Here is a 72,089-nt window from a genome sequence, read left to right as displayed (position 1 = left end):
TATGAACTTGTGTGGGAAAGTCACTTTTGATGGATCCAACTTCAATGAATGGATCAAAAACATCAGGATGATTACCCGCTACGAGGACAAAGAATATGTCCTTGACAAGGAGCTTAAGGAGATTGATGAGACCACTACAACTCCCCAGGAGATCGCTGACTTCCGGGCACATGAAAGGGATGCTACAAAAGTGGCATGCATCATGTTGGCCACCATGACAGCGGAACTCCAAAAGTCCTATGAGGACTTCTACCCTTTTGAAATGCACCAAGATCTGATGGAAAGATACTGTGACAACCCGAAATTTTATTCCGTCACTGTAACCCTTTCCGTTAATAAAATTTATTTTATTATTAAAATTGTCTGTTAACTTTTAAGTTAAATAATTCATCTAGGGTTATTGTCATAATTTCCTACGTGTAGGAAATCAATAAAATCACATATAATACCCTCGATAATCCTTTGGAAAAATTTCTAATTTACGACTAAGTCGGGTTACGGTCATTTAATCGGGTAAAATCTTAAACTCCGTTTAATGTCGGGATTGGGTGTGTCCCCACCTAACCGTGGACTCAACCCTATATAAGGGTTGAGTGGACTCCATTTGAACCTTTTCACCCACCTTGGAACTTTCTCTCTCTACTCTCTCTCTAAAAATCAGGTTTTGATCAAGAATCACATCATTCAAGCTCCAAAATCGTAAGTAATCCTTCCTAGCTTGTTGTTTAACTTAACATGCATGCAAATCTATGGGTTAAACTCTCAAAAACCCCAAAAACTTGTGTTTACGGTTTGGGAACACCTCCCAAAACCGTAAACTCCCATAACGGGGTTTTGAAGCCCCAAAACCCTTTCAAACCTCTTCTAATGTTTAGCTATGGCTTAGAAACTTGCATGCATGAACTTAGAACACCAAAATCATGTCTTTATGGGACTAGACATGAGTTTACGGTCCATGAACATTCATGAACCGTAAACACCCTAAAAAGGGGTTTTGATGCCCCAAAACCTTTCCAATGCTTGGCTAATGACCTAGAAACTTGCTTGAATGATCTTACAACCCTAAAACATGGATTGAGAAGTGTAAACATGAGTTTACGGTTTGGGAAGGTCTCCCAAAACCGTAAAAACCTCCAAAGGGTGTTTAAGTGCCCTTAACACCTTGTATGGCTTACATTTGGGTCTAGAACCTTGAATGCACGACCTACAACCACCAAAACACATGAAAAATGGACACACATGAGTTTACGGCCGTAAACCCATGTGTTTACGACCGTAAACTCCCCAAGGAGTGGTTTAGAAACCGTAAACTCCATAAAGGGTCCATTCCAAGCCCCAAACACTTCCTAAGCCCTTGAATCAACCCTAGAACCCTTCCTTGTGAAGCATGAGACCTTGAAACACCCAAATGCACCATTCCCATGAGTTTATGACCGTAAAATCATGGGGGATATGGCCTTTGGACCGTAAACACCCCTAAGGGCTTACACTTGAAGAGTAAAGTCCATATCAAGGCCCAACACTCCTTAGATGCAACCCGGATCATTCCTAACACTTGAAATAAAGTGTTTTCGCGCCTCGGGTGTATTATCTTACTTAATTAGTAGTTAAATGTCTAATTAGATACAATTATGTATCTCCTCATGTTACATAGGATCCTCGCGCGTGTTCAAGCCCTAAATTGACACTTAGCATCCTATCCGACACATTTCTCGTCTGGTGAGTTCATACCCCTACACTTTTCCGAGTTTTTCATGTTTCTCCGGGGGGGGGGGGAATACAAGCAAATCATAAAGGTTTTTGTAACTTAAAAACTGATGTAATTATACGATTTTCTGTCAAACTTTAGATACTATATCCCTTTTGTAACATGCGGAGCATAAGGGACGTTTTCTAAATATAATTACATAGTTTTCAGAACAGCGTGAAAACTTCTCAAACCATTCAAATTATTATGGGAATAATTTGGGATCTTTATTACTTGTTTTACGGATTCAGATTTCATGCAAAGTCAATATACATAAACTATGTCTGATTTAGTTTATCCATGTTAAACCTAGAGTATCATGCTAAATAATTACTTTGTATGTAATTATTTATACTCTACTTTGTTCCAAACGATTTCGAAATTTGATGACGACCAGTTATCCCATGATTTAGTTAATACTAACTTGTGAGACTTATCTTCGATATACCCTTTGGGTTACCAGTAAATCCTCTCCGGAAGTATAACTAGAGTCTCCTGGAGGGAGAACGTGAAATTTGTGGATAGATCTATTCGGGACTGACAATCCTACACCTAAACTGCTAGCTACAGTTAGGCGGGCACGCCTGGGGTGGCAAATTTTGAAAATCGATCGACGCCTGAGAAACGTCAAGGAGGTCACGGGTCAAATCAGTATGGTTATACAACTCACAATACGTACTAAATTAACTAACTCTGATTTCTTTCTTTCATCTATAGTTTTATGTATTAAAACTACCTACTTTCGTGCTGGAGGGGAATTCCAGGATCCTAACTTATGGTTTTCTTAACTTATTGATGATTAGTCAAGGTTTTTCTCATTCTATGGAAACCAACTTACATGTTAGAAAATATGGGATTTTCTGGGAAAACATGCTTATGTAATTCATAACTCGGTAACAATGGTTTTCGATATAACAACAATCTTTATTAAAGGAAATGAATTATTTATCACAAGATTAAATAACCGGTTTTCCTTACAAAACATGCTTATGAACTCACCAGCTTTATGCTGATATTTTAAAACTGCTTGTATTCTCAGGTTCTCGTTAGACAGGTATCCCGTTACTTTTGGAGAAGACGGAGTGTATAGAAGTCTCGTCTTTACTTTTGATATACTGATGTATATAAACTATGTATTTCTCCACTCTCAAACGAATGTAACTTTTCTTATGTAATGTAATGGTTGTGCTTACTATGATTACTATGTTCAATGGTTGTGATACTACGTATGACGTCCTCCGCCCTGGAACGATTCCACCGCCGGTTTCGGGGTGTGACAGATTGGTATCAGAGCTATTGTTTATAATGAACTAAGTATACCGAACCTTACATGGTATACAACTATAAACACTAAGGGGCCTAAGTGCTCTAAACTAAAAGTATACTTTCAAAATATAAATATTTTTACAAAAGTATACAAGTATACCCGTATCCCAGGAACCGTGCCTTAAGCAGAACAAAACAAAAGTATTTTGGATGTTGAACACTGCGGTTAACCCTGGGCAGTTATGTAATCATGTCTAGGGTCAATATAGCCTGATCAACTATATTTATTCTAGACATGACCAACATGTGCTTGGGAGTGACTTTGGTGTTACAACAGGCCTAAAACTTACCAAATATCTATCCAACTCAAAATACTATAGGAGTATTTTAGTCAAAACCGAATGCATTGTAGAAGTTCATCCCAAGTGTTGCTACTCATTCCTTCCTTAGCGATAGTTTACTTGCTTTAGTAACTTTTCCTATACTATCGCTTTGTAGAACACTCTAACTGCCATAATGAGATATCCCTTGTTTCATATCTCTTAATTCTATCCAGAGGACTTACCATCCTCTTCTTCCTGATTGTTTTAGAACAAGATGCCTCCCCGAAAAAGACCTATCAAGAGAAACGACGACACTCCACCACCACCACCGCCTCCTCAGTTTGATCCTATCATATTCCAGGCAGCTGTTACTGCCGCAGTGGCTACCGCAATGTCACAAATGAATCCTGGTGGATCTGGTGTTAAGGGAGGTGGTATGCATCCCCAAATCCAGGAAGGTGGTCAGGAACGCCAGAAAGAATGCTCTTATAAGGATTTCATGAACGCAAAACCCACAACTTTCGACGGCACAGGAGGTGTTATTGCCCTGACTCAATGGTTCGAAAAGATTGAGTCCATATTTGAAATTTGTGCCTGTTCGGAGGCCAACAAAGTGAAATTTGCCGCTTGCACTTTCGTCAATAAATCATTAACCTGGTGGAACGGCCGGGTCAAGTCCTTAACCCTACCGGTGGCAAATGCTATGGGTTGGGAAAGCCTAAAGGAACTTATGATAGCCCAGTACTGCCCACGGGGCAAGATGCAGAAACTCGAACACGAACTCTGGACCCTAAGGATGAAGGGTTCCGACATTGCTTCCTACACTTCTAGGTTTGAAGACCTAGCACTCCTTTGTCCGGGAATGATCTCCCCCGAAAGCAAAAAGATTGAACGATTCATTTGAGGGCTAACCCAGCCAACCAAGGGAAATGTTTTGGCTGCGAAGCCAGACACCTTCGACAGCGCTAAATGTTTGGCGCAAACTCCGATCGATCATGGTAACGATCTCGAGGAAGCGGCCACCGTTCCTGAACCGGCTAAAGGGAGCGGTGAAAATAAAAAGAAATTCTGGAACAAACGAAAGGGTCAGGGTTCGCAAGGACCCTCGAAGAAACAACAAACTGTGGCAGTTCATGCTGCTACAACTCCTACCGCCGCTCCTACAACTCAAGCTCCTACCAGTGGATACATTGGTACCCTCCCCTGGTGCAACAAGTGCAGTTACCACCATCGTACTTCTGGACCTTGTCGTGAAAAGCTCTGCAACAATTGTGGTAAAAAGGGCCATCTGACTCGAGACTGCAGAAACCCAGTCCAACAAACTACTCAGGCCTCTGGAGCAGGTGTTGGTCGAGCCTGCTACAACTGTGGGGAGATTGGACATTTCAAGAGAAACTGCCCCAAAGCAGCAACAACCAACAACTCCGGAAGAGTTCTATCTATGGGACAAGAGGAGGCAGTCGCCGACCCCACCGTTGTCACGGGTACGTTCCTTCTGGACAACTCTTATGCATGCATCCTTTTCGATTCTGGTGCGGAACGTAGTTTTGTTAGCCATTCATTCAAACATCTTCTTAAACATAATCCTCAACCATTAACCGAAAAGTTTACCGTCGAAATGGCTAACGGTGAGAAAGAGAGCACTAACGAGATATACGTAGGTTGTACCCTTACCTTAAACGACCATTCATTTCCCATTGACCTTATGCCAGTCTCCATAAAAAGCTTTGATGTCATCATCGGCATGGATTGGTTGAGCCCCAATCGTGCTGATATCCTTTGTTTCGAAAAGGCTATACGTCTCAATCTTTCACCGGACGAAACTCTTGTAATCTACGGTGATAAACTCAGTTCAAACCTTCGCATCATTTCGTGCATCAAAGCCCAGAAACTCCTGCGGAAAGAGTGTTATGCATTCCTAGCCCACGTCATTAACGAGAAGCAGGAAGTTAAAGACCTCGAGAGCATCCCCGAAGTCTGCAACTTTCCTGATGTTTTTCCAGAAGACCTCCCAGGAATCCCTCCTGAACGCCAAGTCGAGTTTCGTATCGACTTAGTCCCCGGAGCTACCCCCGTAGCCAAATCTCCCTACCGATTAGCACAAGCAGAAATGCAAGAGTTATCTAGTCAGCTCAACGAGCTGCTCATCAAAGGATTCATCAGACCGAGTTCCTCACCCTGGGGAGCCCCGATCTTGTTTGTGAAAAAGAAGGATGGATCCTTTCGAATGTGTATCGATTATCGGGAGCTGAATAAGCTCACAATCAAAAACCGTTATCCTCTTCCTCGGATATGTTGGATTAATGTCTAAGTCCATAACTATAATTGGTAAGACTTAACCCGACCCGGCATGGTCCATTTGGGTTGCATGGCATCATGCATTTGGATAGACTATAATGAGAGAAATAACACTTAAGGTTGGTTAATATATTATAAGTTCTAATATATTAATAAGGTTATTTAATTAGTATTGATCAAGAATTAATTTGGAATTAATTAAGTGATCAAAAGGAGACTAATTAAATATATGGGTTGATTGTGTAAATCGTTCATTCTTATATATGTGGGCTTGTGATCCAAGATTCCTTATGTTGGACTAAGTCCATGGGGTGACCCATGGATACTCCATGGAGGTTAAAATCCATGGAGCATAAGGAATGGGTAAAGTTATGAGTTACATGGTGTAACCCTAATAGCCACCATATAAAAGAATCCCATGGCTCAAGAAATCGTGCACTAATATGTGAGTGTGAGGGCTAGACGATTTCAAGGAGTGTTCAAGTTTCTCTCAAGTTATTCCAAGTGTATTTGGTGTTGTGTGAACCATTTGAGGTGTCACACTTGGGGGACTAGGCACTCAAGCTTCATGAAGACATTCTACATCAAAGAGGTATGTATTCTATCTTGTTATATTTTTTATTTTGTATGCTAGATTAGGATAATACCTTGGATGTTCATAATTGTATGTATAATAAAGAAAACATAGATCCAAGGTATTTAGGGTTGCATGTACACTTAGGAGTGTTAGAATGCTCATAACCCAACAGTGGTATCAGAGCCTACGCTTGTTTTCTTGTTATACTTGCAAAAGTAGCTGAAAAATCGAGTTGGATGCATATATTCGATTGTTTTGGCTGGAATTGGACTAGGAACATTACCCTAAGATGTTTTTGGACTTATAAACTTGTTTTTGATGTGGTAATGTTCATGCTAATTCAATTTCTAAGATAATTGTCATAATTTCAAGATTTGTATTAGTTTGTATGTTCATGCTAATTTCTTGAAGATTGAAGATTTGAATTGTCTTGTTCTTATGAGGTTCTTAGATTAATAAAAAAGTTGTGTGAAATAGTTGTTTTCAATCCATTTTAATCTAAGAGTTGATTCCAAAGTGTGTTTTTGTCACTTGTCCTCAAGTTATATGAAAAGTCACATTTAAGAATCATAAAACTCATAAAAGTTGGCAAAGGTTACAAAATGAAGAGTCTAGTTCTAATTAAATGGTTTTATGACTCCATAACTTGTCCTCAAGTTATGGAGGTTCAAGAGACTCTTCATTAAATTAAAAAAAAAGTGTACCCTTAATTAGTTCCATAAGTTACAATAAAAAAAAAGTTATTTTTTTTATTAATTAGTTTAAAGTCTTCCATAACTTGTCCTCAAGTTATGGAACTTGAAGAGTTTTTTTTTAATTAAAACTACTTTAAACTCATAAGTTATGGAATTAATTAGTTTTGAATAGTTTCAAAACTTGCCCTCAAGTTTTGGAATTTGAAAAAGTTTTCACTTATGAATACTTTAATTCCAAGTTAGCCCTTAGAATTTTAAAAGTTAAAATTCAACCCTTATACTTTGTAATATTATAAGTTAATAATATTTATATATATGTATAAGAGTAAAGTCAGTCTTACCGTTAGTAGGCCTCATTCACGAAGTCGGTCTATAAGGGGGGTATAAGGTTACTGCCTATAAAATGGCAGTTTAATGGGTGTCCACTCTCACCCACCGCTTCCTTGACTAGTGGAGGGTCGTTAGCCGAACGGGTAGGACAAGGACTATAATTCTCCTTTCATTAAAAGTATTAATGATAAATACTAAGTATGCATACACCAATAGCTTTGCCATACACCAAGTATGCACTCTATGTTTTTCTATGATCCTTATTTTGTGAAATAAACCAATTGAACATAATTTCAATGATTCTAATTTCACACTTCCAAATCCTTATTGAAAAATGTGAGAATTTCAAATTCTTATCATTTAACGAAATCTGTTTAGATTTTAAACTTATATGCACTGATCCTCTTGTAATGATTATGCACAAAGTCACATAGACTTGTCAACAAACATTACAGAGTATTCCAATGGAGATCAACTCCATGGAAACTAAGTCTCATATTCAAAGTACATTGCTTTGGACATGCTTTTTGCATTATGTTTTCTAATCTTACACAGATAACTTCCACCTATGGAGACAACTCCATATTCTCATTTTGACTATCACTTCTGAACAAGAGATGCCTCTTTTCAGAATATGTCAATATGGTCCTTCCAAAATTAGCACTATACTTCCAACTGTCCCTGAGCAACCAATCTTTGGTAAACCTCAGATTGTCCTCGACAATTGCTTAATCATTTTAGTCATATCCAATTCTAGACCTTTTCCCTTCTTAATGCCTCTGGGCATTTGGAAAAATTTAGAAATGACAAATGTTATAGCACATGCAATCGATCCTGTACCAAAAGCAAATGGTACACGATTCATGATGTCTCACATAAAGACATGATTCTAGACCAGTCTTTTGCTACAATATTTTTATTTGCCATGTTCTCAAAATTTGACTATGAAGAGGGATGTCGTAATCATAATCGAATTTTGAGAACGCAATATATGGAATTTTCTTAAGTTGAGCCAATCCAACATGAAATTCATATATATATTCTTGACTAAAGATGATTAAGGTCTCAATCTAAGCCTTTAGAACTGAAATGAAGTATATCCTCTCCCTTAATTATAGCAAAACAACTTTTTCAACCCCTGCAACTTCACGAATTGAAACTTTTGTTTTCTATAATTAACATTGCTAACTTGCAATACTTATCATAATTATCATGCTCCCACTAACATGATGATTATTAGCATAACACTTATGCTCCCACTAGCTTTGACATGTACTTAGAAATCAGCTATTGACTTTCTTACCAAAGTTCAGATTTCTGATACTAGATTGTTTTGATAAGACTTTATCAAAATCATACACCTTATCTTAGATAGCATCCATGTGTGTCTAAACAATTTTAGAACTATGAAAAGGGATGACGTAATCATAGTCTCAATTGTTTAGACCTTTTGTCATCTGCTTCAAATCTACTTGGTGGAAGTGTTTCCTCACCATCATTTTCATGAATCGGAGAGAAACCTTATGACCCTTAGATTTTATGGTGTATGTGTTCTTATCCATGTCAATCTGTCAAAACCATAATCACAAGAAAAGGTTAGTGACAAATCCAAACTCATATGGACTGAACTAAATCTTAATTTCTTGCCACCTGGCAGCACAAGGGCCTGCCATTGCTTCCCAGTTGTTATGCAACCAATTGAGAACTCTAAGAACTCATATGCAAAACCAACTTTAACTGGAATGGGCACAGAAATAGGAAAAATGTCAACACGATAGGTTATAAATCTCAAGTCGTGTGCTAGTGAAGAACCTCAACTTTTATTCTTGATTAGTTCTGGAGACTTTCAAGACCTTTAAGACTCCCACTGTCCTCTTGACATATAAGACTCACTTGTCAAATATTCAAGAGATAGTGCGGATTCTTTATCAAGACAAACACTTCACACAATTGTCCTTAGTTGGTCTTTGTTTAATCCAAAACATCACAACTTACCAATTTCAAATGTACAAGAGTAGGACACTTTTACTCTTACATTTGACAAGTGTTATAAACCTTTCTTTAAGATATGTCACTCAACTTATAGTCTTGGAGTATGACTCTAAGACTTGTTTTGAAATGAGGTATGACTCATCTTCTTGATTTAACCATTTCAACAATTCATGACTCCTCTTCTTAGCCATAAAAAATGCACTAAGACGCCCTTAGAAGACCAATTGTGATATGGTTCTTTAATCATTAAGATGATCACAAAACATGATACTAAAGTACTCTCCCATCTTTTCATATTTGAGAAACTTTTATCTTTCTGCCTAATTTGATTCTTCTCATTCGTTCTTCCATACATCGAGACTTTTCCAATGCTTCAGAATTATACTTAAACTTATAAGTATAACCATATTTACTAAACTTTAGTAAATCATGACGAATAGTCTTATTGAGCTTTGTGGTGGACATGACCAGTGCACAAGAATGTGTACTCGATCTCTTTAGTCCTTCACTTGATTCACACATCCATGTGAACAAGGAATTAGTCTTAATTTTCCAAAGATGAAAGTTTTCATTCATCATACTATACAACTTGCATGATTCCAAGTTTCGGTCCAATTGAGAACTTGGGTGATGAGAATCTCTCCTTATTTGGTAAATTTAGACACTACCACAAATGAAAGACTCAATTTCATTTTTTTTGTTTTCAAATATTGCTATCAATGGAATCATATAAACAACCTTTTTTCATAAATGCCACTTGTAAGGATATTTAAAATAAATAAAATCAAAAAATTTCCTTTTATTTTAAAAACCTTGCGGAAAAACTTATCCTTACAATCCATATGAAAACCTTGTTGTTATATATTCCTAAGCAATGTGTCATAACTCCTAAGTAACAACTTCAAAATTCTAATGCGATCGAAGTCCATCTTCGCGATCAGAAGCAGCATATACTTCATTTAAGCTTTCTCTCTTTTCTTTGATTCTTAAAACATCACCATGTGACTCAGTTACATTATGTAATAAGAATCTCCAAAGAGGAGCTTAACAGAGTTAGACAATGGACTTTACCTGAAGTAGAGTCAAACTTATTGACTTTAACATCCTTAGGTAAATTTGGCAGCTTCGCAACCAGTGCCCCTTCCTTTGGCAATTTTAACAAGTGGACCCTTTGGTAATGGTACATGGGACTATCACAGACTTAGCTTTTCTCTTTACCATTTGGTCAACCGAGTTGACTATGGCCGATCCCTTTCCATTGGGAAGCGAAAGCTTTTCTGGATATCCAATGTTACCATTTTCAAAGTCCATGGAAGTTTGGGAAGTTGATCTTCTAATCAAATTTGCTTTACCAGTGCTTCAAATCATAGCTGATTTAGTAGCACAAAGCAAGTAGGTAAGATCATTAAGGGTCATGTCATAGTCTTTTACATAGTAGTCCCAAGGAACTAACTATGTGACTTAGAAAGTGATTGAACATCTGACTTTCTCAAGACTTTGACACCCAACTCTCCCGGCTTGTCAATATGTGACTTCATCTCCAAGATGTGATCACACATAGACATTGCTTGCCATTAGGGCTTGAGTGACCTTGAACTTGTGGGTTAGGGAGAATAATTGGAGGAGGTGGAGGAAGTAAAGTTCCAAGAGATTTGGGAAGATCATAGATGTCTGAGCTAGACATCTTTTGGGAGATATTCAAGATAGTTGATTTAAAGTCCTTAATATAACACCCAATATGAAATATTAAGGCTAGGACCCAACACAATATTTTATAACTTGGAAAAGGGATGCCGTAATCCAGGCTATAAAATATTTGAAGGTAGGTGAATGACGATTCACCAATTTCCACCATGAAAAACGAAATAGTTTATTAGGTTTTTAATTGGATTTGAAACTCCTGGATCTTTTGAGATTCATTTAACTTTTCAATGGCATGTTTCAATCTCGAGTGTGCCCTTCAGGTTCTGTGACTGGGATGCCGAGGATCACAAAACAAGGTGTGAAGTAACCATGCAAATTACTTGGTACTCTTAAATGTTTATCACCCAACCGATGTGCTGGTAAACCACACACGCTCCACCGGCCTATGATAAACTTTAAGAAACCCTTTGCCTACCTTGTTAAATCAAGCTAGTGTGCCGGTAAACCACACACGCTCCACCAACCGACTTAAGCAAAGTGCAAAGTGTAATTTCATGGGTTAGCACCTTATTCACATTTTCCTAAGTAACTAAGATTGGGAATTTATAAAAGGGTTAGTTACTTAGTATTTATCATTAATACTTTTAATGAAGGGAGAATTATAGTCCTTGTCCTACCTGTTCGGCTAACGACCCTCCAGCAGTCAATGAAGCGGTGGGTGAGAGTGGACACCCATTAAGCTGCCATTTTATAGGCAACAACCTTATACCCCCCTTATAGACTGGTTCGTGAATGAGGCCTACTAATGGTAAGACTGACTTGCTCTTATACACACACACACACACACATATATATATATATATATATATATATATATATATATATATTATTAACTTATAATATTATAAAGTATAAGGGTTGAATTTTAACTTTTAAAACTCTAAGGGCTTAACTTGGAATTAAAGTATTCTTGAGGGAAACTTTACATATTCCAAAACTTGAGGGCAAGTTTTGAAAATATTCAAAACTAATTAATTCCATAACTTATGTGTTTAAAGTAGTTTTAATTAAAAAACTCTTCAAGTTCCATAACTTGAGGACAAGTTATGGAAGACTTTAAACTAATAAAAGAATGTAACTTTTCTTTATTTTTGTAACTTATGGAACTAATTAAGGTTACACATTTTATTACTTAATGAAGTGACTCTTGAACCTCCATAACTTGAGGACAAGTTATGGAGTCATAAAACCATTTAATGACGACAAGACTCTTCATTTTGTAACCATTACCAACTTTTATGAGTTTTAAGAAACTTTAATGTGACTTTTCATGTAACTTGAGGACAAGTTACACAAACACATTTTAGAATTCACTCTTAGATTAAAATGGATCAAAGACACACAATCAATCAACCTTTTTCTATTAATCTAAGCAACTCATATGAACAAGATAATTGGAATCAAACTTTTTCATGTAATTAGTATAACACTTAAACTAATACAAAACATGAATCTATTGACAATTATCTTTGAAATTTGATTAGTATGAACATTACCACATAAAAAATAAGTTTATTAGTCCAAAAACAGCTTAGGGTAATGTTCCTAGTCCAATTCCAGCCAAAACAGTCGAATATATGCTGTCTGGGGGTCCAACTCGTCGAGTGCATGAACAAAATCGACGAGTTGGATGCTTTTTGCCTTGGACTTGGCGAGTCCATCAGTGGACTCGGTGAGTCTGCTGTGCAGACAGCACCAAAATTCGATTTTTAAGCAGTTTAAGCAAGTATAACAATAATTGGTAAGACTTGACCCGACCCGGCATGGTCCATTTGGGTTGCATGGCATCATGCATTTGGATAGACTATAATGAGAGAAATAACACTTAAGGTTTGTTAATATATTATAAGTTATAATATATTAATAAGATTATTTAATTAGTATTGATCAAGAATTAATCTAGAATTAATTAAGTGATCAAAAGAAGACTAATTAAATATATGGGTTGATTGTGTAAATCACCCATACTTGTATAGTGGGCTAATGCTCCATGGATTGTCAAGTTGGGCTAAAACCCATAAGATGCTCCATGGATGCTCCATGGTATATTTGAACCCATGGATCCAAGGAAATGGAATGCCATGACAATTAGGGTTTACCCTAATTTTCACTAACTATATAATGATCTTATTCTTGGAGAAAATCGGCCACTATGTATGATAGAAAGGGCTACCCGATTTTCATGAAGTGTGTATTTCTCTCTAAGTTATTCCAAAAGCATATGATGTTGTGTGAACCATTTGAGGTGTCACACTTGGGGCACTAGGCACTCAAGCTTCATGAAGTCATTCTACATCAAAGAGGTATGTAATTCTAACTTGATATATTCATATGAATCAATGTTATTATGCTAGTTAGGATGAATACCTTGGAAAGTTCATATTTGCATGTATAATAGAGAAAGCATAGATCCAAGGTATTTAGGGTTGCGTGTACACTTAGGAGTGTTAGAATGCTCAAAACCCAACAAAAACCTGGCGCACGCCTCCGAGGTATGGAACCCACACCCTGCGGTGTAATGTCAATAATCCCCTACTGTCATAGTCGAAGGAGGAAACCTGACCCACTATACGCTCACTCTTCCGATGTTCCTCATTCATAGCCTCCTGCTGGGCCTCTCAGATCTGCTCCAATAACGGGGTCACTACTGTCATCCGCATGCAGATATCTTTGATCGGCACCGCCTTGCGGCTAAGCGCAACGGCCACCACGTTGGCCTTCCCCGGGTGGTAGAGGATTTCGCAATCATAATCCTTCACCACGTCCAACCACTGACGCTGCCTCATGTTCAAATTCGGCTGATCCATGAGATACCTCAGGCTCTTGTGGTCCGCGTAAATGGTACAACGAACCCCATAGAGGTAATGATGCCAAATCTTGAGGGCGAATACAACCGCCCCCAGCTCCAAATCATGTGTCGGGTAATTCGCCTCGTGAGGCTTCAGCTGCCTTGAAGCGTAGGCAATAACTGTTGGATAAGGTGTCTAAGTCCATAACTATTTCTGGTATGTACTTGACCCGACGCGGCATGGTCCATTTGGGTTGCATGGCACCATGCAATTGGATAAACTAAAATGAGAGAAATAACACTTATGGTTTATTAATATTTATCATAGTATCGGTGGAGCGTGTGTGGTTAACCGGCACACTGATTAAGGGGTAAATATTAAGGGTACCAAGTATATTTACATGGTTATTCACACCTTGTTTTGTGATCCTCGGCATCCCAGTCACAAAACCTGAAGGGCACACTCGAGATTGAAACATGCCTTTGAACAGTTCAATGAATCTCAAAGATCTAGGATTTTCAAATCCAATTAAAACCTAATAAATTATTTCGTTTTTCATGGTGGAAATTGGTGAATCGTCATTCACCTACCTTCAAATATTTTATAGCTTGGATTACGGCATCCCTCTTCTAAGTTATAAAATAGTTTGTTGGGTCCTAGCCTTAATATTTCATATTGGGTGTCATATTAAGGACTTTAAATCAACTATCTTGAATATCTCCCAAAAAGATGTCTGGTTTAGACATTTATGATCTTCCCAAATCTCTTGAAACAAGCTTTCCTAAATGAAGATGATGTCCCATGGATATCATACTTCTTTCACCTCCTCCAATTATTCTCCCTAACCCACAAGTTCCTAAAAAGTTTAAGGTCACTCAAGCCCTATTGGCAAGGCAAGGTCTAGGTGTGATCACATCTTGGAGATGTAGTCACATATTGACAAGCCGGGAGAGTTGGGTGTCAAAGTCTTGAGAAAGTTGGTGGCTCAAGTACTTTCTAAGTCACATAGTGAGTTCTTTTGGGAATCCTATGAAACAGACTAAGACAAGACCCTTAATGATCTTATCTATTTGCTAAGATCAACTTCCTAAAACGCTATGGACATTGACAATGATGACATTGGATATCCAGTAAAGCTCTCTCTTCCCAATGGAAAGGGATGGGCCATAGTCAACTCGGTTGACCCAATGGTAAAGAGAGAGGCGAAATCTGAGATAGTCCCATTATCAAGGGTCCATAGGTAACTATTGCCAAAGGAAGGGGCATTGGTTACGAAGCTGCCAAATTTACCTAAGGATGTTAAAGTCAATCAGTGTGGCTCTACTTCAGGTAAAGTCCATTGTCTAACTCTATTAAGTACATGCTGATTCTGATCGCGAAGATGGGATTTCAATCGCATGGTTCGGTGATCAGAATTTTGGGCTATTACTTAAGAGTTATGATATTTATATTGCTTAGGAATAGATAACGACAAGGTTTTCATATGGATTGTAAGGATATGTTTTTCCGCAAAGTTTTAAAATAAAAGAAAAAGGTTTTGATTTTATTTATTTTAAGTATCCTTACAATGGCATTTGTGAAAAGTTGTTGCTTATAAGATTCCATTGATATCAATATTGGAAAAATGGATTTGATTCTTTCGGTTGTGGTAGTGTCTAATATTACCAAATAAGGAAAGATTCTCATCACCCAAGGTTCAATTGGACCGAAACTTGGAATCATGCAAGTTGTATAGTATGATGAATGAGAACTTTCAGCTTGGAAAATTAAGACTAATTCCTTATGTGAATAAGGAAATGACTAAGGGATCAAGTACACATTCTTGTGCACTGGTCAAGTCCACCACAAAAGATCAAGAAGACTATTCGTCATGATTTACTTAAGTTCAGTAAATATGGTTATACTTATAAGTTTAAGTATAAGTCTGTAGCATTGGAGAAGTTTCAATGTGAGACAGAACGAATAAGAAGAATCAAAGTATGGAAGAAAGATAAAAGTTTCTCAAATCTGAAAAGATGGGAGAGTACTTTAGTATCATGTTTATGATCATCTTAATGATTAAGATACCATATCACAATTGGTCCTCTAAAGTCAAGAAGAGGAGTCATGAATTGTTGAAATGGTTAAATCAAAAAGATGAGTCATACTTCGTTCCAAAACAATTCTTAGAGTCATACTCCAAGATTGTAACTTGAGTGACATATCTTAAAGAGGGTTTGTTAACACTAGTCAAATGTAAGAGTAAAAGGTTATCTACTCTTGTACATTTGAAATTGGTAAGTTGTGATGATTTGGATAAAACAGAGACCAACTTAAGCCAATTGTGTAAAGTGTTAGTCTTGATAAAGAATCCGCACTATCTCTTGAATATTTGACAAGGGAGTCTTATATGTCAAGAGGACAGTGGGAGTCTTAAAGCTCTTGAAAGTTTCAAGACTTAATCAAGAATAAAACCTAAAGTCCTTCACTAGCACACGACTTGAGGTTTATAACCTATCGTGTTGAAATTTTTGTGCCTATTCAAGTTGGCTTTGCATAGGAGTTCTAAGAGTTCTCAATTGGTTGCACAACTACTTGGAAGCAATGGCAGGCACCTGAGCTGCCAAATGGCAAGAATTTAAGATTGCACAAGTTTAATCAATATGAGTTTGGATTTGTCACTAACCTTGTCTTGTGATTATGGTTTTGACAAATTCACATGGATAAGAACACATACACTATTAAATCTAAGTGTCATAAGGTTTCTCTCCGATTCATGAAAATGATGGTGAGGAAACACTTTCACTAAGTAGATTTTAGCTAGATAGCAATTGTGATATTTGCATTCTCAAAGCCGTTAGTGGAGCGTGTGTGGTTTACCGGCACACCAACATGGACTTGTGAGAAGTGGAAAAGGTCTAAACAATTGAGACTATGATTACGACATCCCTTTTCATAGTTCTAAAATTGTTTAGACACACATGTGAGCTATCTAAGAGAGGTGTATGATTTTGATAAAGTTTTATCAAAACAATCTAGTATCAGAAATCTGAACTTTGGTAAGAAAGTCAGCTGATTTCTGAGTACATGTCAAAGCTAGTGGAAGCATAAGTGTTATGCTAATAATCATCATGTTAGTGGGAGCATGATAATTATGACAAAGGTTGCAAGTTAGCAATGTTAATTATAGAAAAAAAAAGTTTCAATTCGTGAGGTTGCAGGGGTTGAAAAAGTTGTTTTGCTATAATTAAGTGAGAGGAAATTATACTTCATTTCAATTCTAAAAGCTTAGATTGAGATTTTAATCGTATTTAATCAAGGATATATATATATATATATATATATATATATATATATATATATATATATGAATTTCATGTTGGAATGGCTCAACATAAGGAAATTCTATATATGGGTCCATTTTTTGCGTTCTAAAATTCGATTATGATTACGGCATCCCTTTTCATAATCTGAATTTTAAGAACTTGGCAAATTGAAATGGAAATATTATAGCAAAAGACTGGTTTAGTCTTTATGTGAGACATCATGAATCGTGTCCCATATGCTTCGGATATAGGATCGATTACATGTGCTATATTCATCCTTTCTAAAATTTTCCAAATGCCTGGGGCATTATGAAGGGAAAAGGTCTAGAATTGGATATGACTAAAATGATTAAGCAATTGTCGAGGACAATCTAAGGTTTACCAAAGATTGGTTGCTCAAGGACAGTTGGAAGTATAATGTTAATTCTGGAAGGACCATATTGACATAATCTGTAAGGAGGCAACTCTTGTTCAGAAGTGATAGTCAAAATGGAATATGGAAATGTTTCAAAGTTAGAAATTATTCAATATGTGTAAGATTAGGAAACTTAATGAAAGAAGGATGTTTCCAAGGAGCTGATCCCTTTGGAATGCTCTGTAATGATTGTTGTCAAGTCTTTCTGACTTCGTGCATAATCATTAAGAGGATCAATGCATATAAGTTTAGAATCTAACAGATTTCATTAAATGGCATGAATTTGGAATTCTTGCATTTGCAGTAAGGATTTGGGACTGTGAAAAGAGGATCATTGGAGTGATGTTCAATTGATCTATTTTACAAAGTAAAGATCATAGACAAACATAGTATGCATACTTGGTGTATGGCATGACTAGTGTTTAGAAAACATAGTGTACATGCTTGGAGCATGGGACAACTATTGTTTTAAATTCAAGTATAAAAGTTGATAAAACCGAAACAATGAATAATGAGTAATCAGTATGGTGATAAATAAAAGTGTTTATTTATATTCATAGGGTTTAATACCATATTTGATTCATTTATTCTTGTGTTTCACTTTGCATGTTTTGACTTCCAGAATAACTAAGTCGCTCTTCCTGAATGATTAAGTTATTCAAACCATCCACAGTCGGTCATATGTTGGAAGTAGATATGAATCAAGACTGTCATGGGTTGGTTTGTAGAGGTCCAAGTTGGTGGACAAAGTGGTGCTACAACACTCATGAGTGCTCATAAGTTCTGAGTATTGGATTCAACCCGCGCTCATTTGAATCACTTCATGGATTTTATCACGAGTGATCATGAGACGATAATATCCTATATTCTTCAAACCTAGAGATATGAGTTGTTACTATGAGTTGGTTATACATTGATTGCACGAAAACGCATTGGTAACTCGATGTTATAAAACGTGCCTTCGTGTATGATTCAACAAGTAGTAGAACAAGCCATATGAGTCGAAGTTTATCCATTCCTTTTACCTTCGGGATAAAAGCGATATCGGTGGGCCCCTCGATGATTTAAAGATGATACATGTGAGTGCTTGGCCAAGCCAGGACTGATTTGATTTGTTCAATCAGTCAGTAATCATGAATCGGAAATCGGGAAACAACAAATGGACAAAGAGAATGATTGATAATCCATGTCTCAGTCCATATGATATCTAGAATGGAGGAATATATGATCCCTTATCTAATGGACAAGTCATTGATAAAGGTCAGAGTTCATCGACAAGGTCAGAGTTCGACAGAAGCTTTTGAGAGCTACGATTGCTGATCGGTTCCTGAAGTCATACGCAATAATACTTTTAGACTTATCCAAGTGGGAGACTGTTGGATTAATGTCTAAGTCCATAACTATAATTGGTAAGACGTGACCCGACCCGGCATGGTCCATTTGGGTTGCATGGCATCATGCATTTGGATAGACTATAATGAGAGAAATAACACTTAAGGTTGGTTAATATATTATAAGTTCTAATATATTAATAAGGTTATTTAATTAGTATTGATCAGGAATTAATTTGGAATTAATTAAGTGATCAAAAGGAGACTAATTAAATATATGGGTTGATTGTGTAAATCGTTCATTCTTATAGATGTGGGCTTGTGATCCAAGATTCCTTATGTTGGACTAAGTCCATGGGGTGACCCATGGATACTCCATGGAGGTTAAAATCCATGGAGCATAAGGAATGGGTAAAGTTATGAGTTACATGGTGTAACCCTAATAGCCACCATATAAAAGAATCCCATGGCTCAAGAAATCGTGCACTAATGTGTGAGTGTGAGGGCTAGACGATTTCAAGGAGTGTTCAAGTTTCTCTCAAGTTATTCCAAATGTATTTGGTGTTGTGTGAACCATTTGAGGTGTCACACTTGGGGCACTAGGCGCTCAAGCTTCATGAAGACATTCTACATCAAAGAGGTATGTATTCTATCTTGTTATATTTATTATTTTGTATGCTAGATTAGGATAATACCTTGGATGTTCATAATTGTATGTATAATAGAGAAAACATAGATCCAAGGTATTTAGGGTTGCATGTACACTTAGGAGTGTTAGAATGCTCATAACCCAACAGGATAGACGACCTTTTCGATCAACTTCAAGGAACCAGCTACTTCTCGAAAATAGATTTAAGATCATGGTACCATCAGCTACGAGTCCATGAGGGTGATGTTCCTAAAACAGCCTTTCGGACTCGATATGGTCACTACGAGTTCGTAGTTATGCCCTTCGGCCTAACCAACGCACCGACAGTATTCATGGACCTGATGAATCGGGTGTGCCGTCCTTTCCTGGACAAGTTCGTCATCGTATTCATTGACGATATACTTGTCTATTCCAAAAACGAGGAAGACCACAAACAGCACTTGAAATCAGTACTGGAAACCTTAAGGACGGAGAAGTTGTACGCGAAATTCTCCAAATGTGAATTCTGGATCCAAATACTAACTTTCCTAGGTCACGTAGTAAGCGAGGAAGTCATACACGTGGACCCCTCCAAAATCAAAGCGATAGAGAACTGGTCAGCACCAACGACACCCACTGAAATCCGTCAACTCTTGGGTCTCGCTGGCTACTATCGCAGATTTATCCAAATTTTTTCCAGAATTGCCAAACCCTTAACCACTCTAACTCAGAAAGGCGTACCCTATTGTTGGAGTGAAAAGCAAGACACTGCGTTCCAAACATTGAAGCGGGCCCTATGCAGTGCACCTATACTGTCTCTGCCTGAAGGGACAGAAGACTTCGTTGTCTACTGTGATGCATCTAATCAAGGCCTAGGTTGTGTGCTCATGCAACGGGGAAAAGTCATTGCTTATGCATCGAGACAGCTGAAAGTACACGAAGTCAACTACACGACGCACGACCTAGAATTGGGAGCAGTGGTCTTCGCATTGAAAATATGGAGACATTATCTCTACGGAACTAAGTGCACTATCTTCACTGACCATAAAAGTCTACAGCACATCCTCGACCAGAAGGAGCTGAACATGAGACAACGGCGATGGGTTGAACTACTCAACGACTACGAGTGTGAAATCCGTTACCATCCCGGCAAGGCCAATGTGGTGGTAGATGCTCTCAGCCGAAAAGAGTACTCAGGTCGTAGAGTGAAGGCACTGACTATGACTATCCATTCCCATTTATCTGCGCAAATCAAAGAGGCTCAGTTGGAAGCCTTAAGACCAGAGATCATGCCAGGCGAAGCCCTGGGAGGAATGGATAAAAATCTTGAGATCAGAAGCGACGGAGTCTATTGTTTCATGGACCGAATCTAGACCCCAAAGTTCGGAGGTTTCAGGGAGGTTATCATGAACGAAGCTCACAATACTAAATACTCCGTACACCCAGGTTCGGATAAGATGCACCTGGATCTCAAGAAACTATACTGGTGGCCAAACATGAAAGCAGAGATCGCTACCTTCGTAGGCAAGTGCCTGACTTGCGCCAAGGTGAAGGTCGAATATCAGAAACCCTCCGGTCTACTCCAACAACCAGAGATACCTGAATGGAAGTGGGAGAGGATTACTATGGATTTCATTACCAAATCTCCGAGTGGGTACGACGCCATTTGGGTAATTATCGATCGACTAACCAAATCCGCTCACTTCCTTCCTATCAAGGAAAACTTCAAAATGGAGAGACTCACGCGAATCTACATCCAAGAGGTAGTCCGACTACACGGTGTGCCTGTGTCCATTATTTCCGATCGGGATAGCAGGTTCACTTCGAGATTCTGGCAGTCACTACAAAAGACTCTTGGAACTAAGCTGGATATGAGCACGGCTTACCATCCTCAAACAGATGGACAGAGTGAGAGGACCATCCAAACCTTGGAAGACATGTTGAGAGCCTGCGTCATCGATTTCGGCGCATCATGGGACACTCATCTTCCTTTGGTTGAATTTTCTTATAACAACAGCTACCATACCAGCATCAAGACTGCGCCTTTCGAAGCCCTCTATGGCCGCAAGTGCAGATCCCCTCTGTGCTGGGCTGAGGTGGGCGACACGCAGCTGGTCAAGGGACAAGTCCCTGACAGCACTCTCACTGGTCCAGAAATCATACGCGAAACCACCGAAAAGATCGTACGAATCCGAGAACGACTTAAGGCCTCCCGAGATAGACAAAAGAACTACGCCGATAAACGACGAAAACCCTTGGAATTCCAGGTTGGAGACCGTGTCCTGTTGAAAGTCTCACCCTGGAGAGGCATGATACGCTTCGGAAAGCATGGAAAGCTGAATCCAAGATACATAGGACCCTTCGAGATCCTCGCTCGGATCGGTGTTGTAGCCTACAAACTTCGATTACCTCATGAACTTAGCAATATCCATCCTGTCTTCCACGTCTCTAATCTTAAAAAGTGTCTTTCCGATGAGACCCTTGTGATCCCTCTTGATGAGATCAAGATCAACGAAAATCTGAACCTTGTGGAAGAACCAATCGAAATCATGGATCGAGAAATCAAACGAACGAAACAAAGCCGCATCCCGATAGTGACGGTTCGCTGGAATGCCAAGCGGGGACCCAAATTCACTTGGGAGCACGAAGACTCGATGAAACGGATATATCCGCATCTCTTTCCAAATCCATGATTTGTATCTTAATTCTAAATTTCGGGACGAAATTCCCTCTAACGGGGGGATGATGTGACAACCCGAAATTTTATTCCGTCACTGTAACCCTTTCCGTTAATAAAATTTATTTTATTATTAAAATTGTCTGTTAACTTTTAAGTTAAATAATTCATCTAGGGTTATTGTCATAATTTCCTACGTGTAGGAAATCAATAAAATCACATATAATACCCTCGATAATCCTTTGGAAAAATTTCTAATTTACGACAAAGTCGGGTTACGGTCATTTAATCGGGTAAAATCTTAAACTCCGTTTAATGTCGGGATTGGGTGTGTCCCCACCTAACCGTGGACTCAACCCCATATAAAGGTTGAGTGGACTCCATTTGAACCTTTTCACCCACCTTGGAACTTTCTCTCTCTACTCTCTCTCTAAAAATCGAGTTTTGATCAAGAATCACATCATTCAAGCTCCAAAATCGTAAGTAATCCTTCCTAGCTTGTTGTTTAACTTAACATGCATGCAAATCTATGGGTTAAACTCTCAAAAACCCCAAAAACTTGTGTTTACGGTTTGGGAACACCTCCCAAAACCGTAAACTCCCATAAGGGGGTTTTGAAGCCCCAAAACCCTTTCAAACCTCTTCTAATGTTTAGCTATGGCTTAGAAACTTGCATGCATGAACTTAGAACACCGAAATCATGTCTTTATGGGACTAGACTGTTGGGTTATGAGCATTCTAACACTCCTAAGTGTACATGCAACCCTAAATACCTTGGATCTATGTTTTCTCTATTATACATACAATTATGAACATCCAAGGTATTATCCTAATCTAGCATATAAAATAATAAATATAACAAGATAGAATACATACCTCTTTGATGTAGAATGTCTTCATGAAGCTTGAGCGCCTAGTGCCCCAAGTGTGACACCTCAAATGGTTCACACAACACCAAATACATTTGGAATAACTTGAGAGAAACTTGAACACTCCTTGAAATCGTCTAGCCCTCACACTCACACATTAGTGCACGATTTCTTGAGCCATGGGATTCTTTTATATGGTGGCTATTAGGGTTACACCATGTAACTCATAACTTTACCCATTCCTTATGCTCCATGGATTTTAACCTCCATGGAGTATCCATGGGTCACCCCATGGACTTAGTCCAACATAAGGAATCTTGGATCACAAGCCCACATCTATAAGAATGAACGATTTACACAATCAACCCATATATTTAATTAGTCTCCTTTTGATCACTTAATTAATTCCAAATTAATTCCTGATCAATACTAATTAAATAACCTTATTAATATATTAGAACTTATAATATATTAACCAACCTTAAGTGTTATTTCTCTCATTATAGTCTATCCAAATGCATGATGCCATGCAACCCAAATGGACCATGCCGGGTCGGGTCAAGTCTTACCAATTATAGTTATGGACTTAGACATTAATCCAACAGTCTCCCACTTGGATAAGTCTAAAAGTATTATTGCGTATGACTTCAGGAACCGATCAGCAATCGTAGCTCTCAAAAGCTTCTGTCGAACTCTGACCTTGTCGATGAACTCTGACCTTTATCAATGACTTGTCCATTAGATAAGGGATCATATATTCCTCCATTCTAGATATCATATGGACTGAGACATGGATTATCAATCATTCTCTCTGTCCATTTGTTGTTTCCCGATTTCCGATTCATGATGACTGACTGATTGAACAAATCAAATCAGTCCTGGCTTGGCCAAGCACTCACATGTATCATCTTTAAATCATCGAGGGGCCCACCGATATCGCTTTTATCCCGAAGGTAAAAGGATTGGATAAACTTCGACTCATATGGCTTGTTCTACTACTTGTTGAATCATACACGAAGGCACGTTTTATAACATCGAGTTACCAATGCGTTTTCGTGCAATCAATGTATAACCAACTCATAGTAACAACTCATATCTCTAGGTTTGAAGAATATAGGATATTATCGTCTCATGATCACTCGTGATAAAATCCATGAAGTGATTCAAATGAGCGCGGGTTGAATCCAATACTCAGAACTTATGAGCACTCATGAGTGTTGTAGCACCACTTTGTCCACCAACTTGGACCTCTACAAACCAACCCATGACAGTCTTGATTCATATCTACTTCCAACATATGACCGACTGTGGATGGTTTGAATAACTTAATCATTCAGGAAGAGCGACTTAGTTATTCTGGAAGTCAAAACATGCAAAGTGAAACACAAGAATAAATGAATCAAATATGGTATCAAACCCTATGAATATAAATAAACACTTTTATTTATCACCATACTGATTACTCATTATTCATTGTTTCGGTTTTATCAACTTTTATACTTGAATTTAAAACAATAGTTGTCCCATGCTCCAAGCATGTACACTATGTTTTCTAAACACTAGTCATGCCATACACCAAGTATGCATACTATGTTTGTCTATGATCTTTACTTTGTAAAATAGATCAATTGAACATCACTCTAATGATCCTCTTTTCACAGTCCCAAATCCTTACTGCAAATGCAAGAATTCCAAATTCATGCCATTTACTGAAATCTGTTAGATTCTAAACTTATATGCATTGATCCTCTTAATGATTATGCACAAAGTCAGAAAGACTTGACAACAATCATTACAGAGCATTCCAAAGGAGATCAGCTCCTTGGAAACATCCTTCTTTCATTAAGTTTCCTAATCTTACACAGATTGAATAATTTCTAACTTTGAAACATTTCCATATTCTATTTTGACTATCACTTCTGAACAAGAGTTGCCTCCTTACAAATTATGTCAATATGGTCCTTCCAGAATTAACATTATACTTCCAACTGTCCTTGAGCAACCAATCTTTGGTAAACCTTAGATTTTCCTCGACAATTGCTTAATCATTTTAGTCATATCCAATTCTAGACCTTTTCCCTTCATAATGCCCCAGGCATTTGGAAAATTTTAGAAAGGATGAATATAGCACATGTAATCGATCCTATATCCGAAGCATATGGGACACGATTCATGATGTCTCACATAAAGACTAAACCAGTCTTTTGCTATAATATTTCCATTTCAATTTGCCAAGTTCTCAAAATTCAGATTACGAAAAGGGATGCCGTAATCATAATCGAATTTTAGAACGCAAATAATGGACCCATATATAGAATATCCTTATGTTGAGCCATTCCAACATGAAATTCATATATATATCCTTGATTAAATACGATTAAAATCTCAATCTAAGCTTTTTAGAATTGAAATGAAGTATAATTTCCTCTCCCTTAATTATAGCAAAACAACTTTTTCAACCCCTGCAACCTCACGAATTGAAACTTTTGTTTTCTATAATTAACATTGCTAACTTGCAACCTTTGTCATAATTATCATGCTCCCACTAACATGATGATTATTAGCATAACACTTATGCTCGCACTAGCTTTGATATGTACTCAGAAATCAGCTGACTTTCTTACCAAAGTTCAGATTTCTGATACTAGATTGTTTTGATAAAACTTTATCAAAATCATACACCTCTCTTAGATAGCTCACATGTGTGTCTAAACAATTTTAGAACGATGAAAAGGGATCCCGTAATCATAGTCTCAATTGTTTAGACATTTTCCACTTCTTACAAGTCCATGTTAGTGTGCCGGTAAACCACACACGCTCCACTAACGACTTTGAGAATGCAAATATCACAATTGCTATCTAGCTAAAATCTACTTAGTGAAAGTGTTTCCTCACCATCATTTTCATGAATCGGAGAGAAACCTTATGACACTTAGATTTAATAGTGTATGTGTTCTTATCCATGTGAATTTGTCAAAACCATAATCACAACACAAGGTTAGTGACAAATCCAAACTCATATTGATTAAACTTGTGCAATCTTAAATTCTTGCCATTTGGCAGCTCAGGTGCCTGCCATTGCTTCCAAGTAGTTGTGCAACCAATTGAGAACTCTCAGAACTCCTATGCAAAGCCAACTTGAATAGGCACAAAAATTTCAACACGATAGGTTATAAACCTCAAGTCGTATGCTAGTGAAGGAATTTAGGTTTTATTCTTGATTAAGTCTTGAAACTTTCAAGAGCTTTAAGACTCCCACTGTCCTCTTGACATATAAGACTCCCTTGTCAAATATTCAAGAGATAGTGCGGATTCTTTATCAAGACTAACACTTTACACAATTGGCCTAAGTTGGTCTCTGTTTTATCCAAAACATCACAACTTACCAATTTCAAATGTACAAGAGTAGATAACCTTTTACTCTTACATTTGACTAGTGTTAACAAACCCTCTTTAAGATATGTCACTCAAGTTACAATCTTGGAGTATGACTCTAAGAATTGTTTTGGAACGAAGTATGACTCATCTTTTTGATTTAGCCATTTCAACAATTCATGACTCCTCTTCTTGACTTTAGAGGACCAATTGTGATATGGTATCTTAATCATTAAGATGATCATAAACATGATACTAAAGTACTCTCCCATCTTTTCAGATTTGAGAAACTTTTATCTTTCTGCCATACTTTGATTCTTCTTATTCGTTCTGTCTCACATTGAAACTTCTCCAATGCTACAGACTTATACTTAAACTTATAAGTATAACCATATTTACTGAACTTAAGTAAATCATGAAGAATAGTCTTCTTGATCTTTTGTGGTGGACTTGACCAGTGCACAAGAATGTGTACTCGATCCCTTAGTCCTTTCCTTATTCACATAAGGAATTAGTCTTAATTTTCCAAGCTGAAAGTTCTCATTCATCATACTATACAACTTGCATGATTCCAAGTTTCGGTCCAATTGAACCTTGGGTGATGAGAATCTTTCCTTATTTGGTAATATTAGACACTACCACAACCGAAATAATCAAATCCATTTTTCCAATATTGCTATCAATGGAATCTTATAAGCAACAACTTTTCACAAATGCCATTGTAAGGATACTTAAAATAAATAAAATCAAAACCTTTTTTCTTTTATTTTAAAACTTTGCGGAAAAACTTATCCTTACAATCCATATGAAAACCTTGTTGTTATCTATTCCTAAGCAATATAAATATCATAACTCTTAAGTAATAGCCCAAAATTCTGATCACCGAAACATGCGATTGAAATCCATCTTCGCGATCAGAATCAGCATGTACTTAATAGAGTTAGACAATGGACTTTACCTGAAGTAGAGCCAAACTTATTGACTTTAACATCCTTAGGTAAATTTGGCAGCTTCGTAACCAATGCCCCTTCCTTTGGCAATAGTTACCTAGGGATCCTTGATAATGGGACTATCTCAGACTTCACCTCTCTCTTTACCATTGGGTCAACCGAGTTGACTATGGTCGATCCCTTTCCATTGGGAAGAGCGAGCTTTACTGGATATCCAATGTCATCATTGTCAATGTCCATAGCGTTTTAGGAAGTTGATCTTAGCAAATAGGTAAGATCATTAAGGGTCTTCTCTTAGTCTGTTTCATAGGATTCCCAAAAGAACTCACTATGTGACTTAGAAAGTACTTGAGCCACCAACTTTCTCAAGACTTTGACACCCAACTCTCCCGGCTTGTCAATATGTGACTACATCTCCAAGATGTGATCACACCTAGACCTTGCCTTGCCAATAGGGCTTGAGTGACCTTAAACTTTTTAGGAACTTGTGGGTTAGGGAGAATAATTGGAGGAGGTGAAAGAAGTATGATATCCATGGGACATCATCTTCATTTAGGAAAGCTTGTTTCAAGAGATTTGGGAAGATCATAAATGTCTAGACCAGACATCTTTTTGGGAGATATTCAAGATAGTTGATTTAAAGTCCTTAATATGACACCCAATATGAAATATTAAGGCTAGGACCCAACAAACTATTTTATAACTTAGAAGAGGGATGCCGTAATCCAAGCTATAAAATATTTGAAGGTAGGTGAATGACGATTCACCAATTTCCACCATGAAAAATGAAATAATTTATTAGGTTTTAATTGGATTTGAAAGTCCTAGATCTTTGAGATTCATTGAACTGTTCAAAGGCATGTTTCAATCTCGAGTGTGCCCTTCAGGTTTTGTGACTGGGATGCCGAGGATCACAAAACAAGGTCTGAATAACCATGCAAATATACTTGGTACCCTTAATATTTACCCCTTAATCAGTGTGCCGGTTAACCACACACGCTCCACCAATACTATGATAAATATTAAGTTACCCTTTGCCTACCTTGTTAAGTCCAGGTTAGTGTGCCGGTTAACCACACACGCTCCACTAACGACTTAAGAAAAGTGCAAAGTGTAATTTCATGGGTTAGCACCAAATTCACATTTTCCTAAGTAACTAAGATTGGGTATTAATAAGAGTTTAGTTACTTAGTATTTATCATTAATACTTTTAATGAAAGGAGAATTATAGTCCTTGTCCTACCCGTTCGGCTAACGACCCTCCACTAGTCAAGGAAGCGGTGGGTGAGAGTGGACACCCATTAAACTGCCATTTTATAGGCAGTAACCTTATACCCCCCTTATAGACCGGCTTCGTGAATTAGGCCTACTAACGGTAAGACTGACTTTACTCTTATACATATATATAAATATTATTAACTTATAATATTATAAAGTATAAGGGTTGACTTTTAACTTTTAAAATTCTATGGGCTAACTTGGAATTAAAGTATTCATAAGTGAAAACTTTTCAAATTCCAAAACTTGAGGGAAAGTTTTGAAACTATTCAAAACTAATTAATTCCATAACTTATGAGTTTAAAGTAGTTTTAATTAAAAAAAAAAAAAATCTCTTCAAGTTCCATAACTTGAGGACAAGTTATGGAAGACTTTAAACTAATTAATAAAAAAAATAACCTTTTTTTTTATTGTAACTTATGGAACTAATTAAGGTTACACTTTTTTTTTTTTAATTTAATGAAGAGACTTTTCATTTTGTAACCTTTGCCAACTTTTATGAGTTTTATGATTCTTAAATGTGACTTTTCATATAACTTGAGGACAAGTTACAAAAACACACTTTGGAATCAACTCTTAGATTAAAATGGATTGAAAACAACTATTTCACACAACTTTTCTATTAATCTAAGAACCTCATAAGAACAAGATAATTCAAATCATCAATCTTCAAGAAATTAGCATGAACATACAAACTAATACAAATCTTGAAATTATGACAATTATCTTAGAAATTGGATTAGCATGAACATTACCACATCAAAAACAAGTTTATAAGTCCAAAAACATCTTAAGGTAATGTTCCTAGTCCAATTCCAGCCAAAACAATCGAATATATGCATCAAACTCGATTTTTCAGCTACTTTTGCAAGTATAACAAGAAAACAAGCCTAGGCTCTGATACGACTGTTGGGTTATGTGCATTCTAACACTCCTAAGTGTACATGCAACCCTAAATACCTTGGATCTATGTTATCTCTATTATACATACAATTATGAACATCCAAGGTGTTATCCTAATCTAGCATACAAAATAATAAATATAACAAGATAGAATACATACCTCTTTGATGTAGAATGTCTTCATGAAGCTTGAGTGCCTAGTGCCCCAAGTGTGACACCTCAAATGGTTCACACAACATCAAATACACTTGGAATAACTTGAGAGAAACTTGAACACTCCTTGAAATCGTCTAGCCCTCACTCTCACACATTAGTGCACGATTTCTTGAGCCATGGGATTCTTTTATATGGTGGCTATTAGGGTTACACCATGTAACTCATAACTTTACCAATTCCTTATGCTCCTTGGATTTTAACCTCCGTGGAGTATCCATGGGTCACCCCATGGACTTAGTCCAATATAAGGAATCTTGGATCACAAGCCCACATATATAAGAATGAATGATTTACACAATCAACTCATATATTTAATTAGTCTCCTTTTGATTACTTAATTAATTCCAAATTAATTCTTGATCAATACTAATTAAATAACCTTATTAATATATTAGAACTTATAATATATTAACCAACCTTAAGTGTTATTTCTCTCATTATAGTCTATCCAAATGCATGATGCCATGCAACCCAAATGGACCATGCCGGGTCGGGTCAAGTCTTACCAATTATAGTTATGGACTTAGACATTAAACCAACATAGACATGAGTTTACGGTCCATGAACATTCATGAACCGTAAACACCCTAAAAAGGGGTTTTGATGCCCCAAAACCTTTCCAATGCTTGGCTAATGACCTAGAAACTTGCTTGAATGATATTACAACCCTAAAACATGGATTGAGAAGTGTAAACATGAGTTTACGGTTTGGGAAGGTCTCCCAAAACCGTAAACACCTCCAAAGGGTGTTTAAGTGCCCTTAACACATTGTATGGCTTACATTTGGGTCTAGAACCTTGCATGCACGACCTACAACCACCAAAACACATGAAAAATGGACACACATGAGTTTACGGCCGTAAACCCAATGTGTTTACGACCGTAAACCCAATGTGTTTATGACCGTAAACTCCCCAAGGAGTGGTTCAGAAACCGTAAACTCCATAAAGGGTCCATTCCAAGCCCCAAACACTTCCTAAGCCCTTGAATCAACCCTAGAACCCTTCCTTGTGAAGCATGAGACCTTGAAACACCCAAATGCACCATTCCCATGAGTTTACGGCCGTAAACTCATGGGGGATATGGTCTTTGGACCGTAAACACCCCTAAGGGCTTACACTTGAAGAGTAAACTCCATATCAAGGACCAACACTCCTTAGATGCAACCCGGATCATTCCTAACACTTGAAATAAAGTGTTTTCGCGCCTCGGGTGTATTATCTTACTTAATTAGTAGTTCAATGTCTAATTAGATACAATTATGTATCTCCTCATGTTACATAGGATCCTCGCGCGTGTTCAAGCCCTAAATTGACACTTAGCATCCTATCCGGCACATTTCTCGTCTGGTGAGTTCATACCCCTACACTTTTCCGAGTTTTTCATGTTTTTCCGGGGGGGGGGGGGGGGGGGAATACAAGCAAATCATAAACGTTTTTGTAACTTAAAAACTGATGTAATTATACGATTTTCTGTCAAACTTTAGATACTATATCCCTTTTGTAACATGCGGAGCATAAGGGACGTTTTCTAAATATAATTACATAGTTTTCAGAACAGCGTGAAAACTTCTCAAACCATTCAAATTATAATGGGAATAATTTGGGATCTTTATTACTTGTTTTACGGATTCAGATTTCATGCAAAGTCAATATACATAAACTATGTCTGATTTAGTTTATCCATGTTAAACCTAGAGTATCATGCTAAATAATTACTTTGTATGTAATTATTTATACTCTACTTTGTTTCAAACGATTTCGAAATTTGATGACGACCAGTTATCCCGTGATTTAGTTAATACTAACTTGTGAGACTTATTTTCGATATACCCTTCGGGTTACCAGTAAATCCTCTCCGGAAGTATAACCAGAGTCTCCTGGAGGGAGAACGTGAAATTTGTGGATAGATCTATTCGGGACTGACAATCCCACACCTAAACTGCTAGCTACAGTTAGGCGGGCACGCCTGGGGTGATAAATTTTGAAAATCGATCGACGCTTGAAAAACGTCAAGGAGGTCACGAGTCAAATCAATATGGTTATACGACTCACAATACGTACTAAATTAACTAACTCTATTCACGGATTTCTTTTTTCATCTATAGTTTTATGTATTAAAACTACCTACTTTCGTGCTGGAGGGGAATTCCAGGATCCTAACTTATGGTTTTCTTAACTTATTGATGATTAGTCAAGGTTTTTCTCATTCTATGGAAACCAACTTACATGTTAGAAAATATGGGATTTTCTGGGAAAACATGCTTATGTAATTCATAACTCAGTAACAATGGTTTTCGATATAACAACAATCTTTATTAAAGGAAATGAATTATTTATCACAAGATTAAATAACCGGTTTTCCTTACAAAACATGCTTATGAACTCACCAGCTTTATGCTGATATTTTAAAACTGCTTGTATTCTCAGGTTCTCGTTAGACAGGTATCCCGTTACTTTTGGAGAAGACGGAGTGTATAGAAGTCTCGTCTTTACTTTTGATATACTGATGTATATAAACTATGTATTTCTTCACTCTCAAACGAATGTAACTTTTCTTATGTAATGTAATGGTTGTGCTTACTATGATTACTATGTTCAATGGTTGTGATACTACGTATGACGTCCTCCGCCCCGGAACGATTCCGCCGCCGGTTTCGGGGTGTGGCAGATACCATCAAAGTGCACGACAAGAGAGGTATGAAATCATATGCTCTATCATAACAACCATGATGAAGGACGGGGAATCCGTCATGAGCCACATGCAGAAAATGCAAAGGTATGTGGATCGGTTGCTGAAGCTTAATGTGAACTTCCCTGAGGAGCTTGCAATAGATATCATTTTGCACTCCTTACCATCGTGCTATGATCAATTCCGCATGACATATCACATGAATAAGGAAGAGGTCACACTCAGCAAACTTCAGGAACTCCTCAAGACCTCAGAAACAGGTCTTAAGGGTAAGTCGGTTGTTAACACTCCTACTCCAAACTCCGCCCCGGTTTTGGAAATCGGGAAAGGTCGAGGGAAGAAGAGGAAGAGCTCTTCGAAGGGTAACAAGGCTAGGACCCTTGATGGCTCTTCTTCAAGTGGAACCAAGAAAGGTTTCGTCACTCCTTCTTCTGACCCAAAAGAGGCTGAATGCTTCTATTGCCATGAAAAGTCACATTGGAAGCGGAACTGCCCAAAGTACCAGCAAGATGTGAAGGATGGGAAAGTTAAACCCAACCATGCAGGTATTTACACTATCTTATCTAATAACTCACCCCATTCTAACTCTTGGGTCCTTGATACCGGTTGTGGTATTCATATCTGTTCTGATTTGCAGGGACTAAGAAGAAGTGAGAATGTGGAGCATGGAAGAATAAACTTAATCATGGGGAATAGGAAAGCTTTACCTGTCACCAAGATTGGAGTTTATACTTTATCGCTAAGTAGTGGGTTTAGTTTAGATTTGAATAAATGTTGTTATTCGCCAGAAATGGCAAGAAATATTATTTCCTTTCATGCATTGTATAAACAAGGTTTCACCTTTTCATTTGATAATGAAGTTGGTTCGATTAATGCTTTCTTTAATAATGTTCTTTATTTTAAAGCATTACCTTGTGATGGTGTGTATGAAACTGTATTTGTGGTTGATAACTTAGGAAATAATGTATTGTGTATTGATTCTGTTAATGATAATAACTTGGATAAAGCATCATTATGGCATTGTCGTCTTGGACATATAAGCAAGAAACACATAGGCCAACTCCAAAAGGATAGAGTATTGGAGTCATTTGACCTAAAATCAGATGATAGTTGCGAATCATGCTTACTTGGAAAAATGACAAAGTCACCCTTCACAGGTTCTTGTGAGAGGGGTGAAGGTTTGTTGGATCTTATACACACGGATGTGTGTGGGCCGTTCAAACATGCCACAAGGGATGCTAATCGTTATTATTTGACTTTTACTGATGATTACAGTAGATATGGATATGTCTACTTAATCAAGCATAAGTCAGAGACTTTTGAGAGGTTTAAAGAGTTTAAACAGGAAGTCGAGAATCAATTGGGCAGGAACATTAAGATGCTTTGATCCGATCGAGGTGGTGAGTATCTTAGTTCAGAGTTCCTCGACTATCTTAGGGAATGTGGGATTGTCTCACAATTGACACCTCCCAGGACACTGCAGTTGAATGGTGTAGCTGAGAGGCGTAATCGAACCTTGTTGGATATGGTTCGTTCCATGATGAGTCGAGCTTCGCTACCAATCTCATTTTGGGGGTATGCCTTAGAGACTGCCGCCCATATCCTTAATCTAGTTCCCACAAAGAAAGTTGCCAAAACTCCTCATGAGATGTGGACTGGTAAAGTACCCAAACTAGACCACATTAAGATTTGGGGTTGCGAGGCCTTCGTGAGACGCGAGACTCATGATAAGCTCGTGTTGGATTAATGTCTAAGTCCATAACTATAATTGGTAAGACTTGACCCGACCCGGCATGGTCCATTTGGGTTGCATGGCATCATGCATTTGGATAGACTATAATGAGAGAAATAACACTTAAGGTTGGTTAATATATTATAAGTTCTAATATATTAATAAGGTTATTTAATTAGTATTGATCAAGAATTAATTTGGAATTAATTAACTGATCAAAAGGAGACTAATTAAATATATGGGTTGATTGTGTAAATCATTCATTCTTATATATGTGGGCTTGTGATCCAAGATTTCTTATGTTGGACTAAGTCCATGGGGTGACCCATGGATACTCCATGGAGGTTAAAATCCATGGAGCATAAGGAATGGGTAAAGTTATGAGTTACATGGTGTAACCCTAATAGCCACCATATAAAAGAATCCCATGGCTCAAGAAATCGTGCACTAATGTGTGAATATGAGGGCTAGACGATTTCAAGGAGTGTTCCATTTCTCTCAAGTCTTTGCATGTTCATTTGGTGTTGTGTGAACCATTTGAGGTGTCACACTTGGGGCACTAGGCACTCAAGCTTCATGGAGACAAGCTACATCAAACAAAGGTATGTATTCTATCCATTTGATTACCCAAGTATCAAGTATTGTATGCTAGATAGGGTAATACCTTGGAAAGTTCATAATTGCATGTATAATAGAGAAAAAATAGATCCAAGGTATTTAGGGTTGCATGTACACTTAGGAGTGTTAGAATGCGCAAAACCCAACAGTGTTGTCAGAGCCAAGTCTTGTTTTCTTGTTATACTTGCAAAATTAGCTGAAAAATCGAATTGTATTAGTTTAAAAGTTATGCTAATTACTTGAAAAAAAATTTGATGTGAATTATCTTTGTTCATATGTGTTTATTAGCTTAATAGAAAAGTTAATTGATTATGTGTTTTCAATCCATTTTAATCTAAGAGTTGATTCTAAAATGTGTTTTCGTAACTTGTCCTCAAGTTATATGAAAAGTCACATTTAAGTTTCATAAAACTCATAAAAAGTTGGCAATGGTTACAAAAATGAAGAGTCTTGTCCTCATTAAATGGTTTTATGACTCCATAACTTGTCCTCAAGTTATGGAGGTTCAAGAGTCACTTCATTAAATGATAAAATGTGTAACCTTAATTAGTTCCATAAGTTACAAAAATAAAGAAAAATTACATTCTTTTATTAGTTTAAAATCTTCCATAACTTGTCCTCAAGTTATGGAACTTGAAGAGTTTTTTTTTTTAATTAAAACTACTTTAAACACATAAGTTATGGAATTAATTAGTTTTGAATATTTTCAAAACTTGCCCTCAAGTTTTGGAATTTATAAAGTTTTCCCCATGAATACTTTAATTCCAAGTTAGCCCTTAGAATTTTAAAAGTTAAAATTCAACCCTTATACTTTATAGTATTATAAGTTAATAATAAATATATGTATAAGAGCAAGTCAGTCTTACCGTTAGTAGGCCTCATTCACGAAGCCGGTCTATAAGGGGGGTATAAGGTTACTGCCTATAAAATGGCAGTTTAATGGGTGTCCACTCTCACCCACCACTTCCTTGACTGGTGGAGGGTCGTTAGCCGAACGGGTAGGACAAGGACTATAATTCTCCCTTCATTAAAAGTATTAATGATAAATACTAAGTAACTAAACACTTATAAATTCCCAATCTTAGTTACTTAGGAAAATGTGAATAAGGTGCTAATCCATGAAATTACACTTTGCACTTTGTTTAAACCGTTAGTGGAGCGTGTGTGGTTAACCGGCACACTAACCTGGATTTAACAAAGTAGGCAAAGGGTAACTTAATATTTATCATAGTATCGGTGGAGCTCGTGTGGTTAACCGGCACATCGATTGAGGGGTAAATATTAAGGGTACCAAGTATATTTGCATTGTTACTTCACACCTTGTTTTGTGATCCTCGGCATCCCAGTCACAAAACCTGAAGGGCACACTTGAGATTGAAACATGCCATTGAAAAGTTCAATGAATCTCAAAAGATCTAGGAGTTTCAAATCCAATTAAAAACCTAATTACATTATTTCGTTTTTCATGGTGGAAATTGGTAAATCGTCATTTACCTACCTTCAACTTTTTTATAAATCGGATTACGGCATCCCTCTACCAGTTATAAACAGGTTGTTGGATACTAGCCTTAATATTTCATATTGGGTGTTATATTAAGGACTTTAGATCAACTATCTTGAATATCTCCCAAAAGATGTCTAGTTCATACATCTATGATCTTCCCAAATCTCTTGGAACTTTACTTCCTCCACCTCCACCAATTATTCTCCCTAACCCACAAGTTCAAGGTCACTCAAGCCCTAATGGCAAGCAAGGTCTATGTGTGATCACATCTTAGAGATGAAGTCACATATTGACAAGCTGGGAGAGTTGGGTGTCAAAGTCTTGGGAAAATTGGATGTTCAATCACTTTCTAAGTCACATAGTGAGTTCCTTTGGGACTACTATGAAACAGACTATGACATGAACCTTAATGATCATATCTATTTGCTTGGTGCTGCTGAATCAGCAATGATTTGGAACGATAGTAAATCAAATTTGATTAGAAGATCAACTTCCCAAAAACTTTATGGACAGTGACAATGGTGACACTGGAAATCCAGAAAAAGCATTCTCTTCCCAATGGAAAGGGATTGGCCATAGTCAACCCGGTTGACCAAATGGTAAGGAGAAAGGCTAAGTCTGAGATAGTCCCATTACCAAAGGGTCCATATGTATATTTTGCCAAAGGAAGGGGCGTTGATTGCAAAGCTGCCAAGTTTACCTAAGGATGTTAAAGTCAATAAGTCTGACTCTACTTCAGGTAGAGCCCATTATCTAACTCTGTTAAGTTTCTATTCTAAGATCCTCATTACATGATGTGACTGGGTCACATGTTGATGTTTTAAGAATCAAAGAATAGAGAGAAAGCTTAAAGGAAGTATATGTTGATTCTGATCGCGTAGGTGGATTTCGATCGCATTAGAATTTTGAAGTTGTTACTTAGGAGTTATGATATATTGCTTAGGAATAGATAACAACAAGTTTTTCCGTGTGCATTTGCACTATAAGGATAAGTTTTTTCCGCAAAGTTTTGAAATAAAATAAAAGTTTTTAATTTTATATTTATTTTAAAAATCCTTACAAGTGGCATTTGTGAAAAATGGTTGTTTATATGATTCCATTGATAGCAATATTTGGAAAAAAATAGACTTGATTCTTTCGTTTGTGGTAGTGTCATAATTTACCAAATAAGGAAAGATTCTCATTCCCAAGGCTTCAGTTGGATAGGAACTTGGAATCATGCAAGTTGAATAGTATGATGAATGAGAACTTTCAAGCATTAGAAAATTAAGACTTGTTCACATGGATGTGTGAGTCAAGTTAAGGACTAAAGGGATCGAGTACACATTCTTGTGCACTGGTCAAGTCCACCACAAAGCTCGTTAAGGCTATTCGTCATGATTTACTAAATTTTAGTAAATATGGTTATACTTACAAGTTTAAGTATAATTTTGAAACATTGGAAAAGTCTCAATGTATGGCAGAACGAATGAGAAGAATCAAATTAGGCAGAAAGATAAAAGTTTTCTCAAATCTGAAAAGATGGGAGAGTACTTTAGTATCATGTTTTGTGATCATATTAATGATTTAAGAACCACATCACAATTGGTCCTCTAAAGGTCATCTTAGTGCATTATTATGACTATGAAAAGGAGTCATGAATTGTTGAAATGGTTAGATCAGGAAGATGAGTCATACTTCGTTCCAAAACAATTCTTAGAGTCATACTCCAAGATTGTAACTTGAGTGACATATCTTAAATAAAGGTTTAAAACACTTGTCAAATGTAAGAGTAAAAGTGTCCTACTCTTGTACATTTGAAACTGGTAAGTTGTGATGTTTTGGATAAAAAAATACCAACTAAGGCCAATTGTGTGAAGTGTTTGTCTTGATAAAGAATCCGCACTATCTCTTGAATATTTGGCAAGATAGTCTTATATGTCAAGAGGATAGTGGACGTCTTAAAGATCCTAAAAAGAATTTCAAGAACTAATCAAGAATAAAACCTGAGGTTCTTCACTAGCACAAGACTTGAGGTTTATAACCTATCATGTTGACATATTCTGTGCCCATTCCAGTTAAAGTTGGCTTTGCATAGGAGTTCTGAAAGTTCTCAATTGGTTGCATAACAACTTGGAAGCAATGGCAGGCCCTGTACTGCCAGGTGGCAAGAAGTTAAGATTGCATAAGTTCAGTCCATATGAGTTTGGATTTGTCATTATCCTTGTCTTGTGACTATGGTTTTGACGATTCACATGGATAAGAACACATACACCATAAAATCTAAGGGTCATAAGGTTTCTCTCCGATTCATGAAAATGATGGTGAGGAAACACTTCCACCAAGTAGATTTGAAGCAGATGGCAAAAGGTCTAAACAATTGAGACTATGATTACGACATCCCTTTTCATAGTTCTGAAATTGTTTAGACACACATGCATGCTATCTAAGGAAAGGTGTATGATTTTGATAAAGTTTTATCAAAGCATCTCGTATCAGAAATCTGAACTTTGGTAAGGAAGTCAATAAAGTATTGATTTCTAGAAGTCCAGCTGATTTCTGAGTACATGTCAAAGCTAGTGGGAGCATAAGTGTTATGCTAATAATCATCATGTTAGTGGGAGCATGATAATTATTGTTAGTGTTGCAAGTTAGCAATGTTAATTATAGAAAACAAAAGTTTCAATTCGTGAGGCTGCAGGGATTGAAAAAGTTGTTTTGCTATAATTAAGGGAGAGGATATACTTCATTTCAGTTCTAAAGGCTTAGATTGAGACCTTAATCATCTTTTGTCAAGAATATATATATGAATTTCATGTTGGATTGGTTCAACTTAAGGAAATTCTATATATTGCGTTCTCAAAATTCGATTATGATTACGGCATCCCTCTTCATAGTCAAATTTTGAAAACATGGCAAATAAAAATATTGTAGCAAAAGACTGGTCTAGAATCATGTCTTTATGTGAGACATCATGAATCGTGTACCATTTGCTTTGGGTACAGGATCGATTGCATGTGCTATAATATTTGTCATTTCTAAGTTTTTCCAAATGCCCAGAGGCATTAAGAAGGGAAAAGGTCTAGAATTGGATATGACTAAAATGATTAAGCAATTGTCGAGGACAATCTGAGGTTTACCAAAGATTGGTTGCTCAGGGACAGTTGGAAGTATAGTGCTAATTTTGGAAGGACCATATTGACATATTCTGAAAAGAGGCATCTCTTGTTCAGAAGTGATAGTCAAAATGAGAATATGGAGTTGTCTCCATAGGTGGAAGTTATCTGTGTAAGATTAGAAAACTTAATGCAAGAAGCATGTCCAAAGCAATGTACTTTGAATATGAGACTTAGTTTCCATGGAGTTGATCTCCATTGGAATACCTTATAATGACTGTTGACAAGTCTTTGTGACTTTGTACATATTCATTACAGGAGGGTCAGTGCATATAAGTTTAAAATCTAAACTGATTTCGATAAATGATAGGAATTTGAAATTCTCACATTTTTCGATAAGGATTTGGGAGTGTGAAATTAGAATCATTGAAATTATGTTCAATTGGTTTATTTCACAAAGTAAGGATCATAGACAAACATAGAGTGCATACTTGGTGTATGGCAAAGCTATTATTTAAGAAAAACATAGTGTACATGCTTGGAGCATGGGACAACTAGTGTTTTTAATTCAAGTATAAAGTTGATAAAACCGAAATAATGAATAATGAGTAATCAGTATGGTGATAAATAAAAGTGTTTATTTATATTCATAGGGTTTGATACCATATTTGATTTATTTATTCTTGTGTTTCACTTTGCATGTTTTGACTTCTAGAATAACTAAGTCGCTCTTCCTGAATGATTAAGTTATTTAAACCATCCACAGTCAGTCATATGTTGGAAGTAGATATGAATCAAGACTGTCATGGGTTGGTTTGTGTTGGATTAATGTCTAAGTCCATAACTTATAATTGGTAAGACTTGACCCGACCCAGCATGGTCCATTTGGGTTGCATGGCATCATGCATTTGGATAGACTATAATGAGAGAAATAACACTTAAGGTTGGTTAATATATTAAAAGTTCTAATATATTAATAAGGTTATTTAATTAGTATTGATCAAGAATTAATTTGGAATTAATTAAGTGATCAAAAGGACACTAATTAAATATATGGGTTGATTATGTAAATCATTCATTCTTATATATGTGGGCTTGTGATCCAAGATTCCTTATGTTGGACTAAGTCCATGGGGTGACCCATGGATACTCCATGGAGGTTAAAATCCATGGAGCATAAGGAATGGGTAAAGTTATGAGTTACATGGTGTAACCCTAATAGCCACCATATAAAAGAATCCCATGGCTCAAGAAATCGTGCACTAATGTGTGAGTGTGAGGGCTAGACTATTTCAAGGAGTGTTCAAGTTTCTCTCAAGTTATTCGAAGTGTATTTGGTGTTGTGTGAACCATTTGAGGTGTCACACTTGGGGCACTAGGCACTCAAGCTTCATGAAGACATTCTACATCAAAGAGGTATGTATTCTATCTTGTTATATTTATTATTTTTGTATGCTAGATTAGGATAATACCTTGGATGTTCATAATTGTATGTATAATAGAGAAAACATAGATCCAAGGTATTTAGGGTTGCATGTACACTTAGGAGTGTTAGAATGCTCATAACCCAACAGTGGTATCAGAGACTAGGCTTGTTTTCTTGTTATACTTGCAAAAGTAGCTGAAAAATCGAGTTGGATGCATATATTCGATTGTTTTGGTTGGAATTGGACTAGGAAGATTACCCTAAGATGTTTTTGGACTTATAAACTTGTTTTTGATGTGGTAATGTTCATGCTAATCCAATTTCTAAGATAATTGTCATAATTTCAAGATTTGTATTAGTTTGTATGTTCATGCTAATTTCTTGAAGATTGATGATTTGAATTATCTTGTTCTTATGAGGTTCTTAGATTAATAGAAAAGTTGTGTGAAATAGTTGTTTTCAATCCATTTTAATCTAAGAGTTGATTCCAAAATGTGTTTTTGTAACTTGTCCTCAAGTTATATGAAAAGTCACATTTAAGAATCATAAAACTCATAAAAGTTGGCAAAGGTTACAAAATGAAGAGTCTAGTTCTAATTAAATGGTTTTATGACTCCATAACTTGTCCTCAAGTTATGGAGGTTCAAGAGTCTCTTCATTAAATTAAAAAAAAATGTAACCTTAATTAGTTCCATAAGTTACAATAAAAAAAAGTTATTTTTTTTTATTAATTAGTTTAAAGTCTTCCATAACTTGTCCTCAAGTTATGGAACTTGAAGAGTTTTTTTTTTAATTAAAACTACTTTAAACTCATAAGTTATGGAATTAATTAGTTTTGAATAGTTTCAAAACTTGCCCTCAAGTTTTGGAATTTGAAAAGTTTTTACTTATGAATACTTTAATTCCAAGTTAGCCCTTAGAATTTTAAAAGTTAAAATTCAACCCTTATACTTTATAATATTATAAGTTAATAATATTTATATATATGTATAAGAGTAAAGTCAGTCTAACCGTTAGTAGGCCTCATTCACGAAGCCGGTCTATAAGGGGGGTATAAGGTTAGTGCCTATAAAATGGCAGTTTAATGGGTGTCCACTCTCACCCACCGCTTCCTTGACTGGTGGAGGGTCGTTAGCCGAACGGGTAGGACAAGGACTATAATTCTCCTTTCATTAAAAGTATTAATGATAAATACTAAGTAACTAAACTCTTATTAATACCCAATCTTAGTTACTTAGGAAAATGTGAATTTGGTGCTAACCCATGAAATTACACTTTGCACTTTGCTTAAGTCGTTAGTGGAGCGTGTGTGGTTAACCGGCACACTAACCTGGACTTAACAAGGTAGGCAAAGGGTAACTTAATATTTATCATAGTATCGGTGGAGCGTGTGTGGTTAACCGGCACACTGATTAAGGGGTAAATATTAAGGGTACCAAGTATATTTGCATGGTTATTCACACCTTGTTTTGTGATCCTCGGCATCCCAGTCACAAAACCTGAAGGGCACACTCGAGATTGAAACATGCCTTTGAACAGTTCAATGAATCTCAAAGATCTTGGACTTTCAAATCTAATTAAAACCTAATAAATTATTTCGTTTTTCATGGTGGAAATTGGTGAATCGTCATTCACCTACCTTCAAATATTTTATAGCTTGGATTACGGCATCCCTCTTCTAAGTTATAAAATAGTTTGTTGGGTCCTAGCCTTAATATTTCATATTGGGTGTCATATTAAGGACTTTAAATCAAATATCTTGAATATCTCCCAAAAAGATGTCTGGTCTAGACATTTATGATCTTCCCAAATCTCTTGAAACAAGCTTTCCTAAATGAAGATGATGTCCCATGGATATCATACTTCTTTCACCTCCTCCAATTATTCTCCCTAACCCACAAGTTCCTAAAAAGTTTAAGGTCACTCAAGCCCTATTGGCAAGGCAAGGTCTAGGTGTGATCACATCTTGGAGATGTAGTCACATATTGACAAGCCGGGAGAGTTGGGTGTCAAAGTCTTGAGAAAGTTGGTGGCTCAACTACTTTCTAAGTCACATAGTGAGTTCTTTTGGGAATCCTATGAAACAGACTAAGACAAGACCCTTAATGATCTTATCTATTTGCTAAGATCAACTTCCTAAAACGCTATGGACATTGACAATGATGACATTGGTGTTGGGTTATGAGCATTCTAACACTCCTAAGTGTACATGCAACCCTAAATACCTTGGATCTATGTTTTCTCTATTATACATACAATTATGAACATCCAAGGTATTATCCTAATCTAGCATACAAAATAATAAATATAACAAGATAGAATACATACCTCTTTGATGTAGAATGTCTTCATGAAGCTTGAGTGCCTAGTGCCCCAAGTGTGACACCTCAAATGGTTCACACAACACCAAATACACTTGGAATAACTTGAGAGAAACTTGAACACTCCTTGAAATCGTCTAGCCCTCACACTCACACATTAGTGCCCGATTTCTTGAGCCATGGGATTCTTTTATATGGTGGCTATTAGGGTTACACCATGTAACTCATAACTTTACCCATTCCTTATGCTCCATGGATTTTAACCTCCATGGAGTATCTATGGGTCACCCCATGGACTTAGTCCAACATAAGGAATCTTGGATCACAAGCCCACATATATAAGAATGAATGAGTTACACAATCAACCCATATATTTAATTAGTCTCCTTTTGATCACTTAATTAATTCCAAATTAATTCTTGATCAATACTAATTAAATAACCTTATTAATATATTAGAACTTATAATATATTAACCAACCTTAAGTGTTATTTCTCTCATTATAGTCTATCCAAATGCATGATGCCATGCAACCCAAATGGACCATGCCAGGTCGGGTCAAGTCTTACCAATTATAGTTATGGACTTAGACATTAATCCAAAAGTCTCCCACTTGGATAAGTCTAAAACTATTATTGCGTATGACTTCAGGAACCGATCAGCAATCGTAGCTCTCAAAAGCTTCTGTCGAACTCTGACCTTGTCGATGAACTCTGACCTTTGTCAATGACTTGTCCATTAGATAAGGGATCATATATTCATCCATTCTAGATATCATATGGACTGAGACATGGCTTATCAATCATTCTCTCTGTCGATTTGTTGTTTCCCGATTTCCGATTCATGATGACTGACTGATTGAACAAATCAAATCAGTCCTGGCTTGGCCAAGCACTCACATGTATCAACTTTAAATCATCGAGGGGCCCACAGATATCGCTTTTATCCCGAAGGTAAAAGGAATGGATAAACTTCGACTCATATGGCTTGTTCTACTACTTGTTGAATCATACACAAAGGCACGTTTTATAACATCGAGTTACCAATGCGTTTTCGTGCAATCAATATATAACCAACTCATAGTAACAACTCATATCTCTAGGTTTGAAGAATATAAGATATTATCGTCTCATGATCACTCGTGATAAAATCCATGAAGTGATTCAAATGAGTGCGGGTTGAATCCAATACTCAGAACTTATGAGCACTCATGAGTGTTGTAGCACCACTTTGTCCACCAACTTGGATCTCTACAAACCAACCCATGACAGTCTTGATTCATATCTACTTCCAACATATTGATGGGTTTTGCGCATTCTAACACTCCTAAGTGTACATACAACCCTAAATACCCTGGATCTATGTTTTCTCTATTATACATGCAATTATGAACTTTCCAAGGTATTACCCTATCTAGCATACAATACTTGATACTTGGGTAATCAAATGGATAGAATACATACCTTTGTTTGATGTGGCTTGTCTCCATGAGGCTTGAGTGCCTAGTGCCCCAAGTGTGACACCTCAAATGGTTCACACAACACCAAATGCACATGGAATGACTTGAGAGAAATGGAACCCTCCTTGAAATCGTCTAGCCCTCATATTCACATATTAGTGCACGATTTCTTGAGCCATGGGATTCTTTTATATGGTGGCTATTAGGGTTACACCATGTAACTCATAACTTTACCCATTCCTTATGCTCCATGGATTTTAACCTCCATGGAGTATCCATGGGTCACCCCATGGACTTAGTCCAACATAAGAAATGTTGGATCACAAGCCCACATATATAAGAATGAATGATTTACACAATCTACCCATATATTTAATTAGTCTCCTTTTGATCACTTAATTAATTCCAAATTAATTCTTGATCAATACTAATTAAATAACCTTATTAATATATTAGAACTTATAATATATTAACCAACCTTAAGTGTTATTTCTCTCATTATAGTCTATCAAATGCATGATGCCATGCAACCCAAATGGACCATGCCGGGTCGGGTCAAGTCTTACCAATTATAGTTATGGACTTAGACATTAATCCAACAGTCTCCCACTTGGATAAGTCTAAAACTATTATTGCGTATGACTTCAGGAACCGATCAGCAATCGTAGCTCTCAAAAGCTTCTGTCGAACTCTGACCTTGTCGATGAACTCTGACCTTTGTCAATGACTTGTCCATTAGATAAGGGATCATATATTCCTCCATTCTAGATATCATATGGACTGAGACATGGATTATCAATCATTCTCTCTGTCCATTTGTTGTTTCCCGATTTCCGATTCATGAAGACTGACTGATTGAACAAATCAAATCAGTCCTGGCTTGGCCAAGCACTCACATGTATCATCTTTAAATCATCGAGGGGCCCACATATATCGCTTTTATCCCGAAGGTAAAAGGAATGGATAAACTTCGACTCATATGGCTTGTTCTACTACTTGTTGAATCATACACAAATGCACGTTTTATAACATCGAGTTACCGAATGCGTTTTCGTGCAATCAATGTACAACCAACTCATAGTAACAACTCATATCTCTAGGTTTGAAGAATATAAGATATTATCGTCTCATGATCACTCGTGATAAAATCCATGAAGTGATTCAAATGAGCGCGGGTTGAATCCAATAATCAGAACTTATGAGCACTCATGAGTGTTGTAGCACCAATTTGTCCACCAACTTGGACCTCTACAAACCAACCCATGACAGTCTTGATTCATATCTACTTCCAACATATGACCGACTTTGGATGGTTTGAATAACTTAATCATTCAGGAAGAGCGACTTAGTTATTATGGAAGTCGAAACATGCAAAGTGAAACACAAGAATAAATGAATCAAATATGGTATCAAACCCTATGAATATAAATAAACACTTTTATTTATCACCATACTGATTACTCATTATTCATTGTTTCGGTTTTATCAACTTTATACTTGAATTAAAAACACTAGTTGTCCCATGCTCCAAGCATGTACATTATGTTTTTCTTAAAGAATAGCTTTGCCATACACCAAGTATGCACTTTATGTTTGTCTATGATCCTTACTTTGTGAAATAAACCAATTGAACATAATTTCAATGATTCTAATTTCACACTCCCAAATCCTTATCGAAAAATGTGAGAATTTCAAATTCCTATCATTTATCGAAATCTGTTTAGATTTTAAACTTATATGCACTAACCCTCCTGTAACGAATATGTACAAAGTCACAAAGACTTGTCAACATTCATTATAAGGTATTCCAATGGAGATCAACTCCATGGAAACTAAGTCTCATATTCAAAGTACATTGCTTTGGACATGCTTCTTGCATTAAGTTTTCTAATCTTACACAGATAACTTCCACCTATGGAGACAACTCCATATTCTCATTTTGACTATCACTTTTGAATAAGAGATGCCTCTGTTCAGAATATGTCAATATGGTCCTTCCAAAATTAGCATTATACTTCCAACTGTCCCTGAGCAACCAATCTTTGGTAAACCTCAGATTGTCCTCGACAATTGCTTAATCATTTTAGTCATATCCAATTCTAGACCTTTTCCCTTCTTAATTCCTCTGGGCATTTGGAAAAATTTAGAAATGACAGATATTATAGCACATGCAATCGATCCTGTACCCAAAGCAAATGGTACACGATTCATGATGTCTCACATAAAGACATGATTCTAGACCAGTCTTTTGTTACAATATTTTTATTTGCCATGTTTTTAAAATTTGACTATGAAGAGGGATGCAGTAATCATAATCGAATTTTGAGAACGCAATATATAGAATTTCCTTAAGTTGAACCAATCCAACATGAAATTCATATATATATTCTTGACTAAAGATGATTAAGGTCTCAATCTAAGCCTTTAGAACTGAAATGAAGTATATCCTCTCCCTTAATTATAGCAAAACAACTTTTTCAATCCCTGCAGCCTCACGAATTGAAACTTTTGTTTTCTATAATTAACATTGCTAACTTGCAACACTAACAATAATTATCATGCTCCCACTAACATGATGATTATTAGCATAACACTTATGCTTCCACTAGCTTTGATACGAGTTGCTTTGATAAAACTTTATCAAAATCATACACCTTTCCTTAGATAGCATGCATGTGTGTCTAAACAATTTCAGAACTATGAAAAGGGATGTCGTAATCATAGTCTCAATTGTTTAGACCTTTTGCCATCTGCTTCAAATCTACTTGGTGGAAGTGTTTCCTCACCATCATTTTCATGAATCGGAGAGAAACCTTATGACCCTTAGATTTTATGGTGTATGTGTTCTTATCCATGTGAATCGTCAAAACCATAGTCACAAGACAAGGATAATGACAAATCCAAACTCATATGGACTGAACTTATGCAATCTTAACTTCTTGCCACCTGGCAGTACAGGGCCTGCCATTGCTTCCAAGTTGTTATGCAACCAATTGAGAACTTTCAGAACTCCTATGCAAAGCCAACTTTAACTGGAAGGGGCACAAAATATGTCAACACGATAGGTTATAAACCTCAAGTCGTGTGCTAGTGAAGAACCTCAGGTTTTATTCTTGATTAGTTCTTGAAATTCTTTTTAGGATCTTTAAGACTCCCACTGTCCTCTTGACATATAAGACTATCTTGCCAAATATTCAAGAGATAGTGTGGATTCTTTATCAAGAGAAAGACTTCACATAATTTGTCACACCCCGAAACCGGCGGCGGAAACGTTCCGGGGCGGAGGACGTCATACGTAGTATCACAACCATTGAATATAGTAATCATAGTAAGCACAACCATTACATTGCATAAGAAAAGTTACATTCGTTTGAGAGTGGAGAAATACATAGTTTATATACATCAGTATATCAAAAGTAAAGACGAGACTTCTATACACTCCGTCTTCTCCAAAAGTAACGGGATACCTGTCTAACGAGAACCTGAGAATACAAGCAGTTTTAAAATATCAGCATAAAGCTGGTGAGTTCATAAGCATGTTTTGTAAGGAAAACCGGTTATTTAATCTTGTGATAAATAATTCATTTCCTTTAATAAAGATTGTTGTTATATCGAAAACCATTGTTACTGAGTTATGAATTACATAAGCATGTTTTCCCAGAAAATCTCATATTTTCTAACATGTAAGTTGGTTTCCATAGAATGAGAAAAACCTTGACTAATCATCAATAAGTTAAGAAAACCATAAGTTAGGATCCTGGAATTCCCCTCCAGTACGAAAGTAAGTAGTTTTAATACATAAAACTATAGATGAAAGAAAGAAATCTGTGAATAGAGTTAGTTAATTTAGTACGTATTGTGAGTCGTATAACCATACTGATTTGACCTGTGACCTCCTTGACGTTCTTCAGGCATCGTTCGATTTTCAAAATTTGTCACCCCAGGCGTGCCCGCCTAACTGTAGCTAGCAGTTTAGGTGTGGGATTGTCAGTCCCGAATAGATCTATCCACAAATTTCACGTTCTCCCTCCAGGAGACTCTGGTTATACTTCCGGAGAGGATTTACTGGTAACCCGAAGGGTATATCGAAGACAAGCCTCACAAGCTAGTATTAACTAAATCATGGGATAACTGGTCGTCATCGAATTTCGAAATCGTTTGGAACAAAGTAGAGTATAAATAATTACATACAAAGTAATTATTTAGCATGATACTCTAGGTTTAACATGGATAAACTAAATCAGACATAGTTTATATACATTGACTTTGCATGAAATCTGAATCCGTAAACAAGTAATAAAGATCCCAAATTATTCCCATAATAATTTGAATGGTTTGAGAAGTTTTCACGCTGTTCTAAAAACTATGTAATTATATTTAGAAAACATCCCTTATGCTCTGCATGTTACAAAAGGGATACAGTATCTAAAGTTTGACAAAAAATCGTATAATTACATCGGTTTTTAAGTTACAAAAACCTTTATGATTTGCTTGTATTCCCCCCCTGAAAAACATGAAAAAAAAACTCGGAAAAGTGTAGGGGTATGAACTCACCAGACGAGAAATGTGCCGGATAGGATGCTAAGTGTCAATTTAGAGCTTGAACACGCGCGAGGATCCTATGTAACATGAGGAGATACATAAGTGTATCTAATTAGACATTGAACTACTAATTAAGTAAGATAATACACCCGAGGCGCGAAAACACTTTATTTCAAGTGTTAGGAATGATTCGGGTTGCATCTAAGGAGTGTTGGGCCTTGATATGGAGTTTACTCGTCAATTGTAAGCCCTTAGGGGTGTTTACGGTCCAAAGACCATATCCCCCATGAGTTTACGGCCGTAAACTCATGGGAATGGTGCATTTGGGTGTTTCAAGGTCTCATGCTTCACAAGGAAGGGTTCTAGCGTTGATTCAAGGGCTTAGGAAGTCTTTGGGGCTTGGAATGGACCCTTTATGGAGTTTACGGTTTCTGAACCACTCCTTGGGGAGTTTACGGTCGTAAACACATGGGTTTACGGCCGTAAACTCATGTGTGTCCATTTTTCGTGTGTTTTGGTGGTTGTAGGTCGTGCATGCAAGGTTCTAGACCCAAATGTAAGCCATACAAGGTGTTAAGGGCACTTAAACACCCTTTGGAGGTGTTTACGGTTTTAGGAGACCTTCCTAAACCGTAAACTCATGTTTACACTTCTCAATCCTTGTTTTAGGGTTGTAAGATCATTCAAGCAAGTTTCTAGGTCATTAGCCAAGCATTGGAAAGGTTTTGGGGCATCAAAACCCCTTTTTAGGGTGTTTACGGTTCATGAATGTTCATGGACCGTAAACCCATGTCTAGTCCCATAAAGACATGATTTTGGTGTTCTAAGTTCATGCATGCAAGTTCCTAAGCCATAGCTAAACATTAGAAGAGGTTTGAAAGGGTTTTGGGGCTTCAAAACCCCCTTATGGGAGTTTACGGTTTTGGGAGGTGTTCCCAAACCGTAAACACAAGTTTTTGGGGTTTTTGAGGGTTTAACCCATAGATTTGCATGCATGTTAAGTTAAACAACAAGCTAGGAAGGATTACTTACGATTTTGGAGCTTGAATGAGGTGATTCTTGATCAAAACCCGTTTTTTAGAGAGAGAGTAGAGAGAGAAAGTTCCAAGGTGGGTGAAAAGGTTCAAATGGAGTCCACTCAACCCTTATATGGGGTTGAGTCCACGGATAGGTGGGGACACACCCAATCCCAACATTAAACGGAGTTTAAGATTTTACCCGATTAAGGGACCGTAATCCGACTTAGTCGTAACTAGAAATTTTTCCAAAGGATTATCGAGGGAATTATATGTGATTTTATTGATTTCCTACACGTAGGAAATTATGACAATAACCCTAGATGAATTATTTAACTTAAAAGTTAACGGCCAATTTTTAATAATAAAATAAATTTTATTAACGGAAAGGGTTACAGTGACGGAATAAATTTCGGGTTGTCACATCATCCCCCCGTTAGAGGGAATTTCGTCCCGAAATTTAAGATACAAATCATGGATTTGGAAAGAGATGCGGATATTTCTGTTTCATCGAGTCTTCGCGCTCCCAAGTGAATTCGGGTCCCCGCTTGGCATTCCAGCGAACCTTCACTATCGGGATGCGGCTTTGTTTCGTTCGTTTGATTTCTCGATCCATGATTTCGATTGGTTCTTCCACAAAGTTCAGATTTTCGTTGATCTTGATCTCATCAAGAGGGATCACAAGGGTCTCATCGGAAAGACACTTTTTAAGATTAGAGAGGTGGAAGACAGGATGGATATTGCTAAGTTCATGAGGTAATCGGAGTTTGTAGGCTACGGGACCGATCCTAGCGAGAATCTCGAAGGGTCCTATGTATCTTGGATTCAGCTTTCCATGCTTTCCGAAGCGTATCATGCCTTTCCAGGGTGAGACTTTCAACAGGACACGGTCTCCAACCTGGAATTCCAAGGGTTTTCGTCGTTTATCGGCGTAGCTCTTTTGTCTATCTCGGAAGGCCTTAAGTCGTTCTCGGATTCGTACGATCTTTTTGGTGGTTTCGCGGATGATTTCTGGACCAGTGAGAGTGCTGTCAGGGACTTGTCCCTTGACCAGCTGCGTGTCGCCCACCTCAGCCCAGCACAGAGGGGATCTGCACTTGCGGCCATAGAGGGCTTCGAAAGGCACAGTCTTGATGCTGGTATTGTAGCTGTTGTTATAAGAAAATTCAACCAAAGGAAGATGAGTGTCCCATGATGCGCCGAAATCGATGACGCAGGCTCTCAACATGTCTTCCAAGGTTTGGATGGTCCTCTCACTCTGTCCATCTGTTTGAGGATGGTAAGCCGTGCTCATATCCAGCTTAGTTCCAAGAGTCATTTGTAGTGACTGCCAGAATCTCGAAGTGAACCTGCTATCCCGATCGGAAATAATGGACACAGGCACACCGTGCAGTCGGACTACCTCTTGGATGTAGATTCGCGTGAGTCTCTCCATTTTGAAGTTTTCCTTGATAGGAAGGAAGTGAGCGGATTTGGTTAGTCGATCGACAATTACCCAAATGGCATCGTACCCACTCGGAGATTTGGGTAGTTTGGTAATGAAATCCATAGTAATCCTCTCCCACTTCCATTCAGGTATCTCTGGTTGTTGGAGTAGACCGGAGGGTTGTTGGCGCAAGTCAGGCACTTGCCCACGAAGGTAGCGATCTCTGCTTTCATGTTTGGCCACCAGTATAGTTTCTTGAGATCCAAGTGCATCTTATCCGAACCTGGGTGTACGGAGTATTTAGTATTGTGAGCTTCGTTCATGATAACCTCCCTGAAACCTCCGAACTTCGGGGTCCAGATTCGGTCCATGAAACAATAGACTCCGTCGCTTCTGATCTCAAGATTTTTATCCATTCCTCTCAGGGCTTCGCCTGGCATGATCTCTGGTCTTAAGGCTTCCAACTGAGCCTCTTTGATTTGCGCAGATAAATGGGAATGGATATTCATAGTCAGTGCCTTCACTCTACGACCTGAGTACTCTTTTCGGCTGAGAGCATCTGCCACCACATTGGCCTTGCCGGGATGGTAGCGGATTTCACACTCGTAGTCGTTGAGTAGTTCAACCCATCGCCGTTGTCTCATGTTCAGCTCCTTCTGGTCGAGGATGTGCTGTAGACTTTTATGGTCAGTGAAGATAGTGCACTTAGTTCCGTAGAGATAATGTCTCCATATTTTCAATGCGAAGACCACTGCTCCCAATTCTAGGTCGTGCGTCGTGTAGTTGACTTCGTATACTTTCAGCTGTCTCGAGGCATAAGCAATGACTTTTCCCCGTTGCATGAGCACACAACCTAGGCCTTGATTAGATGCATCACAGTAGACAACGAAGTCTTCTGTCCCTTCAGGCAGAGACAGTATAGGTGCGCTGCATAGGGTCCGCTTCAATGTTTGGAACGCAGTGTCTTGCTTTTCACTCCAACAATAGGGTACGCCTTTCTGAGTTAGAGTGGTTAAGGGTTTGGCAATTCTGGAAAATTTTTGGATAAATCTGCGATAGTAGCCAGCGAGACCCAAGAATTGACGGATTTCAGTGGGTGTCGTTGGTGCTGACCAGTTCTCTATCACTTTGATTTTGGAGGGGTCCACGTGTATGCCTTCCTCGCTTACTACGTGACCTAGGAAAGTTACTCTTCGGATCCAGAATTCACATTTGGAGAATTTCGCGTACAACTTCTCCGTCCTTAAGGTTTCCAGTACTGATTTCAAGTGTTGTTTGTGGTCTTCCTCGTTTTTGGAATAGACAAGTATATCGTCAATGAATACGATGACGAACTTGTCCAGGAAAGGACGACACACCCGATTCATCAGGTCCATGAATACTACCGGTGCGTTGGTTAGGCCGAAGGGCATAACTACGAACTCGTAGTGACCATATCGAGTCCGAAAGGCTGTTTTAGGAACATCACCCTCATGGACTCGTAGCTGATGGTACCCTGATCTTAAATCTATTTTCGAGAAGTAGCTGGCTCCTTGAAGTTGATCGAAAAGGTCGTCTATCCGAGGAAGAGGATAACGGTTTTTGATTGTGAGCTTATTCAGCTCCCGATAATCGATACACATTCGAAAGGATCTATCCTTCTTTTTCACAAACAAGATCGGGGCTCCCCAGGGTGAGGAACTCGGTCTGATGAATCCTTTGATGAGCAGCTCGTTGAGCTGACTAGATAACTCTTGCATTTCTGCTGGTGCTAATCGGTAGGGAGATTTGGCTACGGGGGTAGCTCCGGGGACTAAGTCGATACGAAACTCGACTTGGCGTTCAGGAGGGATTCCTGGGAGGTCTTCTGGAAAAACATCGGGAAAGTTGCAGACTTCAGGGATGCTCTCGAGGTCTTTAACTTCCTGCTTCTCGTTAATGACGTGGGCTAGGAATGCATAACACTCTTTCCGCAGGAGTTTCTGGGCTTTGATGCACGAAATGATGCGAAGGTTTGAACTGAGTTTATCACCGTAGATTACAAGAGTTTCGTCTGGTGAAAGATTGAGACGTATAGCCTTTTCGAAACAAAGGATATCAGCATGATTGCGGCTCAACCAATCCATGCCGATGATGACATCAAAGCTTTTTATGGAGACTGGCATAAGGTCAATGGAAAATGAATGGTCGTTTAAGGTAAGGGTACAAACTACGTATATCTCGTTAGTGCTCTCTTTCTCACCGTTAGCCATTTCGACGGTAAACTTTTCGGTTAATGGTTGAGGATTATGTTTAAGAAGATGTTTGAATGAATGGCTAACAAAACTACGTTCTGCACCAGAATCGAAAAGGATGCATGCATAAGAGTTGTCGAGAAGGAACGTACCCGTGACAACGGTGGGGTCGGCGACTGCCTCCACTTGTCCCATAGATAGAACTCTTCCGGAGTTGTTGGTTGTTGCTACTTTGAGGCAGTTTCTCTTGAAATGTCCAATCTCCCCACAGTTGTAGCAGGCTCGACCAACACCTGCTCCAGAGGCCTGAGTAGTTTGGTGGACTGGGTTTCTGCAGTCTCGAGTCAGATGGCCCTTTTTACCATAATTGTTGCAGAGCTTTTCACGACAAGGTCCAGAAGTACGATGGTGGTAACTGCACTTGTCGCACCAGGGGAGGGTACCAGTGTATCCACTGGTAGGAGCTTGAGTTGTAGGAGCGGCGGTAGGAGTTGTAGCAGCATGAACTGCCACAGTTTCTTGTTTCTTCGAGGGTTCTTGCGAACCCTGACCCTTTCGTTTGTTCCAGAATTTCTTTTTATTTCACCGCTCCCTTTAGCCGGTTCAGGAACGGTGGCCGCTTCCTCGAGATCGTCACCATGATCAATCAGAGTTTGCGCCAAACATTTAGCGCTGTCGAAGGTGTCTGGCTTCGCAGCCAAAACATTTCCCTTGGTTGGCTGGGTTAGCCCCCAAATGAATCGTTCAATCTTTTTGCTTTCGGGGGAGATCATTCTTGGACAAAGGAGTGCTAGGTCTTCAAACCTAGAAGTGTAGGTAGCAATGTCGGAACCCTTCATCCTTAGGGTCCAGAGTTCGTGTTCGAGTTTCTGCATCTCGCCCCGTGGGCAGTACTGGGCTATCATAAGTTCCTTTAGGCTTTCCCAACCCATAGCATTTGCCACCGGTAGGGTTAAGGACTAGACACGGCCGTTCCACCAGGTTAATGATTTATTGACGAAAGTGCAAGCGGCAAATTTCACTTTGTTGGCCTCCGAACAGGCACAAATTTCAAATATGGACTTAATCTTTTCGAACCATTGAGTCAGGGCAATAACACCTCCTGTGCCGTCGAAAGTTGTGGGTTTTGCGTTCATGAAATCCTTATAAGAGCATTCTTTCTGGCGTTCCTGACCACCTTCCTGGATTTGGGGATGCATACCACCTTCCTGACCACCAGATCCACCAGGATTCATTTGTGACATTGCGGCAGCCACTGCGGCAGTAACAACTGCCTGGAATATGACAGGATCAAACTGAGGAGGCGGTGGTGGTGGTGGAGTGTCGTCGTTTCTCCTGATAGGTCTTTTTCGGGGAGGCATCTTGTTCTAAAACAATCAGGAAGAAGAGGATGGTAAGTCCTCTGGATAGAATTAAGAGATATGAAACAAGGGATATCTCATTATGGCAGTTAGAGTGTTCTACAAAGCGATAGTATAGGAAAAGTTACTAAAGCAAGTAAACTATCGCTAAGGAAGGAATGAGTAGCAACACTTGGGATGAACTTCTACAATGCATTCGGTTTTGACTAAAATACTCCTATAATATTTTGAGTTGGATAAATATTTGGTAAGTTTTAGGCATGTTGTAACACCAAAGTCACTCCCAAGCACATGTTGGTCATGTCTCGAATAAATATAGTTGATCAGGCTATATTGACCCTAGACATGATCACATAACTGCCCAGGTGTAACCGCAGTGTTCAACATCCAAAATACTTTTGTTTTGTTCTGCTTAAGGCACGGTTCCTGGGATACGGGTATACTTGTATACTTTTGTAAAAATATTTATATTTTGAAAGTATACTTTTAGTTTAGAGCACTTAGGCCCCTTAGTGTTTATAGTTGTATACCATGTAAGGTTCGGTATACTTAGTTCACTATAAAAAATAGCTCTGATACCAATCTGTCACACCCCGAAACCGGCGGCGGAAACGTTCTGGGGCGGAGGACGTCATACGTAGTATCACAACCATTGAACATAGTAATCATAGTAAGCACAACCATTACATTGCATAAGAAAAGTTACATTCGTTTGAGAGTGGAGAAATACATAGTTTATATACATCAGTATTGTTGGATATAGTGTCTAAGTCCATAACTTTATTTGGTATGTACTTGACCCGACCCGGCATGGTCCATTTGGGTTGCATGGCATTGCAATTCTTGGATAGACTAAATGAGAGAATAAGGCACTTATGATTATTAATATATTATAAGTTCTAATATATTGATAATAGTATTATTTAATTAGTATTGATCAAGTATTAATCTAGTATTAATTTGGTGATCAAAGTGAGACTAATTAAATATATAGGGTTGATTATGACAATCATCAATTCTTTTATGGTGGATTAATGATCCATGGTTTATGGGTTTGGTTATAACCATATGGAGCTCCATGGATAGTCTATGGGAGTTACAAACCCATGGGTCATGAGAAATCAAGAGTCATGACAATTAAGGGCATTCATGTGTAAACCCTAATTGTGACAACACTATAAAAGGAACCCTATGGCTAGCAAAATGGTGACCTAGTGGACCTAGTGTTACTAGAGAGGTCATAACCGATTTTGAGGCTAAGTGACATTCTATCAAGTTATTCCAAGTCTTGTGGTGTTGTGTGAAGCATTTGAGGCACAACATTTGGGGTGCTAGGCTCACAAAGTCTTGAAGGAATCCAAGCAACAACAAGGTATGTATTTCTACTAGTTTTTATGTTTTATGTAATCCCCATGCCATGCTAGTTAGGAAATAACCTTGAAAAAGAAATTTGCATGTATATAGAGAAAACATATATTCAAGGTTATTAGGGTTGCATGTACACTTAGGAAGTGTTAGAATGCTCAAAAAGCCATCAGTGGTATCAGAGCCTAGGATTGTTTTCTGTATACTTGATGCAAAACTGCTTAAAAATCGAAAATTCTGCATTCTGACGACTGGACTCGCCGAGTCCATGGGGAGGACTCGCCGAGTCCATGAACAAATTCATCCTACTCGGCGAGTAGAATAATGCACTCGGCGAGTAGGAGAGTGCTGGGCAGTTTTTTCGAGTTTTGTTGCTGGAAATGGATTAAGATCATTATCCCAATCTGTTTTGGACTTGTAAAATCTGTTTTTCAAAATGATAATGATTATGTTAACCCATTTTACATGACTTTTATCAATTTTCAAGTATTGTATATGTTTATATGATTTCTTGAAATTGCTTGACATGAATTTGTGTTCTTATGAGTTTTTAGAAGATCATAGGAATTATATGTAACCTCCATGTATGTTTAATTCATGATCTTAATGGAAATGGTGGTGTCCATAACTTGTCCTCAAGTTATGGATAACCAAAAGTCACTTCTTTAAATTGTGATTAAAGAACTAAATAAGTTTTATAAAATGAAGAGTCTTCATTTTATGAACCATTAAAACTCATAAGTTACAAATTGAAGAGACTTGGAATAGTTTCAAATCTTGCCCTCAAGTTTTGGAATTTGAAAAGTCTTACACTTTAATACTTTAATTCCAAATTAAACCTTAGATTTTTAAAAAGTTTAAAAATCAACACTTATACTATTATTATAATTTTATTATATAGATATGTATAAGAATATGTCATTCTTACCGTTAGTAGGCCTCATTCACGAAGCCGGTCTATAAGGGGGGTATAAGGTTGTTGCCTATAAAATGGTGACTTAATGGGTGTCCACTCTCACCCACCGCTTCCTTGATCGGTGGAGGGTCGTTAGCCGAACGGGTAGGATACGACTTTAAATACTTGTTAAAAGTATAATGAATTATAAAGTAACTATACATTATAAATTCCCAATCTTAGTTACTTTAGGAAAATGTGAAATTGGTGCTAGCCCATAAAATTACACTTTGTACCTTACCAAGTCGTCAGTGGAGCGTGTGTGGTTAACCGGCACACTAACATGGACTAGTAAGAGTGGCAAAGGGTAACTTGACTTTATTATAGATCGGTGGAGCGTGTGTGGTTAACCGGCACATCGATTAGGTAATATTGTTGAGGGTACCAAGTCAATTTGTATGGTTATTCACACCTTGTTTGTGATCCTCGGCATCTCAGTCACAAACTTGAGAGGGCACAATCGAGATTCAAATATGCCATTGAAAAGTTCAATGTATCTCAAAAGATCTAGGAGTTTCAAAACCAATAAAACCTAATAATAAAATATTTCGTTCTTATGGTGGAAATTGGTAAATCGTCATTTACCTACCTTCAAATATTTTATAGTATGGATTACGTCATCCCTCTTCCAACTATAAATAGTTTGTTGGATCCTAGCCTTAATATTTCATTTGGGTGAATTATTAAGGATTCCTAATCTAATGAAACTTGTCTTTCTTTCCTTTCAAATGTCTTCCAATAATGCTTCTGGCTCAAACCCAACAGGCTCCTTTTCCCTTATGAACTTGTGTGGTAAGGTCATCTTTGATGGATCCAATTTCAATGAGTGGATCAGAAACATCAGAATGATTACCCGCTATGAGGACAAAGAATATGTCCTCGATAAGGAGCTTAAGGTTGTGAATGAAGCCACTGCTACTCCTGAAGAGTTTGCGGAGTTTGTTGCACATGAAAAGGATGCTACTAAAGTAGCATGCATCATGATGGCCACCATGACTCCTGAACTTCAAAAATCATATGAAGATTTCTACCCCTATGAGATGCACCTGGATCTGATGGAAAGGTTCTATCAGAGCGCGCGTCAGGAGAGGTATGAAATCATCTCCTCCATGATAACCGCAAGGATGAAGGATGGTGAACCCATCACCGGTCACTTGCAGAAGATGCAAAGGTTCGTTGACTGGTTGCTGAAGCTAAATGTTGACTTTCCTGAGGAAATGGCGATTGACATCATTCTCCATTCCTTACCTCCAAGTTATGATCAGTTTCGTATGACTTATCATATGAACAAGGAGGAAGTCACACTTAGCAAACTTCAAGGACTCTTAAGGACAGCTGAAAATGGCCTTAAGGGTAAAGCGGTTGCTACTTCTACTCCTTCAACAGCCCCTGTTCTGGCTATTGGGCAGGGAAAGGGTAAGAAGAGGAAAAGCCCTTCGAAGGGTACCAAGGGTAAGACTCTTGATGGTTCCTCTTCAAGTGGGACAAAGAAAGGTCCCATTACTCCTTCTTCAAACCCAAAGGAAGCACAGTGCTTCTATTGCCAGGATAAGGGACACTTCAAGCGAAGCTGCCCTAAATATCTGCAAGATGTAAAGGATGGGAAGGTTAAACCCACCCATGCAGGTATTTACACAATATTGTCTAATAACTCATCTAATGCTAATTCTTGGGTGCTTGATACAGGATGTGGTATTCACATATGTACTGATTTGCAGGCACTAAGAAGAAGTGAGCAAGTGGAGCACGGGAAGATAAACTTAGTCATGGGCAACAGGAAAGCATCACCTGTTACCAAGATAGGAGTTTATTCTTTATTGCTTAATAATAGGTTAATGTTAGATTTGAATAAGTGTTGTTACTCGCCCGAAATGGCGAGAAATATTATTTCTTTTCATGGCTTGTACAAACAAGGTTTTTCATTTTCATTTGATAATAAAAATGGTGCTATTAATGTTTATTACAATGATGTATTTTACTTTAAAGCATTACCTTGTGATGGTGTATATGAAGTTGTGAATGTTGTAGACAATCTAGGAAATAATGTGTTGTATATTGATTCTTCAGATAGCTTGGATAAAGCATCCTTGTGGCATTGTCGTCTTGGACATGTTAACAAGAAGCGCATAGGCCAACTCCAAAAGGCTGGAGTCTTGGAATCATTTGAACTCAAGTCAGATGATAGTTGCGAGTCTTGTTTACTTGGAAAAATGACAAAGTCACCCTTCACAGGTACTTGTGATAGGGGTGAAGGTTTGTTGGACCTTGTACACACGGATGTGTGTGGGCCCTAGGGATAAGGATATTGAGAGATAGGAGTAAGAGACTAATTGGACTTAGTCAGAGTACTTATGTGGATAAGGTACTGATGAGGTTCAGTATGCAAGATTCCAAGAAAGGAGAATTACCAATCCAGAGTAATGCCAAGCTGAGTAAAACTCAGAGTCCGAGTACAGAGGCTGAGATAGCTGAAATGAGTCATATACCATATGCTTCCGCTGTGGGCTCGATCATGTATGTTATGACTTGTACTCGCCCTGATGTGGCCTTTGCTTTGAGCATGGTCAGTAGATATCAAGGGAACCCTGGCAAGGCACACTGGACAGTGGTAAAGAACATTCTCAAGTATCTGCGGAGGACTAAGGATTGGGTCCTTACCCTCGGAGGCAGTGATGACTTGAGAGTGGAAGGATATAGCGATGCTAGCTTCCAGACTGATATGGATAATTTCCGCTCTCAGTCAGGCTGGGTCTTTGTCCTAAATGGAGGGGCAATTACTTCGAAAAGTTCCAAGCAGGAGACAGTAGCTGATTCTACTTGTGAATCAGAGTACATAGCAGCAAGTGAAGCAGCTAAGGAGGCGATATGGCTAAAGAACTTCATCGGAAACCTTGGAGTTGTACCAGCTATAAAGGAGCCAATGGAAATTTTCTGTGACAGCGAAAGTGCGGTTGCTTTGGCTAAGGAACCGAGAGATCACGGGAGATCTAGGCACATTGACAGAAAATACCATTTCATCAGACATCGAATAGAAGAAGGACTCCTCGTGGCTAAGAGGGTATCATCAGATGAGAACCCGGCAGATCCCCTCACGAAGGGACTGAGCAGGGTTAAGCATTTACAGCATGCGAGGCGCATTGGGCTGAAGGATGATACTAGTTTCAATAATTAGATTCCTGAAACTTGTAAAATGTAATTGACATTTGATGATAAATAAAAGTTGTTATTTATTTATGAGTAAGGTGTTACTATCTTGTGTTGATTGTTTACTATGTTTCAATTTTGCATGTTTTTACTTCCAGAATAATTATGTTATTATTCAAACCATCCACAGTCAGTCAAACTTTGGAAGTAAGTATTGATTTAAGATTGTCATGAATTTGGCTTGTATGATTTGTCTAAAAGTGCTTTGGACAATGCAATGGTTGCTACAACATTCATGAGTACTCATAAGGGCTGAGTATTGGATCCAACCCACGCTCACTTGCATCACTTCATGGAATTTATCTCGAGTGATCGTGAGACGGTAATATCATATAAATCTTCAAACCTAGAGATATGAGTTGTTGACTATGAGTTGGTTATTCATTGATTGCACGAAAACGCATTGGTAACTCGATGTCATAAAACGTGCCTTTGTGAATAATTCAACAAGTAGTTAGTACAAGCATATCAGTCGAAGTTTATCTGTTCCTTCTAGAAATAGAAGCGATATCTGGGCCCCTCGATGATTTGGTTTTGACCTATGTACCGGGCCCGGTCAGAACCTAATTGATGTGTTCAATTTAGTTCTATGTCGAAACAAATCAGAGATCGAGAAACAAATGCTGGACAATAAGAAAGACCATGTTCCATGTGTTTGTCCAGCTGATATCATGAGAACAGAGGATTATATGATCACTTATCTTAAATGGCGTATCATCATCATCTCAGTTCCGAGAGACTTTGAAAGAGCTACGATTGCTAGTCGGATTTTGAAGTCATATTTGCAAATATAGTTATTAGACTTATCCAAGTGGGAGACTGTTGGATATAGTTTCTAAGTCCATAACTTTATTTGGTATGTACTTGACCCGACCCGGCATGGTCCATTTGGGTTGCATGGCATTGCAATACTTGGATAGACTAAATGAGAGAATAAGGGACTTATGATAATTAATATATTAGAAGTTCTAATATATTGATAATAGTATTATTTAATTAGTATTGATCAAGTATTAATCTAGTATTAATTTGGTGATCAAAGTGAGACTAATTAAATATATAGGGTTGATTATGACAATCATCAATTCTTTTATGGTGGATTAATGATCCATGGTTTATGGGTTTGGTTATAACCATATGGAGCTCCATGGATAGTCTATGGGAGTTACAAACCCATGGGTCATGAGAAATCAAGAGTCATGACAATTAAGGGCATTCATGTGCAAACGCTAATTGTGACAACACTATAAAAGGAACCCTATGGCTAGCAAAATGGTGACCTAGTGGACCTAGTGTTACTAGAGAGGGCATAACCGATTTTGAGGCTAAGTGACATTCTCTCAAGTTATTCCAAGTCTTGTGGTGTTGTGTGAAGCATTTGAGGCACAACATTTGGGGTGATAGGCTCACAAAGTCTTGAAGGAATCCAAGCAACAACAAGGTATGTATTTCTACTAGTTTTTATGTTTTATGTAATCCCCATGCCATGCTAGTTAGGAAATAACCTTGAAAAAGAAATTTGCATGTATATAGAGAAAACATAGATTCAAGGTTATTAGGGTTGCATGTACACTTAGGAAGTGTTAGAATGCTCAAAAACCCATCAAGTATATCAAAAGTAAAGACGAGACTTCTATACACTCCGTCTTCTCCAAAAGTAACGGGATACCTGTCTAACGAGAACCTGAGAATACAAGCAGTTTTAAAATATCAGCATAAAGCTGGTGAGTTCATAAGCATGTTTTGTAAGGAAAACCGGTTATTTAATCTTGTGATAAATAATTGATTTCCTTTAATAAAGATTGTTGTTATATCGAAAACCATTGTTACTGAGTTATGAATTACATAAGCATGTTTTCCCAGAAAATCCCATATTTTCTAACATGTAAGTTGGTTTCCATAGAATGAGAAAAACTTTGACTAATCATCAATAAGTTAAGAAAACCATAAGTTAGGATCCTGGAATTCCCCTCCAGTTCGAAAGTAGGTAGTTTTAATACATAAAACTATAGATGAAAGAAAGAAATCCGTGAATAGAGTTAGTTAATTTAGTACGTATTGTGAGTCGTATAACCATACTGATTTGACCTGTGACCTCCTTGACGTTCTTCAGGCGTCGTTCGATTTTCAAAATTTGTCACCCCAGGCGTGCCCGCCTAACTGTAGCTAGCAGTTCAGGTGTGGGATTGTCAGTCCCGAATAGATCTATCCACAAATTTCACATTCTCCCTCCAGGAGACTCTGGTTATACTTCCGGAGAGGATTTACTGGTAAGCCGAAGGGTATATCGAAGACAAGTCTCACAAGCTAATATTAACTAAATCACGGGATAACTGGTCGTCATCGAATTTCGAAATCGTTTGGAACAAAGTAGAGTATAAATAATTACATACAAAGTAATTATTTAGCATGATACTCTAGGTTTAACATGGATAAACTAAATCAGACATAGTTTATATACATTGACTTTGCATGAAATCTGAATCCGTAAACAAGTAATAAAGATCCCAAATTATTCCCATAATAATTTGAATGGTTTGAGAAGTTTTCACGCTGTTCTAAAAACTATGTAATTATATTTAGAAAACGTCCCTTATGCTCTGCATGTTACAAAAGGGATACAGTATATAAAGTTTGACAGAAAATCGTATAATTACATCGGTTTTTAAGTTACAAAAACCTTTATGATTTGCTTGTATTCCCCCCCTGAAAAACATGAAAAAAAAAACTCGGAAAAGTGTAGGGGTATGAACTCACCAGACGAGAAATGTGCCGGATAGGATGCTAAGTGTCAATTTAGAGCTTGAACACGCGCGAGGATCCTATGTAACATGAGGAGATACATAAGTGTATCTAATTAGACATTGAACTACTAATTAAGTAAGATAATACACCCGAGGCGCGAAAACACTTTATTTCAAGTGTTAGGAATGATTCGGGTTGCATCTAAGGAGTGTTGGGCCTTGATATGGAGTTTACTCGTCAATTGTAAGCCCTTAGGGGTGTTTACGGTCCAAAGACCATATCCCCCATGAGTTTACGGCCGTAAACTCATGGGAATGGTGCATTTGGGTGTTTCAAGGTCTCATGCTTCACAAGGAAGGGTTCTAGCGTTGATTCAAGGGCTTAGGAAGTGTTTGGGGCTTGGAATGGACCCTTATGGAGTTTACGGTTTCTGAACCACTCCTTGGGGAGTTTACGGTCGTAAACACATGGGTTTACGGCCGTAAACTCATGTGCGTCCATTTTTCGTGTGTTTTGGTGGTTGTAGGTCGTGCATGCAAGGTTCTAGACCCAAATGTAAGCCATACAAGGTGTTAAGGGCACTTAAACACCCTTTGGAGGTGTTTACGGTTTTAGGAGACCTTCCTAAACCGTAAACTCATGTTTACACTTCTCAATCCTTGTTTTAGGGTTGTAAGATCATTCAAGCAAGTTTCTAGGTCATTAGCCAAGCATTGGAAAGGTTTTGGGGCATGAAAACCCCTTTTTAGGGTGTTTACGGTTCATGAATGTTCATGGACCGTAAACCCATGTCTAGTCCCATAAAGACATGATTTTGGTGTTCTAAGTTCATGCATGCAAGTTCCTAAGCCATAGCTAAACATTAGAAGAGGTTTGAAAGGGTTTTGGGGCTTCAAAACCCCCTTATGGGAGTTTACGGTTTTGGGAGGTGTTCCCAAACCGTAAACACAAGTTTTTGGGGTTTTTGAGGGTTTAACCCATAGATTTGCATGCATGTTAAGTTAAACAACAAGCTAGGAAGGATTACTTACGATTTTGGAGCTTGAATGAGGTGATTCTTGATCAAAACCCGTTTTTTAGAGAGAGAGTAGAGAGAGAAAGTTCCAAGGTGGGTGAAAAGGTTCAAATGGAGTCCACTCAACCCTTATATGGGGTTGAGTCCACGGATAGGTGGGGACACACCCAATCCCGACATTAAACGGAGTTTAAGATTTTACCCGATTAAGGGACCGTAATCCGACTTAGTCGTAACTAGAAATTTTTCCAAAGGATTATCGAGGGAATTATATGTGATTTTATTGATTTCCTACACGTAGGAAATTATGACAATAACCCTAGATGAATTATTTAACTTAAAAGTTAACGGCCAATTTTTAATAATAAAATAAATTTTATTAACGGAAAGGGTTACAGTGACGGAATAAATTTCGGGTTGTCACATCATCCCCCCGTTAGAGGGAATTTCGTCCCGAAATTTAAGATACAAATCATGGATTTGGAAAGAGATGCGGATATTTCTGTTTCATCGAGTCTTCGCGCTCCCAAGTGAATTCGGGTCCCCGCTTGGCATTCCAGCGAACCTTCACTATCGGGATGCGGCTTTGTTTCGTTCGTTTGATTTCTCGATCCATGATTTCGATTGGTTCTTCCACAAAGTTCAGATTTTCGTTGATCTTGATCTCATCAAGAGGGATCACAAGGGTCTCATCGGAAAGACACTTTTTAAGATTAGAGAGGTGGAAGACAGGATGGATATTGCTAAGTTCATGAGGTAATCGGAGTTTGTAGGCTACGGGACCGATCCTAGCGAGGATCTCGAAGGGTCCTATGTATCTTGGATTCAGCTTTCCATGCTTTCCGAAGTGTATCATGCCTTTCCAGGGTGAGACTTTCAACAGGACACGGTCTCCAACCTGGAATTCCAAGGGTTTTCGTCGTTTATCGGTGTAGCTCTTTTGTCTATCTCGAGAGGCCTTAATTCGTTCTCGGATTCGTACGATCTTTTCGGTGGTTTCGCGGATGATTTCTGGACCAGTGAGAGTGCTGTCAGGGACTTGTCCCTTGACCAGCTGCGTGTCGCCCACCTCAGCCCAGCACAGAGGGGATCTGCACTTGCGGCCATAGAGGGCTTCGAAAGGCGCAGTCTTGATGCTGGTATTGTAGCTGTTGTTATAAGAAAATTCAACCAAAGGAAGATGAGTGTCCCATGATGCGCCGAAATTGATGACGCAGGCTCTCAACATGTCTTCCAAGGTTTGGATGGTCCTCTCACTCTGTCCATCTGTTTGAGGATGGTAAGCCGTGCTCATATCCAGCTTAGTTCCAAGAGTCTTTTGTAGTGACTGCCAGAATCTCGAAGTGAACCTGCTATCCCGATCGGAAATAATGGACACAGGCACACCGTGCAGTCGGACTACCTCTTGGATGTAGATTCGCGTGAGTCTCTCCATTTTGAAGTTTTCCTTGATAGGAAGGAAGTGAGCGGATTTGGTTAGTCGATCGACAATTAACCAAATGGCATCGTACCTACTCGGAGATTTGGGTAGTTTGGTAATGAAATCCATAGTAATCCTCTCCCACTTCCATTCAGGTATCTCTGGTTGTTGGAGTAGACCGGAGGGTTGTTGGCGCAAGTCAGGCACTTGCCCACGAAGGTAGCGATCTCTGCTTTCATGTTTGGCCACCAGTATAGTTTCTTGAGATCCAGGTGCATCTTATCCGAACCTGGGTGTACGGAGTATTTAGTATTGTGAGCTTCGTTCATCATAACCTCCCTGAAACCTCCGAACTTCGGGGTCCAGATTCGGTCCATGAAACAATAGACTCCGTCGCTTCTGATCTCAAGATTTTTATCCATTCCTCTCAGGGCTTCGCCTGGCATGATCTCTGGTCTTAAGGCTTCCAACTGAGCCTCTTTGATTTGCGCAGATAAATGGGAATGGATATTCATAGTCAGTGCCTTCACTCTACGACCTGAGTACTCTTTTCGGCTGAGAGCATCTGCCACCACATTGGCCTTGCCGGGATGATAGCGGATTTCACACTCGTAGTCGTTGAGTAGTTCAACCCATCGCCGTTGTCTCATGTTCAGCTCCTTCTGGTCGAGGATGTGCTGTAGACTTTTATGGTCAGTGAAGATAGTGCACTTAGTTCCGTAGAGATAATGTCTCCATATTTTCAATGCGAAGACCACTGCTCCCAATTCTAGGTCGTGCGTCGTGTAGTTGACTTCGTATACTTTCAGCTGTCTCGAGGCATAAGCAATGAATTTTCCCCGTTGCATGAGCACACAACCTAGGCCTTGATTAGATGCATCACAGTAGACAACGAAGTCTTCTGTCCCTTCAGGCAGAGACAGTATAGGTGCGCTGCATAGGGCCCGCTTCAATGTTTGGAACGCAGTGTCTTGCTTTTCACTCCAACAATAGGGTACGCCTTTCTGAGTTAGAGTGGTTAAGGGTTTGGCAATTCTGGAAAAATTTTGGATAAATCTGCGATAGTAGCCAGTGAGACCCAAGAATTGACGGATTTCAGTGGGTGTCGTTGGTGCTGACCAGTTCTCTATCACTTTGATTTTGGAGGGGTCCACGTGTATGCCTTCCTCGCTTACTACGTGACCTAGGAAAGTTACTCTTCGGATCCAGAATTCACATTTGGAGAATTCCGCGTACAACTTCTCCGTCCTTAAGGTTTCCAGTACTGATTTCAAGTGTTGTTTGTGGTCTTCCTCGGTTTTGGAATAGACAAGTATATCGTCAATGAATACGATGACGAACTTGTCCAGGAAAGGACGGCACACCCGATTCATCAGGTCCATGAATACTACCGGTGCGTTGGTTAGGCCGAAGGGCATAACTACGAACTCGTAGTGACCATATCGAGTCCGAAAGGCTGTTTTAGGAACATCACCCTCATGGACTCGTAGCTGATGGTACCCTGATCTTAAATCTATTTTCGAGAAGTAGCTGGCTCCTTGAAGTTGATCGAAAAGGTCGTCTATCCGAGGAAGAGGATAACGGTTTTTGATTGTGAGCTTATTCAGCTCCCGATAATCGATACACATTCGAAAGGATCCATCCTTCTTTTTCACAAACAAGATCGGGGCTACCCAGGGTGAGGAACTCGGTCTGATGAATCCTTTGATGAGCAGCTCGTTGAGCTGACTAGATAACTCTTGCATTTCTGCTGGTGCTAATCGGTAGGGAGATTTGGCTACGGGGGTAGCTCCGGGGACTAAGTCGATACGAAACTCGACTTGGCGTTCAGGAGGGATTCCTGGGAGGTCTTCTGGAAAAACATCGGGAAAGTTACAGACTTCAGGGATGCTCTCGAGGTCTTTAACTTCCTACTTCTCGTTAATGACGTGGGCTAGGAATGCATAACACTCTTTCCGCAGGAGTTTCTGGGCTTTGATGCACGAAATGATGCAAAGGTTTGAACTGAGTTTATCACCGTAGATTACAAGAGTTTCGTCTGGTGAAAGATTGAGACGTATAGCCTTTTCGAAACAAAGGATATCAGCACGATTGGGGCTCAACCAATCCATGCCGATGATGACATCAAAGCTTTTTATGGAGACTGGCATAAGGTCAATGGAAAATGAATGGTCGTTTAAGGTAAGGGTACAACCTACGTATATCTCGTTAGTGCTCTCTTTCTCACCGTTAGCCATTTCGACGGTAAACTTTTCGGTTAATGGTTGAGGATTATGTTTAAGAAGATGTTTGAATGAATGGCTAACAAAACTACGTTCCGCACCAGAATTAAAAAGGATGCATGCATAAGAGTTGTCGAGAAGGAACGTACCCGTGACAACGGTGGGGTCGGCGACTGCCTCCTCTTGTCCCATAGATAGAACTCTTCCGGAGTTGTTGGTTGTTGCTGCTTTGGGGCAGTTTCTCTTGAAATGTCCAATCTCCCCACAATTGTAGCACGCTCGACCAACACCTGCTCCAGAGGCCTGAGTAGTTTGGTGGACTGGGTTTCTGCAGTTTCGAGTCAGATGGCCCTTTTTACCACAATTGTTGCAGAGCTTTTCACGACAAGGTCCAGAAGTACGATGGTGGTAACTGCACTTGTCGCACCAGGGGAGGGTACCAGTGTATCCACTGGTAGGAGCTTGAGTTGTAGGAGCGGCGGTAGGAGTTGTAGCAGCATGAACTGCCACAGTTTCTTGTTTCTTCGAGGGTCCTTGCGAACCCTGACCCTTTCGTTTGTTCCAGAATTTCTTTTTATTTTCACCGCTCCCTTTAGCCGGTTCAGGAACGGTGGCCGCTTCCTCGAGATCGTCACCATGATCAATCAGAGTTTGCGCCAAACATTTAGCGCTGTCGAAGGTGTCTGGCTTCGCAGCCAAAACATTTCCCTTGGTTGGCTGGGTTAGCCCCCAAATGAATCGTTCAATCTTTTTGCTTTCGGGGGAGATCATTCTTGGACAAAGGAGTGCTAGGTCTTCAAACCTAGAAGTGTAGGTAGCAATGTCGGAACCCTTCATCCTTAGGGTCCAGAGTTCGTGTTCGAGTTTCTGCATCTCGCCCCGTGGGCAGTACTGGGCTATCATAAGTTCCTTTAGGCTTTCCCAACCCATAGCATTTGCCACCGGTAGGGTTAAGGACTTGACCCGGCCGTTCCACCAGGTTAATGATTTATTGACGAAAGTGCAAGCGGCAAATTTCACTTTGTTGGCCTCCGAACAGGCACAAATTTCAAATATGGACTCAATCTTTTCGAACCATTGAGTCAGGGCAATAACACCTCCTGTGCCGTCGAAAGTTGTGGGTTTTGCGTTCATGAAATCCTTATAAGAGCATTCTTTCTGGCGTTCCTGACCACCTTCCTGGATTTGGGGATGCATACCACCTCCCTGACCACCAGATCCACCAGGATTCATTTGTGACATTGCGGCAGCCACTGCGGCAGTAACAACTGCCTGGAATATGACAGGATCAAACTGAGGAGGCGGTGGTGGTGGTGGAGTGTCGTCGTTTCTCCTGATAGGTCTTTTTCGGGGAGGCATCTTGTTCTAAAACAATCAGGAAGAAGAGGATGGTAAGTCCTCTGGATAGAATTAAGAGATATGAAACAAGGGATATCTCATTATGGCAGTTAGAGTGTTCTACAAAGCGATAGTATAGGAAAAGTTACTAAAGCAAGTAAACTATCGCTAAGGAAGGAATGAGTAGCAACACTTGGGATGAACTTCTACAATGCATTCGGTTTTGACTAAAATACTCCTATAATATTTTGAGTTGGATAAATATTTGGTAAGTTTTAGGCATGTTGTAACACCAAAGTCACTCCCAAGCACATGTTGGTCATGTCTCGAATAAATATAGTTGATCAGGCTATATTGACCCTAGACATGATCACATAACTGCCCAGGTTTAACCGCAGTGTTCAACATCCAAAATACTTTTGTTTTGTTCTGCTTAAGGCACGGTTCCTGGGATACGAGTATACTTGTATACTTTTGTAAAAATATTTATATTTTGAAAGTATACTTTTAGTTTAGAGTACTTAGGCCCCTTAGTGTTTATAGTTGTATACCATGTAAGGTTCGGTATACTTAGTTCACTATAAACAATAGCTCTGATACCAATCTGTCACACCCCGAAACCGGCGGCGGAAACGTTCTGGGGCGGAGGACGTCATACGTAGTATCACAACCATTGAACATAGTAATCATAGTAAGCACAACCATTACATTGCATAAGAAAAGTTACATTCGTTTGAGAGTGGAGAAATACATAGTTTATATACATCAGTATTGTTGGATATAGTGTCTAAGTCCATAACTTTATTTGGTATGTACTTGACCCGACCCGGCATGGTCCATTTGGGTTGCATGGCATTGCAATTCTTGGATAGACTAAATGAGAGAATAAGGCACTTATGATTATTAATATATTATAAGTTATAATATATTGATAATAGTATTATTTAATTAGTATTGATCAAGTATTAATCTAGTATTAATTTGGTGATCAAAGTGAGACTAATTAAATATATAGGGTTGATTATGACAATCATCAATTCTTTTATGGTGGATTAATGATCCATGGTTTATGGGTTTGGTTATAACCATATGGAGCTCCATGGATAGTCTATGGGAGTTACAAACCCATGGGTCATGAGAAATCAAGAGTCATGACAATTAAGGGCATTCATGTGTAAACCCTAATTGTGACAACACTATAAAAGGAACCCTATGGCTAGCAAAATGGTGACCTAGTGGACCTAGTGTTACTAGAGAGGTCATAACCGATTTTGAGGCTAAGTGACATTCTCTCAAGTTATTCCAAGTCTTGTGTTGTTGTGTGAAGCATTTGAGGCACAACATTTGGGGTGCTAGGCTCACAAAGTCTTGAAGGAATCCAAGCAACAACAAGGTATGTATTTCTACTAGTTTTTATGTTTTATGTAATCCCCATGCCATGCTAGTTAGGAAATAACCTTGAAAAAGAAATTTGCATGTATATAGAGAAAACATATATTCAAGGTTATTAGGGTTGCATGTACACTTAGGAAGTGTTAGAATGCTCAAAAACCCATCAGTGGTATCAGAGCCTAGGATTGTTTTCTGTATACTTGATGCAAAACTGCTTAAAAATCGAAAATTCTGCATTCTGACGACTGGACTCGCCGAGTCCATGGGGAGGACTCGCCGAGTCCATGAACAAATTCATCCTACTCGGCGAGTAGAATAATGCACTCGGCGAGTAGGAGAGTGCTGGGCAGTTTTTTCGAGTTTTGTTGCTGGAAATGGATTAAGATCATTATCCCAATCTGTTTTGGACTTGTAAAATCTGTTTTTCAAAATGATAATGATTATGTTAACCCATTTTACATGACTTTTATCAATTTTCAAGTATTGTATATGTTTATATGATTTCTTGAAATTGCTTGACATGAATTTGTGTTCTTATGAGTTTTTAGGAGATAACCTCCATGTATGTTTAATTCATGATCTTAATGGAAATGGTGGTGTCCATAACTTGTCCTCAAGTTATGGATAACCAAAAGCCACTTCTTTAAATTGTGATTAAAGAACTAAAGAAGTTTCATAAAATGAAGAGTCTTCATTTTATGAACCATTAAAACTCATAAGTTACAAATTGAAGAGACTTGGAATAGTTTCAAATCTTGCCCTCAAGTTTTGGAATTTGAAAAGTCTTACACTTTAATACTTTAATTCCAAATTAAACCTTAGATTTTTAAAAAGTTTAAAAATCAACACTTATACTATTATTATAATTTTATTATATAGATATGTATAAGAATATGTCATTCTTACCGTTAGTAGGCCTCATTTACGAAGCCGGTCTATAAGGGGGGTATAAGGTTGTTGCCTATAAAATGGTGACTTAATGGGTGTCCACTCTCACCCACCGCTTCCTTGATCGGTGGAGGGTCGTTAGCCGAACGGGTAGGATACGACTTTAAATACTTGTTAAAAGTATAATGAATTATAAAGTAACTATACATTATAAATTCCCAATCTTAGTTACTTTAGGAAAATGTGAAATTGGTGCTAGCCCATAAAATTACACTTTGTACCTTACCAAGTCGTCAGTGGAGCGTGTGTGGTTAACCGGCACACTAACATGGACTAGTAAGAGTGGCAAAGGGTAACTTGACTTTATTATAGATCGGTGGAGCGTGTGTGGTTAACCGGCACATCGATTAGGTAATATTGTTGAGGGTACCAAGTCAATTTGTATGGTTATTCACACCTTGTTTGTGATCTTC

Source organism: Lactuca virosa, chromosome 1 (genome assembly GCF_052849685.1).
Source record: "Lactuca virosa cultivar CGN04683 chromosome 1, Lactuca_virosa_CGN04683_v6, whole genome shotgun sequence".
Lineage (NCBI taxonomy): Eukaryota > Viridiplantae > Streptophyta > Magnoliopsida > Asterales > Asteraceae > Lactuca > Lactuca virosa.
This window is presented reverse-complemented; position numbering follows the sequence as displayed.